At 41.9% G+C, this 72,089-nt stretch overlaps 1 protein-coding gene across 1 annotated transcript; it reads right to left on the minus strand.

The window, feature by feature from the left end:
* Positions 1-8,548: 8,548 nt before the first annotated feature.
* ACVRL1 (activin A receptor like type 1) lies at positions 8,549-47,467 on the minus strand. The gene is made up of 8 exons (XM_083352123.1): positions 47,265-47,467; positions 42,794-43,008; positions 39,954-40,053; positions 34,552-34,698; positions 34,010-34,285; positions 31,606-31,803; positions 18,269-18,399; positions 8,549-8,810 (listed from the first exon to the last, which is right to left on the minus strand). Exons 1-8 carry the CDS (start codon positions 47,389-47,391, stop codon positions 8,670-8,672), a joined length of 1,335 nt encoding a protein of 444 aa, XP_083208249.1. The 5' UTR covers positions 47,392-47,467; the 3' UTR covers positions 8,549-8,669.
* Between the last annotated feature and the right edge of the window lie 24,622 nt (positions 47,468-72,089).

The raw sequence follows: 72,089 nt of genomic DNA on the forward strand, positions 1-72,089 counted from the left end.
CATGCTATGTGAAGAAAGACCAGAGAATTTGGGGAAAATATTTCAAATAATCACATCGACCGTGTATCTCATACTCTCCCCTCCAACTTTTTTTTTTAGAAAAGCAGTCACATAGTTCTGAAATAGTGAGGAGTCAAGTTAGACTGTTCACATATTTTGTCATTTCAGTGTTCGCTTATTATATAAACTGCATATGGGTTCATATAGCACATGGATCCAAAAGAAAACAAATCACAGTGTGCCTTAGCTTGAAGTTTAAGCAGAGGCACTACGCAAGGCTGGCCTTTCAAACAAATATGTGCTGATGTCAGAGGATCCCAAATCCCTCCCCCCAAAACTTTTCATATAGACTTATCCTGGTTTAAGATTTCCAAATTAATATGTGGAGAAATTACTTTTTTTTGCCTGTTCAATCCAGACTTCCCTGTTTAAGACCTAGTTCCTTCAGAAGAACAAGCAAGTTGAGAAAGAATCCAACATCCTGCCTTGTTGGTTGTGATTTCTCACCTCTGGTTTGTATTTGATATAATTCTGGAGCAGAGGGGGAAATCATCATCATTATCATCATTTTAGCCATTTTAGTCTATCCACTGCAGGTTGAAGGCCTCTTCTGCATGTTTCCAACCAATACAGTCCTGAGCTTTCTTTTGCCAATTGGGCCCACAATACTTGCTGATGTCGTCCATTCATCTTGTTTTAGGTCTCTTTCGCGGACACTTTTCATCAAGTGGGATCCATTCTATGACTGCCTTGGACCACCTGCCTTCTGTTCTTCTGGGTGTGTGACCCGGCCATTTCCACTGCAATTCCTTTTACTCTCTTGACGATATCATATACTTTAGTTTGTTCTCTAATCCATGTGCAGAGGGGGAAATAAGATGGAAAATTGGGAGCTATTGCTCCTTCAGTCGACACAAGAAGGAACATGAGAGCCATTGAGGACTGCAAATTGGGTTCTGGATCAGTAGAATTTGGAGAAGTTTGACATCATTGCAAATCCTAAGCGTATCTAATTGTATATATTGCTTGTTCTGCTGTGTTGGAAAAAAAAGTGACCTCAGTTAGGAAAACATTTAACAGAAAATGGAGCCTAGTACTGATGTGTCTATAGGTCCCCCTGAATGATCTAGTAGGATAGTAAGTCAGTCTCCAGGATCATTATTGCCAAGGATGACTCTGGAGTTCAAGTGGGCACCACTTTAGCACTCTTAATACAAATGTTGAGTGCCAGCCAAAAGATAAGTCGAGGTAACAATTTTGGGAGCAACCATCATACAAAAAGTCATTTTGTAAATAGACCAATGACATATATTCAAAATGTGGCAACAAGCTTCCACAAGATCAAAAGCTACTAGACAGATACTCGTGAACAACTCCCAAATACACTTTCCAACTGCACTTTTTATCCATAAGTGTCTACTTAGCTTATGGGGACTGTAGTAAATAGACCTGTAAAGGACTGTCTCAAACAGTAATATTACTTTAGTGATCGGATTTAATCATCTTCCGTCTCAGTTTCTGTTTGAGAAACTTGATAGAGAAAATTTCTAACTTACATTGTAGAGGAGCTTTTCCCAACAATTACCTGCAGAATTTCCAATTGTAAGCGCAGGCATAGTCTAATGTTTCTGGATTGCTCCAGTTTGGGGATGACACTTTTAGAAGATAGTTGTTGCTAGTATACATGTGGTTTTGCATACAGTGATGTGACTCTGAGAACTGAGAGGTGTCAATTTCCACTCTGGATACCAGTATGTAGTCTTCACCTCTTAGTATTTCCAACACTAGCCATGCTGCCTGGGTATTCTGGGAGTTGCAGGCTGCCCAGGCTTGGAAGGCAACTTGGCAAATGTATTTAGTCTGGGAATAATTTGGAGCTTCTCAGACCAGTGTATTTATGTATTTTATTGCTCAGTTGAATTGAAATCCCAAGCCCATTTTTAATTGTCTAATGATAATGAGTTGTGAGACAGGGATTTTGATGGTTTTATCACTGTTATGGTCCTAAAACTGCCCCCCCTTGTTAACAAGCTAAGGCATGCAGCATGTTTCCTTGGTAAAGGACTTTTAAGTCTAATGATTATCTAATAGGTCACTTTCAGTTCATGTACATTATAACATTTTGCAACATTACTGGAATTAGTGACAAAGAAGTGAGGAAATAACATATTCCAGGAAATGTAATTGCACATTCAGATTTTTATCATAGATTTATACCAGAGTCATTTCAACAAAATCTTTGGCCTATGTGCTTCTTTCATCTCTGTCTCAGTTGATTTCTTTTTAAAAAATGGAGGGGTTGAATTTGTTGCTGCTATCAACAGGAAACTCCTGGAATTCTAGCTGTAGTAGTTTTGCCGATAAAAGCTTGGGTCACTCAGGGTATTTTGAACCTGTATAGTCTTGTTTAAACAAAGATTGATTTCCAGTGGCTGCAGAGTTGATCTGCTTAATCAAAATGCAATTTGCTCCTGAACATGGCCTTCAAAGCCAAGGTTTTTCCTCAGTGAAAACATACATGCAATGCATCTTATTCCCTTCCCATAAAATCTGTAAATACACATGCTGCATCAGAAAAGGCTTATTTTGCAAATTAAATAGCACATTGAAACCATGTCTATTAATAATAATAGAGCAAAGCTATGGCCATCCAGATGTTGGTGAGTTGAAGCTGCCAGCATCCTCACCATTATTTGGTTGGATGGAAATCACTAGGATTTATAGTTTGCAACAATTAGAGATCCACTTACTTTCCTGTATCTAGAACAGAACAATATATAGCCTGTGTCATGAAGGCCAATGTCATTCTGTGCAAATTGAGAACAGCCCGTGAGCAAAAAAGCAGTTTCTTCAGTTTTGAAATTCTGTTTCTAGTTCTAGAAGTAAAGGTAGGGAAAGCTGGAGCTAGTTTAGAAAACAAGCATCATCATAGCTAGTTAGAACTGAGGCCTCCATATTGCTTCTTCAGTTTTTCTGCTGGTGCTAATTACAAAAGTATTCAGTATTGCCACAGTAACAGGTTTTTTTCCTGGTGTCTCATCTTTATTTTTCATCCTAAGGATTTCACAGTTGTTTCTTCTAGATTTCGCTATAGTTTTAAAAAAAAATGGGGGGGGGGCAAAAGGGATATAAATCCCTGCAGCTTTTTGTATGGAACAACAAAGTATCCATAAATTAAAAAGGTAAAGGTAAAGGTTCCCCCGCACATGCGTGCTAGTCGTTTCCGACTCTAGGGGCCGGTGCTCATCTCCGTTTCAAAGCCGAAGAGCCAGCGCTTGTCCGAGGACATCTCCATGGTCATGTGGCCGGCATGACTAGACGCCAAAGGTGCATGGAACGCTGTTACCTTCCCACCGTAGTGGTCCCTATTTTTCTGCTTGTATTTTTACGTGCTTTCGAACTGCTAGGTTGGCAGAAGCTGGGACGAGGAACAGGCGCTCACTCTGCTACGCGGCACTCGGGATTTGATCCACCAAACTGCCGACCTTCTGATCGACAAGCTCAGTGTCCTAACCCACTGAGCCACCGCGTCCCTTTTATCCATAAATTAGAGGACAGTTTTATCCCTGTCAGCTCAGATGTAAGCACCGCATATATAGTGATGGGATTTGCTTCTTGATAAGTCTGTTTGCCCCTTTAAACTCGAAGCTGAACAGAAAAGAATTTTTTAACAAAACAGTCATACTGTATCTCGGAGTAGGTTTACAGCCCGTTCACTTTCTCAGGGTTTTTAGGGTTGCAGAGTTCAGTAAGATTTATTCCCAAGCAAATGCAATTACAGCTTTACTGGATTAAGGAAAATCAAAAGCTTACTAGAAGGCTGAAAAGGCCCATAAAAGAACAGCCAGCTATCACTGAAATCATTCAGGGTACACAAAGGCTGGAAGATCAAAGTTTGCACGTATGCAAGTATGACAGGGGACTGGCAGGGTTTCCTGCAGAGAGACAATGAAATCACTGTGTATGGGCTTTCTCTGCTCAGGGTCTTCAGTCAGACTGAGATTCCCTTAACCAAGTAAGGTGGTGGGCTCAGCCTAGGGGCGCATTCATAATGTTGAGAGCACATGATGAGCTTTACTCCCCAAAGGGCCCCCAGACGGACTTGCCTGTTTTGATAATGACTGCTGTAATGAGCAAGGGTAGTCCCCAAATGCCCATTTAGCCAGAGAACAAAATCCCTCTTCCCCACCCCCAGTGTACTTTCTACTCTCCCAGTGGGCCTTTATGGGGCCCAAAGGCATTGCTCCAAATTAATATGGTGTTAGAGCGTTTTGCTTTGCATTGCAGCATGCCTGTTTCCTATTCTCTATTTTTTTTAAAAAAAATAAGTATAAAAATCAGGTGGGACGGAGAGCTTGGGGGCACCACTTTGTCTGACCCTGAATTAAAGTTATATCTTAATGTAGTTACGCAAGACTCAAACAACTGTTGGTTTTATTATCAGCTATAGGATCCATCTATCTTTATCAAAATGAATCGGTGTCTGAACAGAGACATGAGTGCGTACATTACATGAATACCAAAACTTCACATATTCACTGGAAAATTACGGACATTGTATAAGAATTGTGCACAGGGCTCATTCACAGTTGAGTTGTAAATCTAACTATGAATGCCTAATCATTTTCAGCGTTACCTAATGTTTACAGGGTGAAGAAAAGAATGTAAACTAAACAGTGAGAAGCTATATGAACAATATTGGCAGCACTTTGGCAGTGTGTATCCATTGGTCCTTCAACAATCAGATACCAGGATGGACATGCAAAGAAAATAATAGAGGAATTTCTGAACACATGCTGAGGGGGGGGGGGAAAGCCATCTATTCTCTAAGGAGAAATTATGGTTCCTCATTATGATCCCGTATGCATGAGAGAAACATGTGTGTACGAAATTGGGCCTATCTGCGTAGTATGTATGGCAGTGAAAGCTGGACCATAAGAAAGGCTGAACGCCAAAGAATTGAAGCCTTTGAACTATGGTGCTGGAGAAGACTCTTGCGAGTCCCTTGGACTGCAAGGCGATCAAACCGGTCAGTCCTAGAGGAGATCAACCCTGACTGCTCTTTAGAAGGCCAGATCCTGAAGCTAAAACTCAAATACTCTGGCCACCTAATGAGAAGGAAGGACTCACTGGAGAAGAGCCTAATGCTGGGAAAGATTGAGGGCAATAGAAGAATGGGACGACAGAGAATGAGGTGGCTGGATGGAGTCACTGAAGCAGTAGGCGTGAGCTTAAATGGACTCCAGAAGATGGTAGAGGACAGGAAGGCCTGGAGGAACGTTGTCCATGGGGTCGCGATGGGTCGGACACGACTTCGCAACTAACAACAACAACAACATCCATTGGTCCTTCAACAATCAGATACCAGGATGGACATGCAAAGAAAATAATAGAGGAATTTCTGAACACATGCTAAGGGGGGGGGAAAGCCATCTATTCTCTAAGGAGAAATTATGGTTCCTCATTATGATCCCGTATGCATGAGAGAAACGTGTGTACGAAATTGGGCCTATCTGCGTAGTTAAGCTAAATTTCTCTTCCTGCAGCTTTGCACATTTCTGCTATCAGCGTCAGTGGCTATGGAGACCAGAGGGTTTTTTTCTTTCTTTTTTAATCAAATCCATATTTAGCTTAGACTGAGATTTGTCCCTAAGTTTAGAGTCTGCACATGAGGGCTTCTTTCAGCACATGGAATGATTTATGCTTAATTACTTTTGATCAGAGCTGTTTGGATACGTAGACTTATTACTACATATGTTACTGGTTCACATGGGCAAGCTTCTGATTAAAATAAATATACAGCTAAGCTTCTGTGCCAATTGGAGGGCTGCAGGGGCACCCTTTTGCTAGAAAATAAGCCGAGATGATGGTTTGGAATAGCAGATGCATCTAACATAGCATTTTCTTGGTTTGCCAATGTGCTATTTTGCAGCTTTGTGCAAAATCCATTATCAAAGCTGAAAAATTGATTGGGTTCTTAATGGGGAAATAACTTGATAAAAATTCCAGCCTGTTCTACATGGAATTCAAAACTTCCTAGACTAATAACATGGAGCCAGCCGCAATATTTTGGACACTCATCTATCCTGGATAAACAGCAGTTTGCAATCAGCAAGCAATTGGCTATGAAATCATGCAGCTGTTTAGCACTTAGGAACATAAGAAACTGCCTAGTTCAGTATACTACAAACTGACTAAAAGTGGCTTTTCCTGGGTTCCAGAGAGTTAACTTTCTATCTTTATCCCAAAAGATCAGGATTGAACCCAGACAAACTGTGTATTTGTGAATGTTTGACAAGCATCCTGAAGCTCACCCTACCTCGGATTATGGTATATGATAGGTATATCTGCAAAACCTTTTTTATTACTGCACAATTATTGCTGACATTTTTAGGCTTTATTTATAAAATACTATGTGCGTCTAAAAGCCAAAAAGCATTAAGCATGCAATTTCCTGAAAATCAATGAGACCAGCTTCCCAGTATCATAGATATATTTTCAATCAGCCTTATTAAAGCATCTGATGGCAAATGTCAAAAAAAGACTTTGACAAGCAGATGTTTGCTAGAGGAAATCCTGGATTCAGATTCCAATTCAGCTTTGGATGTGTCCCTCAACAAATACGTTTTTTTCCTCTCCTGTTTTAAACTACTGTAATCCAGCAAGCTTGCATGTACCGCTCATTTTTATGAGCTGAAAGAAAAGGCATAATAGTTTAATTATTACTTGCCATCTGGGAGTGCATTTAGAACACTTGACTCCTGTTAGTCCTAATGGGACTTAAGTGGTCTCTGAATGGAGTTGTAGCTTTAAAAAAACACACAAAACTGTTGTTTTCTCCCCTGAAACTCTTTGTCCTCCTTTGTTAATTTGTGTTTCTCATCCTTATTTCCCATTATAGAATCTTTGTCTGGACCCAGTTATTTTGGAACATTTTTGCAAACAATAACAAAAAGCTGCTGATTTCCCACCTCCCCCCCAAGCATGTTTAATAAATACAAAAATAATTTCTGTGCAAATTAGTAATGATCTCAAAGCAATTTCGAGGCTTTTGATGAAATGAGATTATGTGTTTTTCACTCAGTTCTACTCAGCGATCTTGGATATGTTATGTGCTGATATACATTTCTAAGACATAGAAAGCTAATTCCTTGGAGATGTTAGCACAATTCTCCTGAATGAACAGGCCTTCCCCATTACACTTTCCTGTTAATGTTTTGTCTTATTTTGTAATAGGCTATTCAGATGTTCAGTCTTAGGTCTGATTAAAAAGTGGCCAACGTTTTCCACCTTCCACCCTTTTATTCAAAATAGTAATTTTACAAGGACAGGCCTTAGCCTTTGCAATTTGTTCACTTATAGATATATCTGGCGTGTCAAGAAGGAATCTACCCATCTCAGTCTTAGTGGAATTATTGGACTCAAGTTTGTGCACAGGGTTTGTGTAGCTTACAGCTATTGCAACTCATCCATGCAATATAGTAACACCAAGTGGAAAGAGTAATGATTGACCCAGCTTATATTTTAGACAGGGCCCATTCCTCTCACCCCCATTTTAAAATCAAAAGGGTGAAGTTTTTATTTGGTTAGACTTTTGTCTCACATTGCATCCGCATACTTAAATTTCTCAAAATTAAGTTGATGTACGTACAGTATATGCAAATCCAGCTGTTGGACATTGGCTAAAAGTTGCCTTAAAAAAATGACGACACCTAAGAAAAGCTGCAGTGGCTGAACATTATAGTGTGGGTGATGCTTAACTCTTGCTGGATTCAAATGCAGAAAAAAATGCATCATATGTGTGCATGTGCATTTATGTGCGTGTGCGTAAGGTTCACTAGTTGTCTCCCATCCATAAAGAGAGTAAAACCAGCTCTGTTCAGCATGGTTGCTACACCCTGTTTTTACTGATCATGTTCTGGGATTATATGGCAGGGCTAGTCAGGGCTGGTTCTAAAATCAATTACAGAATGGAAAGCCATTTTGGAGCCTTGTGCTATTAAATTAAGGCTTATATATAAAAAAATCATGACTACATATACAAGCAAAGCAATATCACGCTGACCATGCTCACATATGGACAGATAGAGTGGTCTCAGATTCATCTGGCACAAACGTTTGCATAGTTGTATCTGCCCCTTTAAACCATTGCATGCATTTTTGAAATGGCTCCTCTGCACACATGTATGCACATGCATGCACACACAGCTAGAGGCACGAAGAGATTTTATACGTTCAATCTAAACACTACCTTGCAAATGATCCTTAACTGGCATTTCAAAGGCAGCCACCCCTTTGGGCATAGCAGCTGTGTTCTTTGCAAGTGGGATCCCTCCCATTTTTCAGGATTTGGTGGCGAGACAGGCTGGCGTCAGGTTACAGATCCAGGGAGTATTTATATTAATGTACATTCTCTAAAAAGTGGGCATGCCCCACCTCCTTTTGTTGCTAGAGGAACAAATTAAGGATTCCAGAAGCTGTCATCTGTTCTGTGAAACTTCCCTGCAGAGAGTCAGTTTGAACCATACAGCTCTAGTCCAAATCCTCTTGGTCAAGTTTCAAAGGAGGTTTATTGAAGCCACAGACAGAGGCCAGGACCAGCAGGAAACTTTGAACGGGTGACCTTGAACTTCCTTTGAGCTAAGGAGTTAGAAATCCAATCTCTGGTCCTAGAAGTTAGGAGAGTATTTGGCTTTGTGGAAGCAGTTGCTGAGTTTTTTCAGTGTCTTTTTAATCCTCAGAGCTGTGAGTCTTGCTGGTGGACTCTGGAACCAGCATTCTTTCATGATCTTAGCTAGGGAAGATAAAGCCTGAAAGATGAGGGGGGGGGTGATGGAAAGAGAAGGGATAGTTAGAATTAAAATCTAGACTTAAACACATTTTCCAAAAGCCTATACAAGTAGAATCTTGCATGTGTATGCACTGGACTCCAATCCTGAGCAAAGGCTTGACACAGTTTTTAACTATGGTTTACTGAATAAGTCCTCGATGTTGGGACTGTACATCATAGTCTTACAAGGGTGGGACTATGAGATTTTCGTACATGTTTTAAAGGATGGTCCGTCTGTTTTTAAACATCAGGCCTGCTTGCTAATATGAGGTGGAAGTCAGGGATGGTATTTGTTGAACTTGGTACCACAAGCAGAGTTAGGGTCTATAGGATAGAAGCTCTGGATCAAGGATAAATTAAGGAATTAACATTGTCAGGTCATTTCCTAGTGCCTGACAGAATTTCAGTCAGAGCTAGCTTTGGAGTTGATGCTGAGGTTTTCTAGATTTATGACATCTAGGGGCGGAATAGTCATATTCTCAGTGTCTGAATTTTGGAGCAATTCAGAAGGCTATGGCACCAAGGACAGCTATAATGTCAACACACAACAAAAATCAAATGCTTAGTTTATATTCTTATTCAGATCAGGCAGATGTTTGTGTTATGTATTAAGCTTTATTGCAACACCTAAAGCTGTGTATAAGAGTCACCACCAGGAGGCGTTGAACTGTAATTGTTTTGGCGGGAAGCATTTCGGCGGGAAACAGAGGTTCAAACCGATTGGTTGGTTGAGTACCTGGCCAGGTGCTGGCCAGGTATATAAAGAGCACAGGTAGCCCCTATTCCCTGAGTACAGTCCCTTCCACCTAATAAAGAGCTGCTATGCTGTAATCATTGTCTCGGCGTCCTTCCTGCTCTCCAGAACCCACTACACAACAGTTTGTTTGGTAGGAATACAAGTAGTTCTCAACTTACAAGAGTTCAAATTTACAATGGCACTGGAAAAAGTAACTTATGACCATTTTTCACACTTATGATCATTGCAGCATCCCCACGGTCATGTGATCAAAATTCAGATGCTAGGCAACTGATTCATATTTATGACGGTGGCAGTGTCTTGGGGTCACGTGATCAGCTTTTGCAACCTTCTGACAAGCAAAGTCAGTGGGGAAGCCAGATTCACTTAACAACCGGGTTACGAACTTAAGAACTGCAGTGATACACTTAACAGCTATGGCAAGAAAGGTTACAAAGTGGGGCAAAATACACTTAACAACTGTCTTTCTTAGCAACAGAAATTTTGGGCTCCATTGTGGTTGTAAGTTGAGGATTACCTGTACCTTAGATCTTTTGATTGTCATAAGTGGCTCAGTGTTTGATTAAAGTTGCATTATATCTGCATCTCATGTCCAATAAGGGCAGGCCTACTAGGGTGATCTGCCCCTCCCCCCCAAAATTACTCAGTTTTAGTTGGAAGGTCTGTTGTTGCACCAGTGATTTTGTTGGTATTCTGGTTGAAATGTAGAAGAATTTTAGCACTGGAGTTCACAAAATTATTCCTAGGTGCCCTATCTGATCAGTACATATAAACTGCAGCAGCCAAAGAATGGAATAGACACATGTTAAAGAATTAGAGGGGAGGGGGGAGAGACTGAAGTTTGGTAAGGTATAATATAAATGATTTTATTGTCATGGTTTATCTCTGCAGCAAAGCAGCAATTGAGCCAACTGATGTGCCATCATCAACACAGAAGCAAATATGAAAATCTCTCTACTACTCTGATAGGGTCAAACTTGGTCAATTTCCATTTGTGATGCACGATGATATAGAAAAGATCTTAGGGCTATAAAATTCCTTTTGTTTATTTTCCCCCCTCAATATGGCTTGCAGCTTATTTGCGAGTCAGTTTGGTCTAGTGGTTAAGATACCAAGCTACAAACCAGGAGCCTGGGATTTCTAGTCCCTCCTTAGGCATGAAAGTCGACTGAGTGACCTTGGGCCGGTCACGCTCTCTCAGCCCGACCCCACCTCACAGGTTTCTGTGGTAGGAGTATTATGTATGTTTGCCACCTTATAAAGTTAATAAAGGTGGGATATAAATAACTACATGAGCTTCTAAGCAGGAGTTTATTAAATATGTTTGCTTGGGGGGAGGGGTGCCTTCAAGTCAACGTTGCCTTCTGGTGACTGCTTGGACAAGTCCCTTTTTAATTCTTGGCAAGTTTTTTCAAAAGTGGTTTGCCATCGCCTTCTACCTAAAGTTGAGACAGAATGACCGGTGCAAGGTCACCCAGTTGGCTTCATTCAACTATATAGCTGCCATATCTGCATCTCTAGCAAGCAAATCTCCCCAAAGGAGGGGAAAAAAGCTGAGGAAACGAAAGGTTCATTTCCTTCTGAGGATTTAGAATGCCGTTTGAGAAGCTAATGTCTCCAGACTGTAGGAGGCAGAACGTAGAGATAGGCCTCCGGTTATCTGATGGAACAGGGATTTCTGGAGATGTCTGTTGGAAACAGGAAGCTCTGCACACTTTGAAATGAAAGTCGGAAATAGAACCAACTAGTCCTGGTGTTTTCCAGACTCTCCATAAGCTGCCATTCGCAGATTGTGTTCTGAGTGCAGATCACCTCAGGGGGGCAGTAACAGATTCAGTCTCTTGTCCCTCATTATGCGGGTACCAAGACAGTCTGACAAGGATTGCAGAAAAGTGGAAGAAGGGCTTGTGTGTCAATCACACAGTTCTGGGAAGGGGAGGGAGGGAGGTGTCCTAGCAACAGTTATGGCCCCTGAGGAGAGAGGCATTGAGGACATCAGAAAGGCATCAAGAGTGAAATATCTTGCTTACAGAATAGAAGGCAACTCTGAATTTTAAGATGACTACTTTTGAAAGAGTAGACAGAGAAAAAAAATCTTCTGCAAGGCCCACCCTCTCAAATAAGTACGTGGGTGGGATATGCTTCTGTCCAAGAAGGACAGGGATAAAAAAATAACAGAAATAGAATGAATTAGAATGAAATGCCTATAAAATAAGATCCCCATTTATAAAATAAATTAAGGCCCATCTAAGGTAAAGGTTTGAAACTTAACATTAAGAAAACCAAGATCATGGCATCCGGCCCTCTCAATTCCTGGCAAAATAGATGGGGAAGAAATGGAGGTCGTGACAGATTTTATTTTCCTGGGCTCCAAGATCACTCCAAGAAATTAAAAGATGCTTGCTCCTCGGGAGGAAAGCCATGGCAAATCTAGACAGCACACTAAAAAGCAGAGACATCACCCTGACAACAAAAGTGCGTATAGTCAAGGCTGTGGTCTTCCCAGTTGCAATGTATGGTAGTGAAAGCTGGACCATAAAAAAGGCTGAGCGCCAAAGAATTGAGGCCTTTGAACTATGGTGCTGGAGAAGACTCCTGCGAGTCCCTTGGACTGCAAGGCGATCAAACCGGTCAGTCCTAGAGGAGATCAACCCTGACTGCTCTTTAGAAGGCCAGATCCTGAAGCTAAAACTCAAATACTTTGGCCACCTAATGAGAAGGAAGGACTCACTGGAGAAGAGCCTAATGCTGGGAAAGATTGAGGGCAAGAGAAGAAGGGGACGACAGAGAATGAGGTGGCTGGATGGAGTAACTGAAGCAGTAGGCATGAGCTTAAATGGACTCCAGAAGATGGTAGAGGACAGGAAGGCCTGGAGGAACGTTGTCCATAGGGTCACGACACGACTTCACAGCTAACAACAACAAGGTAAAGGTAAAGGTTCCCCCGCACATGCGTGCTAGTCGTTTCCAACTCTAGGGGCCGGTGCTCATCTCCGTTTCAAAGCCGAAGAGCCAGCACTTGTCCGAGGACATCTCCGTGGTCATGTGGCCGGCATGACTAGACGCCAAAGGCGCACGGAACGCTGTTATCTTCCCACCGTAGTGGTCCCTATTTTTCTACTTGCATTTTTTACATGCTTTCAAACTGCTAGGTTGGCAGAAGCTGGGACAAGTAATAGGCGCTCACTCTGTTACGCGGCACTCAGGATTCAACCTGCCAAACTGCTGACCTTCTGATCGACTAGCTCAGTGTCCTAATCCACTGAGCCACCGCGTCCCTAAGGCCCATCTGCATATGGCCAATTACACCAAAATCAACCTCATGTACACAAACATAAGTACATATACAGGTAGTCCTCAACTTACAACCACAATTAAGCCCAAAATTTCTGTTGCTAAGTGAGACAGTTGTTAAATGAGTTTTGCCCCATTTTATGATTTTTCTTGCCTTAATTGTTAAGGGAATCACTGCAGCTGTTAAGTTAGTAATGCCGTTGTTAAATGAATCTGACTTCCTCATTGACTTTGCTTGCCAGAAGGTTGCAAAAGGTGATCACATGACCCCCGGGACACTGTGCAACTATCATGAATATGAACCAGTTGTCAAGTGCCCGAATTTTGATCACATGAGCATACAGATGCTGCAATGGTCGTAAGTGTGAAAAACAGTCATAAGTCACTTTTTTCAGTGCTGTTGTAACTTTGAATGGTCATTAAATGGTCACTGTATATGCTTGTGCACAGACACATCCTTTCTTCAAAAAAAAACCCCACACATTTTTTTTTAAAAAAATGGGGTGAGGCAAGGAAAAATGGTAGCTGAGCTGGGAAAGAAACAAAGAGGAAGGCAGGAACAAAACAGAGAGATGAACAAGCACAGGAGACAGATGGACAGGGAAGGAAAGAAACTATAATAATAATAATAATAATAATAATAATAATAATAATAATAATAATAATAATAATAATAATAATAATAATAATAAATTGGAAGGGACCTTGGAGGTCATCTAGTCCAACCCCCTGCTCAGGCAGGAAACCCGATACCATTTCAGGCAAATGGCTGTCCAGTCTCTTCTTAAAAACTTCCAGTGTTGGAGCATTCACCACTTCTGGAGGCAGGTTGTTCCACTGGTTAATTGTTCTAACTGTCAGGAAGTTTCTCCTTAGTTCTAGGTTGCTTCTCTCCTTGACTAGTTTCCATCCATTGCTTCTTGTCCTGCTTTCAGGTGCTTTGGAGAATAGCTTGGCTCCCTCTTCTTTGTGGCAGCCCCTGAGATATTGGAACACTGTTATCATGTCACCCCTCACCCTTCTCTTCGTTAAACTACACATACCCAATTCCAGCAACCGTTCCCTATATGTTTTAGCCTCCAGTCCCCCAATCATCTTTGTTGCTCTTCCCTGCATCCTTTCTAGAGTCTCGACATCTTTTTTACATCGTGGTGACCAAAACTGGATGCAGTATTCCAGGTGTGGCCTTACCAAAGCATTGTAAAGTAGTATTAGTACTTCACTTGATCTTTATTCTATCCCTCTGTTAATGCAGCCTAGCACTGTGTTGGCTTTTTTTGGCAGCTGCAGCACACTGCTGGCTCATATTGAAGTGATTGTCTAATAGGACTCCGAGACTCACAGTTACTACTATTGAGCAAGGTACCACCTATACTATACTTGTGCATTTGATTTTTCCTGCCTAAATGTAGAACCTTACTTTTTTCACCATTGAATTTCATTTTGTTAGATAGCGCCCAGTGTTCGAGTCTGTCCAGATCCTTCTGTATCTTAAGCCTATCTTCTGGAGTAAAGGGCTAAAACTTAGCAGATGAGTGCATCCAGGTTTTTCAACAGTGAACCTGCAGCTGCCTGCACTCCCTGTGTTTAGCAGTCAATGGCGTGCCTTTAACTGCTTGCAGTGTCACAGTTTGGATAAGATGAAGCTTCTGCATGGTCTTCCAAGGCAGCCTTTGCAAAGCACTCTTGCAATAATCTGGGCAAGATAAACGTATTGGTGCATCTTGTGACGGGTACTCTATCACTAGAAATATTTAATCTTTGGCAAAGGACAACGTGAGCGACTTCATCCCTATTTGTTGTAACTTTAGAGTAACATCAGTGAAAATGGTTAGGTTGATTTGCATTTGTTTTTCTTCTTGGGTGTACAGCGAAGTTACGCTATTGCTTCATTAGGCACACAAATGTCAGCTCTAAAAGTGTCATCTCAGCATATCGCTTGTGTGATGACATTACAGAATTTCCCATGTTATAGGAAAAAGTTACATAATCAGGAGGACGTGGCACAGTTTTGGCTAACATATGCTAACATGTGACTTAGTATTGAGGATACATTATTTGTGTTTCAAGGCTTCTGGTAGCTGGCAACGATAGTCTGGGAAGAGTTTCTTAATTACGGAATACTCCACTCCAATTTGTGTTCCATCGTCACCTTTCCAGATAAAGTACAGATTGTCCTCGACTTACAACAGTTCATTACAATGACATTGAAAAAGTGACTTATGACCTTTTTCCACACTTACGACCTTTGTAGGATCTCCATGATCAAAATTTGGATGCCTGGCAACTGACTCATATTTATGTCGGTTGCAGGGTCCCGGGGTCGTGTGATAGCTTTTGGGGACCTTCTGACAAGCAAAGTCAATGGGGAAGCCAGATTCATTTAGCAACTGTGTTACTAAATTACTAAATTAACTGCTGCAGCAATTTACTTAACAACTGTGGCAAAAAGGTCATAAAATGGGGCAAAATTCACTTAACAACTGATTCATTTAGCAATAGAAATTTTGTACCCAATTGTAGTTGTAAGCTGAGGACTACCTGTATAGAAAAAAACCACACCCCCACTTCCCCTAGTGCAGGGGTAGGCAACCTTGGCTCTTTTATGACTCGTGGACTTCAACTCCCAGAATTCCTGAGCCGGCAGCTGGCTCAGGAATTCTGGGAGTTGAAGTCCACGAGTCATAAAAGAGCCAAGGTTGGCTACCCCTGCCCTAGTGTCTTAGCAGTCAATGGTATTATGCCACAGAGATGCTTGGCCCAAGGAAATCCACCTCAGTCAGGAGCTCCATCAGGTGATCTTGAGCTATTTGCTATCTGACCACCTAATTCAGTTTAAGGACAAAAATGAGATATTTACCATTTAGTGGTTTCTGGAAGGGAAAAAAAAAGACCTTAGGAATATGAGGATGAGAAACAAAAGCTTTCTTTATGCGGTAAAATAGTGGACAGGGCTCTTCGAGGAATGAAATGGTGCTCAAGTTCAATGATGCTGGCTCTTCATGTCTCCCTTGCTTAATTAAGATAGTGACCCTGTTCAAATTCAATTGCTAATTGGGGCACGCCCTTGTTTACATGAAGGAAACCTCAGTTTGGTGGCCTGTAATGCAACAAACAACCCCTTATCATCCACTTGTTTGCCTGTGTGGTTTATTCTAAGGAGGGTGAATAGCTTTGTGGTGGCATTTTATCTCCTGACCACCCAAGGCCCTGGTCACCCTCCTCCCCTCTAGCTTCTGGGATTCCAGCACCCGCTGCCCACGTTTCTTCCTGCTCCTCTTATCTTTGCATTCTTTTTTTTTCTTTTTCTTTCCCTGAACTAGTGCCAAGAGTCTCTCCCAGGGATCTGAAGTCATAATTTACAACGCAATCTGCGCTTTTCTGACCTATAAAAGTCCAGAATAGGTCCTGCAGCTAATTTGCCAGGTATCAAGTCAGAAAACAGAGAGCAAGTCATGGATTTTCTTCCCTATCCCTTTGCTTCATTCATTCAGCCCTATCTCTGGCAGATGTTCTACAATAGTAGAATACTGGTTTTTGTAACAAAATTTTTTTTGGGGGGAAAGATAGAAAATGTAGAAAAAAGGTTGGACAGAGAACTGGAAAGGGCAAGACACAGATGGGCACAGTGTGTTCTGGCTAACTAGAAGAGACATAAACTATATGATAAATCTTCAAATGGAAGACTGGCAATCTGAACTGTTAGAAATATTATTTTTTTAGAAGTTACCCTGTGGAGAGTGTGCCTCTCAAATCCACCTGGTAATTTTTGCAACAAGCTTACAAAGCAATCCAGTGTGCCTAGCTGAGGAATTCTGGGAGTTGAAGTCCACAAGTCATAAAAGGGCCAAGTTTGAAGACCCATGCTCTAATAGTCTCAATCCTCATTTCTCTCCACGGTAAGTAAAATACGGGGGAATTAGAGATATTTCTAGACGTCTCCACCATGATCCATCTTTTTACTCACTCTGTGTCAGGGGTGTCAAACTCAATTTCATTGAGGGCCGCATCAGCATTGCAGTTGCCCTCAGGGGTCCGGGTGGGTATGGCCAGGGTGGGTGTGGCCTATTGGGTGGGCGTGGCTAGAGTGCGTATGGCCTACTGGGTGGGCGTGGCCAGCTCTACATCGTTCGCATCAAGGGTGCCTATGGGGGCCTGGGCAGGAGTGGGACAGATCTGAGGGTCTCTGGCAGAAGGAGGGTCTCTGGGCCAGGGCCAAGGCAGTGGGGGCCGTTCTCTCAGTGTTTCCAGGATGGCTTCACGGGCCGCATGAAACCACTTCGCGGGCCGGATCCGGCCCCCGGGCCTTGTGTTTGACATGTCTGCTCTGTGTGGTTTGTATATTTAATTGTTTGTAGTGGTGTTTTGGTTTTAATAATGACTTGATATTTTTATAATGATTATAATTATTTTCTATTTTGTTGATTGTTGTATGCTGTCCAAAGTCACTTTTTGTGAAATGGGTTGCCACATAAATGTCATTAACAGATTAAATAGTTAACAGAGCCATAATGTGGTGGGGCAGCCCAGATTTCTCCTAGGCTAGGGGAATAAAACACCAAGGCACAGCAACCCTTGTGTAGCGAGAGTGGGGATCCTTATAGGGAAATGCCTACCCTGCAGCTGTAGAGCAGTTTCTCAACCTTGCAGTTTTAAAATGTGTGGACTTCCAACTCCCAGAATACCCCAGTCAGCATGTTGGCTGAGGAATTCTGGGAGCTGAAGTCTACACATTTTAAAGTGGCTTAGGCTAAGGAGCACTGCTTTGGAAGAAGTGCTAAAAATGGCCATTAGAACAGCTCTCTCAGAGAAGAAGGGGAGTGAATGAACGGGGTAAATCATCTCATCTTTCCAAGACCTAGTAGACAAATCACTTCAATATGAGCCAGCAGTGTGCTGCAGGTGGTCAATGCTCCAACACTGGAGGTCTTTAAGAAGAGACTGGACAGCCATTTGCCTGAAATGGTATAGGGTTTCCTGCCTGAGCAGGGGGTTGGACTAGATGACCTCCAAGGTCCCTTCCAACTTCTTCTTCTTCTTCTTCTTCTTCTTCTTCTTCTGATGATGATGATGATGATGATGACAGCTAGAAGATACATGGCATTGTTTGGAGAGGGCATAGCTTCCCTCCTGCATGGAAGAAGCTTCCGTCTCCCCAAACTGTTCAATAGATCTAGCTGGGAAGCCTGATTCCTATGCTGGCATGCTACGAGATGCTTTCTTGCCTTCTGCCCCACAGAAGGCAAGAAAGCATCTTGTAGCATGGAAGTTGATGGCCACACAGCAGTCCTAGCTCAACAAGCGTCCTTTTTAAAACAACAGGAACCCCCTCCTCTTAACAACACAAACTGCTAAAAGTTATCTTTCTAACAGATTGCATCACTCACTGGATCAGAGAACATCCGATTGGGAATGGTGGGTGTCTGCTGGTCAGTGCAAACCACTTTTTTCATGTCTTCAAAGCTGGGGTCGACTGGAACCAAGTCAAAGAAAGGAGGTTTATAATCTTCAATAATCCCTGCAGGAGAAAAAGATGGAGGGAACAGGAAGGAGAAGCCTTGAAACTGTAAGCATGCAGAAATTATTCAATGTGAACATCATCTTCTTGTATCATCTGTTATGTCCAACCCTGGTCCTGCTGTTCGAACACAGTCAAATAAGGCCAAAGAAAAGCTACACAGATTCAGGACTGGGCTGATAAAAGATCGGGCTCATACAAATAGAAAAAAAATGAATTTCAAGTGGTTCTATTTCAATTCTATGAGTATACAGGTATATATATATGGAAAGAAGCTAAATCTGTCCATTATCCAGACAAGAGGAATCATCAGGAACATGTAATTGGAATTTGTTTAGATCCTATGCCAGCAGTCATGTTCTCCAAAGCCATATAAGCTAATGGCTTTTATTTTCCCCTGAAATCAAAAACAACTGAACTGAGTTTGAGGACGTTGTTGTATAAAAGACCCATCTTGATGTGCATTTCTGTCATTTGGCAATCCAACCAATTCCAAGAGTTTGTTACAAGAAAAGACTTTAAAACATTTCCTCTGGAAAATCTCAGTGAAAAGATTCTACCCTGACAATCCCAGGCATAAGTGTCCCTCCTTAGTGGACACATAACATATCAGGGCAAAGTGCTCTAGATCAGGGGTCCCCAACCCCCAGTCTGTGGACCAGCACTAGAAACTGGGCCATTTAAACAAGCGAAGCTGCATCTATGGGATGCAGGCAGTACGCAAACCCATGGCCCCTCCAGTCCGCAGAAAAGCCTATCTCCACGGAACCGGTCCCTGGTGTCCATAAAATTGGTGGCCGCTGCTCTAGATGGTTTATTCCAGTACCCCTTATTCTGTGAGAATTCATAGAATGTGAATTAGACAGACATTTGGTTTGACTCTTATTAAGTACAGTAGTAAGTATTTGTAGTCAGTAGTCAGATTTTCTGTTCCGATTTACTAGCAGTTTAGCTGAGAGCATTGAAATGTTTTGTAGACTTTGCAAAGGAGAGAGTAGGAAGCAGGTGCAAATCAGGAATTGCCCCCAAAATCCATTTGCAAATTGATTCTTAAAGTCTGAGACGTAGGGGGAAAAAATTTGTAGAGCACATGCTTCAGAGAAAGTATTTTCTCTTACTACTTGAAGCAGATGCACGATATCATCAAATGTGTAAAGTTTAAGAAAGAATCCAAAAGATACCTTAGAGTCCTACAATTAATATGGTTTGTGTTATAGGACAATCCAAGCCACAGTGAGCTCAGTCTCCTATCATCTCAGTGCTGTCAGAATTTGGCAAATTGTCACTAAGCATCCCTTCCAAAAGGACAAAAAAATGTACAAAATTATCAATTATTACATTTCAGAATATATTTTTTTTCCTGGCATAATGTAGTACGAAATTACAAAAACAGCACGAGAAAAGAGCTCTGAGAAAGCTGAGCGGAAAAATACAGGAAAGACCAAGGTAGAAATCTTTTAAACAGCCTCCAGTTGAGAAATAGCAAGTGGCGAGACTGCTTTGTGAGTGACAACGCACATGCCCATGCACGCCTCATGAGCAAATGCTCACGTCTCCCATTAAAGGCAATAAAGCAGTTTCCACTGGCTTAGCAAGATAGGTAAATTGCAGGAAGATGGGGGTGGATGGCAAGGGGTAATGTTGAAGGAAGGCTTGACAGAGGCTGTTGTTTTCTTATAGGGAGGATGGCAAAATGAGGCTAAATTGGTGTAAATCAGTGTTTTTCAAATTTGGCAACTGAATTAGTGTATGTAATGGTATGGCTCTTTCAGAATGGAAGATAAAAAAACAATAATTCTTTATGTGAATCCTGTTTCTTACCCATAGCATACAGGTAGTCCTTGACTTACGACCACAACTGAGCCCAAAATTTCTTTTGCTAAGTGAGACATTTGTTAAGTGAATTTTGCCCCCTTTTATGAGCTTTCTTGCCACAAATGGTAAGTGAATCACTGTAGTTGCTAAGTCAGTAACACAGTTGTTAAATGATTCTGGCTTTCCCACTGACTTTGCTTGTCAGAAGGTCGCAAATATGATCACATGAGCCCAGGACACTGCAACCGTCATAAATATGAATCAGTTGCAAAGTGTCCAAATTTTGATTACGTGATCACGGGGAGGGAACAATCACAAGTGTGAAAAATGGTCATAAGCAGTGGTGGGATTCAAATATGTGAACAACCAGTTCTCTGTGTGGATGTTGCTTCTGGAAGTCCATTCTAGGCCTGGGCAACAAAAAATTTGTTACCGGTTCTGCCAAAGTGGTGCGAACTGGCTGAATCCCACCACTTTTTTCAGTGCTGTTGTAACTTTGAACAGTTATTAAATGAACTATTATGAGTCAAGGACTATCTGTATACAATTTGAGATCTACTTGCCAGTCAAGGGTCTTACAGACCTCATGCTAGAATCAGTATTTCTTACTGTGAAAGCTACTTTAAATTTGGTACACATAAACATTGTGGTTACTAATGACTCAGGTATCTTGTTCTTGTTTCTATGCAAACAAACACAGACAGACACGTAGTGCTGCAATCTCTCACACTGACAATTTGCAATTTTATTCATTTCTAAATTACATTTATACTCATACTCATTATGACTTAAAACATGCAAGAAAGTGTTCATGATATTAAACCTTCAGACCTGGCATGCATCACTGAAACCTGGTTGGGCCCGGAGGGAGGGGTCCCTCTGATTGAGTTATGCCCACCAGGTTTCCGTGTGCTTCACCAGCCTCGGGCTCAGGGTAGGGGCGGGGGGGTGGCAGTTGTTATTAAGGAGGCCCTTTGTCCGCGGGAGACCACTGCCCCGCAGATCGGCGGATGTGAGTCCCTTCTCCTGAGGTGGGGTCCTGGGGGTCAGCTGGGTCTGTTGCTCATGTACCTTTCTCCCAGCTGCGTGGCAACAGCCCTGCCCAGGCTACTCGACGCTCTCTCAGGGTTGGCGGTTGAGTTTCCCAGGCTTATGGTTCTGGGAGATTTTAACCTGCCTTCCCTGGGTGGTGCGTCGGGGGTGGCCCGAGAGTTCATGGCTTCCATGATAGCCATGGACCTGACCCAGATTATTCAGGGTCCGACCCACGAGGGGGGAAACACGCCCGACCTTATTTTCATCTCTGGGCAGTGGCTTAATGGTCTGGGTGGGGTTACTCCAACATCTCAACCCCTTTCATGGACAGACCATTATCTCCTGCGGCTGAGCCTCCGTCATGCCACTCCCCGCTGCTGGGAGGCGGAACCGACCAGGTGGTTCCGCCCCAGGCGCCTGATGGACCCAGATAGGTTCCAGACGGCGCTTGGATTTATTCCTTCCTCCCTTTCCCACAGCCCGGTCGAGACCTTAGTTGATGCCTGGCAACAGGCGGCTTTGGAGGCTCTCGACCATGTTGTGCCTTTGAGGCCTCTGACCCGGCGCAGATCCCGGCTTGCTCCTTGGTTCTCCATGGACCTGCGGGAGATGAAGCGCCGGAGAAGGGGCCTAGAGAGCATTTGGAGGTCCACTCGGTCCGAGTCTGACCAGACACAGTTAAGATCCTTTTCTAGATCTTACCTTGTGGCAATGGAGGTGGCGAAGCTTGCTCGCTTCGCCACCCTCATTGCATCCGCAGATAACCGCCCGGCCGCCCTGTTTAGGGTGACCCGTTCCCTTTTAAATCAGGGGATGGGAGAGGACCCCTTGCAGGGACGGGCCGAGGAGTTTAGTGAGTATCTGGTGGATAAAATCGCTCAGATTCGGGCTGGCTTGGACTCCGACTGAGCAGTATCTGACGAGGGGGAAACGATGGGTTTGGCCAATAATATCTGGGAGGAGTTTGATCCTGTGACTCCGGATGAAGTGGACAGGATCATGGGGAAATTAAGTGCCGCCACGTGTTTGTTGGACCCGTGTCCCTCCTGGCTGGTTTATGCGGCCCGGGAGGTTACACGAGGCTGGCTCCTGGCAGTTATAAATGCTTCCTTGAAGGAGGCGGTGGTAAGGCCCCTCCTCAAGAAACCTGCCTTGGATCCAGCTATTTTAAACAACTTTCGTCCTGTCTCCAACCTTCGCTTTCTTGCGAAGGTTGTTGAGAGCGTGATGGCATGGCAGCTCCCTTTGGTCCTGGAGGAAACTGAGTATCTAGATCCGTACCAATCGGGTTTCAGGCCCGGGTACAGCACGGAGACGGCATTGGTCGCACTGGTGGATGATCTCTGGCGGGCCCGAGACAGGGGTTATTCCTCTGTCCTGGTCCTTTTAGATCTCTCAGCGGCTTTTGATACCATCGACCATGGTATCTTGCTGCGACGTCTTGCGGGGTTGGGAGTGGGAGGCACCGTTTTATGGTGGTTCTCCTCCTACCTCTCGGGCCGCTCGCAGACGGTGTTGACAGGAGGGCAGAGGTCAACCCCTAGGCCCCTTAATTGTGGGGTGCCTCAGGGGTCGGTGCTCTCGCCCCTCCTGTTCAACATCTATATGAAGCCGCTGGGTGAGATCATCTGTGGTTTTGGGGTGAGGTATCATCAATATGCCGATGATACCCAGCTCTTTATCTCCACCCCGAACCAAGCCAGTGATGCCCTTGACGTGATGTCCCGTTGCCTGGAAGCGGTACGGATTTGGATGGGGAAGAACAGGCTCCAGCTCAACCCGGCCAAGACTGAGTGGCTTTACGTACCGGCATCTCGACTTGTCCAAGAGGTTCCATCTTTGGTTATGGGAGGAGAGGTGTTGCCTCCCGTTGATAGGGCGCGCAATTTAGGCGTCCTCCTGGACTCACGACTCAGTTTTGAAGATCATATTGGAGTCGTGGCCAGGGGGGCATTTGCCCAGGTTCGCCTGGTGCGCCAGTTGCGCCCCTATCTGGACCGAGATGCCCTACGTACGGTCACTCATGCACTCGTTACCTCTTTGATAGATTACTGCAATGCTCTCTACTTGGGGCTGCCCTTGAAGACCACCCGGAGGCTTCAGCTGGTGCAGAATGCAGCCGCGCGGGTAGTGATGGGAGCATCCCGATACTCCCATATTACACCCCTCCTGCGTGAGCTGCATTGGCTACCAGTTGTCTTCCGGGCGAGATTTAAGGTGCTGGTACTTACCTTTAAAGCCCTACATGGCTTAGGCCCGGGATATTTGCAGGACCGTCTGCTACCGGGGACGACTTCCCATCGCCTGGTGCGCTCACACAGGGAGGGCCTCCTCAGGGTGCCGTCGGCCAGACAATGTCGGCTGGCGATCCCCAGGGGGAGGTCCTTCTCTGTGGGAGCACCAGCCCTTTGGAACCAACTCCCCCTTGAGCTTCGGATGGCCCTGGACCTCCGGTCCTTTCGCCGCGACCTCAAAACTTTCTTCTTCCATCAGGCTGACCTGGATTGATGATGGGTTTTTAAATATGTTTTAATTTTTAACTATAGTTAATTTATTTTGGGGCTGTTATTTAATTCGTTTTTTAATTTTTGTATTGTTGTTTTTATTGTTGTAAGCCGCCCTGAGTCCTTTGGGAGATAGGGCGGCATATAAGTCCCAAAAATAAATAAATAAAATAAATAAATAAACCAAGGTAGTTCAATTTTTGACTTAGGATCAAAGTTATATAGTTTCTGCTGTTGGCACACATTTTAGCAAATGATTTAGTAAGAATCCAGAAAGAATATCTTTATAATTATGGGGGCATCTGTGGAACTAAAGTATAGTATAACCCCTTAAAGAAATTAGAGGCCAATGGTTAAAAAAATCCTGACATCTTTAGTGCTAGAAGGAACTACCCATGCATTAACTGGAAAAAAAATCATCAGTTTTTGTTAACTTCCCAAAGCACCCGAAAGCCGGACAAGAAGCAATGGATGGAAACTAACCAAGGAGAGAAGCAACCTAGAACTAAGGAGAAACTTCCTGACAGAACAATTAACCAATGGAACAATCTGCCTCCAGAAGCTGTGAATGCTCCAACACTGGAAGTTTTTAAGAAGAGACTGGACAGCCATTTGGTATAGGGTTTTCTGCGTGAGCAGGGGGTTGGGCTAGATGACCTCCAAGGTCCCTTCCAAATTATTATTATTATTATTATTATTATTATTATTATTATTATTATTATTATTATTATTATTATTATTATTTTGCATAGAGATGTGGTGGCACAGTGGTTAGAATGCAGTAGTTTAGGCTAACTCACTGCTCACTCCAGGAGTTCAGTTCCAACCGGTTCAAGGTTGACTCAGCCTTCCATCCTTCCGAGGTCAATAAAATGAGGAGCCAGATTGTTAGAGGCCATAGGCTGACTCTGTAAACCACTTAGAGAGGGCTCTAAAGCACTGTGCAGCAGTGTGTAAGTCTAATTGCCTTGCTATTGCTATACTGGTATTACTATAACAGTTAACTTCACTATCCTCTTTAGCATATCTTTCAAATCATAGGATGTAAATAGATAACCATAAAAATAAATCCAAGGTTGAAACAACTACAAGTGGGTTAAAAAAGCTACACTCAAAAGAATTTCCCTATAAAAGAGATTTTTTTTGACTGCTTCCTGCAAGACAAAAAGGTGTGGGGACCAAGTGTGAATCTTGAGGGAAAGTTACATAAAAAGGCCCTCTGTCCAAAGTGCTGAGACATACCTCAGCAAGTGGGTGCACCTTTTAAGGGGTTTCCTCTGGCTAACCTAATTAGTGTTGCAGTCATTAGGGACTCCCAAGTCTGCAGTTTTGCAATCAGGGTGTGAAACGGTGTTCAGTAGAAGAAAAACCCTAGATGATAACTGAAACAAGGCCTGCACCAGAAAGAATTATTTCTCTCTACAATTGATATGTTCTTCAGTTCTTCAGAAAGGCCCCGAGCCTCGGAAGGCCAAACACAATCTACTGTCTCTGAAACACGAAGATCCATGAACCAGCCCCAGGTCCATGCTGACATCGTGAAAAGTACTACACGCAGACTGTAAAACATACGCAAACACGTTGTGGATGGATTCAAGTATTTAACTTACTTTGTGTGCTCTTAATAGATTTTTGAGCCATAATACAATATTAAACATTGCACTGAAGTTGGATGTGAACTTTCGTATCAATGGACTTTTAAATGTCTGGCGTTACAGCTGGAATGGTTGCTGAACTCAGCATTACCGGCCATATGACTTGAGAAGCTGTTCTAGGTTCACTGGACTGTTTCCTTACAATGCTCAGAATGGTTCCTACCAGTTCTCAGCACGAATGCGTTTGGTGCCACCTGCTGGCCAGGAACTCTATTTAAGTAGGTCCTAGGTAGGACCTCCATCAGTTACCTATGGCTTTGTTAAATCTTTCTATATTAAACAGCTCAATGTAACTTGACCCTAATCCATCTGACAACATGATTTTGAATGACGGGGTCCTGGTTTCCAGTAAAGAACATCTCAGTACTTTGCTCTAGCTAGAAAACAGACACGATACCATTTTTCCTCAAGGTGGTCTAGCCACGCCAAGCAATACTAACACATTTTCACTTGCAGCTGGCACAGGATCTTCCCAAAACAAAGAGTGGGGCATGTAAAAGGCACCCAGTTAAAGGTTCTTTATTGTGAATGTAATTGGCTTATTAACTGGTACTGTTTATGCTGAAAGGGAGACAGTTAATACATGCCTCAATTGGGTTTTAGTTTGGCTGTTTTTAATGTAATCACTATTTTCTTTGAAGCCTCTTGTTCTATAAGCAAGGATCAGACATTATTTTCTTCGAAGCCCCTTGTTCCTGTAGTCAAGGATCAGACAAGTAGTGAGATTTAGAACAAAGAAATTAACAAGCTCACAAATTTCAATAGTGTAATCTCTGGTTATGTGTGGGGGGGGGGGAATACCAAATTGGAACAGAGCAGGCATCAACGTGGCTAGCTTTAGGCACTGAGCTGAGCCGTTGTTTGTTTAATCAGCTTCCTGCATAAGACATCATTGCTCTGGGTTCACACTAAGCTATAAATCGTAAAGTACAGTGGCTGGGTTTAGGGAGCGTCCTAGGCTAAGCCAAAAAGAAGCCAAACAGCAAGAGACCATTCAGAAGCAAGGGTTTGTACTGTGGTAACCTAGAGTTACAGAGCACCTTCCAATAAGCTTGGACAAAGTGGGCTATTGGTATTTCTCTGTTAAAACATCTGCTCTTTTTTTTCCTTCTGCCTTGGGTAAGTAAAATTATTTAGTCCTTAGACTGCCTCTCTTGAAAATAGGAAGGGGACATCTCCTTTGCAGAAAAGGAGACCCACTCTATGCATCTAATGCAGCTCATGAAAACCTGCACCATTTGATAACTTGGAAAGGCTCCTACCAAACTCTAATCTATCTCTTTCTTTCTTTCTTTCTTTCTTTCTTTCTTTCTTTCTTTCTTTCTTTCTTTCTTTCTTTCTTTCTTTCTTTCTCATTCCTCCCTCCCTCCCTCCCTCCCTCCCTTTCCTCTTTTGCAAAGAGAAAATCCCACACTCAGTTTCCTGCATCACCAAGCATGGGTGGGAAAAACCAGAGGGGGTGCAAGTTTTAGTTCTCAGCTGCCCAGTCACTGGGAGATAGGTGATTTGTAAATTAAAACAAACACCAAGCAAACTTCTTAGGAGCAAATATGGTACCAGAAAAACTTAGTGGCAGCCTCCAAAGCTCATAAAGTATGTTGCGATAAAACCCTAATTTTAATATGAGAGGAAAGAAATATTGCTCAAGACATGGTAAGTAAATACCATGTTATTCATAGAATCTTAATTTGATTTGATTTCCTTCGTTTGCTCTTGGATCCATTGTATCTTTCTCTGAATCTGTCTACTTTTTGGAGCGTGGTCCTTATCCTCCCTCCCCTTCAGTCAAGAACTTTAGCCTTTGATCTGAAAATGAGTGCACGGTTTGATCTGGTGCTTAAAGCACTAGGCTGAAAATCAGAAGGTGGTGACCTCTAGTCCCTGCTTAGGCATGAAAACTGGCTGGGTGACTTTGGGCTAGTCATTCTCTCTCAGCCCAACTCACCTCACAGGTTGTTTTGTGGGGGAAATAGGAGGAGGAAGGAATATTCGGTATGTTTGCATCCTTGAATTGTTTATAAAAGATAATAAAAGTGGGATAAAATTCATTCATTCAATCAATCAATCAATCAGTCAAATCAATCCAATCTCAAACACGAACCAGTAGTCAGTATCAGTACATAGCATTTTCCTAATTTCTGAGCATTCCTTGTAGGAGGTACCTTGCTACCATATTTGCCCCAAAATAAGACCAGGTCTTATATTAATTTTTGCTCCAAAAGACTCATTGGGTCTTATTTTCTGGCTAGGTCTTATTTTCAGGGAAATACGGGACTAAATGCGTCTATCTGGCTGACAGTCATAACTGGGAGTTATTTTGGGGGGAGGGCTTATATTACGAGCATCTTGAAAAATCATGCTAGGGTTATTTTCAGGGAAACAGGGCATGTTAGAGCCTCTGCCTCCCCGACAGGAGGACTGCCTCCCCCCGCCCCTCCCCCCGGAATATTTAGTAGGCTTTAAAGGCATGGCTGTTTCAACATGCATTTGGGAACCGAGGAAAGAATGGGGAGCTTGTATGTGAACTTGAGATGAATCTAGGTATTTTTTTTATGTTATAAGGCATCATGCTTTCTTATATTATTACAAGGTGCTGGTGATGACCTATAAAGCCCTAAATGGCTTGGGTCCGGGATATCTGAGGGAACACCTGCTGCCGGCATCAAGCTCCCTTCGTCCAGTGCGCTCCCACAGGGAGGGTCTTCTCAGGGTGCCGCCGGTAAGAGATTGCCGGCGGACGACACCCAGGGATAGGGCCTTCTTAGTGGGGGCACCTGCCCTTTGGAACCAGCTGCCAGTGGAGCTGAGGACTGCCCCCGACCTCCGTTCATTCCGCCGGGACCTGAAGACCTGGCTCTTCGAGCTCTCTGGCCCAGGCTGAGGATTAATCTTAATTTTAACTGGGGTTTTATTTATGGAGGGACAAATATAATTTTTTAAAAATTGTTTTTAACTTTTGTATCTTGGTTTTTTAATCACCCTGTAAACCGCCCTGAGTCCTTCGGGAAAGGGCGGTATATAAATGTAATAAAATAAAATAAATAAATAAATAAGTTGTCAAGTGCCCCTTCTGGAGACATTGTAATTTGGAACAGTTGTTAAATAACTGTTTTTAAAGCAAGGACTACCTGTAGTTTCAATCAATCAGAATAGAGCTGGAAGGGACCTTTGATGTCTTCTAGTCTAACCCTCTGATCAAGGGGATCATATACTCTTTCTGACAAGTGACTGTCCAGTCTCTTCTTAAAAACCCCCCAGTGATAGAGCACCGACAACTCCAGGAGGCAAAGCTGTTCCACTGGTTAATTGTCCTCACTGTTAGGAAATTTCTCCTTAATTCTAGCTCTAGCATTCTAACCCCAGTGCTGGTCTGGCTCTTGATTCACACGTATATCCATACTTAAGCTGCTCTTCAAATCAAGAGGGTAGGCTTTTAGCTCAGAATTGCTTATTCCTGCCCATAGTTTCAGCAACGGACCCCCATTTAGAGGGTTGAACTATGGTCCTTTGCAACAACATAGAAGCTTTCCTATCGAGCAACATAATTCTTCAAATCCCTATTCTATGGATCCAAGACTATCAACTAAATGATTTTTTTATCCTTGGAAAATGTACAGGTTTATAGATAACACTGTTTTACTTTTTCACTCTAGGGCAGTTTCTGCACAAGTGCTAATTGCCAGGGGCCAGTAGTTGGAAATCCAAAAATACTTTGGATCTTGCTGCAGTGAAATTATTGTTTGCACAATATTGGAAGATTTGGCACTACCCAGGATAGAAGAATGCTAGGTAAAGATGATAGACTCTGATGGGATGGCTAAATTGACTTCTTTGAGCACAGGGGGGAAAAAGTTTACTGCTGATTGGAAACACTTTTTGGATTTTTTGCACAAAACTAAAAAAAATGAATTTATGATTTATGATTTTGAATCATGTGTTGTAACAGAGTAAGAGTTTAATTTTTAGTTGTTCTTATAACTGCTGTAAAGATGATCAGGAGGATACTCCTTTGTACCTTTTTCGCTCTTTTCTATTTTTCTTTCTTTTTTTCTCTTGTTCTTCTAGCTTTTTCTTTAAGTTCTTTTTTTCTTTTCTTTCTCAACTTTATATTAGCTTTGTGTCACTTTGATCTTTAACACTGTTATGTATTGGGCTCAATGGTAACACCACGTGGTAATCAGGAGCAGCTAATGGCTCTCCAGCAACCCAGACTTCAGGTTTCCAGTGCTGCTATTGGCTGCCCCTAGGCGGCAAATGGTTGTTTTAATCCTATTGGCTGCCGCCTAGGGGCCAGGCTATAAATTGCTGCAAGCTGCAGCCCAATTCTCAGTTGAGATCCTGCAAGCAATAAACCATGAGCTTTGTTAAACTCACTCGCCTCGTCTTTTTTCCTGTGCAAAGAACTCACTACACAACAAACACAACCATATAAAACACCCACCGAAAATACATTGGATCTTTGCTTGGTTTTCAGCGATCCTCACAGCAAGCTTGTACAGTATAGCCTGGTCTGCAGGTAAGAACGCTTCAGAGGTGGGATCCTTTTCCAGCCTCTTCCCTGATGGAATGTTAAAAGCACAAAGGGGGGGGGGAATCAACCGTGAAACTGTCACGGGAAATCTCTGCATGTTTTGCCAATGTAAGAGCAAAGGCAGCTTCACAGCAGCGTTGGTCAGAGGATAGCCGAAGTTCCCTGAAGGTGGCTAGTTGCCAAACTAAGCTGTGATGCTGCTTGTTTCCTAATCAGAGTTGAACAAACAAAGTGCTGATTGAGTCTAATGGTCCCTTTAATCTGCAAGCTGGGCGCTGACACTAGATTACAGTGTTTATAATTTACAGCTAATCATTCGTGTGGAAAAAGAAAAATGAAAACACTTCCAACTAGGCCAGTCAAAAACATCCCCATTAACAGGCCTGATTAGCGATTGTTTCTACACAGGGAGCCAAATGCAAGGGGGAGAGTGGCAGGCAGGGCCGGCTCCTTCCATTCTTTAACAGCAGCTGAGATTCCAGATCCTCAATAAAGCAGGAACTCAGCTGCAATGCCAGAAGTTAGAGGTTTTTCCTTCAAATTAAAGAGGTGGGCAACCTAAGACTCTAGTTCCAGGCAATCTCTCTCCCTGTTGGCTGGGGCTGATGGAGGAACGGAGATGGCCCACTGCCATTTTGAAAGGACCAATGGCCCTCTGTGAAATCTGCCAGTTTTAATCTGTTCAGCAAATTACAGTTGAGAAAATTATGCTCAACACAATGTATGAACTGTCTTAAAACTGTTTCTAGGCCACACAATTAGGATCTGTTTACAGGATCTCTGAGCAGGTAAGAGTTGGTAGAGAGCTATGAAAAGCTGGTTGTTATTCCACTCATATATGTTCAAGTTCTAGCTTTGGCCGCAACACTGCAAAGACAACTGTACAAATGTTTTCAAGACTGTTGAAAGCTGAATCCGGCATGAAGTAACATACAGAGACGACCATCTTGTGAGATTTCAACCACTGCTGATCAGATGGCCTGCTGATACAGAAAATCGAGTAAACAGTTTCCTCCATTTATGGCAACAGTTTGGCATGAAGGAGAGGAATAACTGAAATTCTAAATAGTTAAACACAATCTTCATATTAAGAGGGAAATAGACCTCTGAACACGAGAGACCTTCGAATCCTAGTTGATGAGGAGCAGCAATGCCAGAGCATTACTGACTCCGGGTCTGCATTACAGACTGCTAAAATGGCTGGACTCAATGGACATTTGGCCTGATCCAAGAAGGTAGCTAGCATATGGCTCCCTGACAAAATGGCTGACCTGGTAGGTATGGCCAGTCACAAAACACTCCCTGCAAGCAAGAGAAATTGCTCTGTGAGCTCTCTTTGACCTCCCAGTCTGCTTTCCATTTTACCCTTTTCTGAGCAGGTGGGCACACTGCCGGAAACCATTAAATGTTGCAGATGAAGTTTCTATAGTCCCGTGACTAATAGAAAAAACATCCAATTGTGTCTGGATCAGAGAAGATTGATTTCTGCTAAGCTTCCATCCATTTTTGTAGAGTTCTCCTTTTGAACTTAGAATCTTATCCGACTTGCAACTTACCACGGTATAAACATCCTGTGGCGAGAATAAATGGATTGCATTTTGCCTGAACCATGAGGCAAGGCCCTAGAATACCACATTTTAACTTATTTTCATTTGGCCTTCCTTACCATTCACAATGGTTCTTCGGGCTATCTCCCACAGGACCAGACCATAAGCCCAGATGTCTGTCCGCTTGAAGGATTCAAAACAATCCATACGAATCTGTTCATCCAAAACTTCAGGTGCCATATAGCGTTTGGTGCCCACTCGTGGGTTGTTCCCAATATCCAAGTAATCGCTGCTCTGAGAATGCATAACTGCCAATCCTGAAAAAAGGTAGCAATTCCACCATTATAAACAGGGAATCCTGCATCAGGAAGCTAAACATCAAAAAGGTTAGATTTGACTGAAAAAAAAAGGCATTACCCTGAGCTTAGGAGAATAACATAACATTTGTGGCTTGTATAGCATTACAGAGAGAGCACAAGAATGCACTTCAGTTTAGTAGGATGAAGGTATACATATGTGCCTTTATCTATGGCATACAACTTCATATGCACCACAACTCCGCCTATTCTTTTCCTTTATTTGTACTTGGCTTTGTATGAAGTAAGAATCTTGCTTCATTTTTGGCCTGAGAAGTGCCATTGGGGATGGTTTCACATGCATGCACATCTCTTGTGCAAATGGAGCATCCTGTGCTCGTCCGCCACTTGTGTGGCCTGGTTGCCAACGGGCCACGGACTGGGGGTTGGGGACCCTTGATCTAAAAGATTCTTCACCTCTCCCTGGACTACGTGCCCTTCTCTGACAGAGGAACACCGCACAATTTGGGAAACCCTGGTCTGAACAGAAAGTTTAACTTGCATCCCTGGGATCTGGTAAAAGCTAATATCTGAAGCCAGAAAACTTGGTCTTTCTAGTGGGAATGGCTGATGATCACGAGTTATTTGTCCTTTCCTCTAAAACAGACATGTCAAACTCGCGATGTCACGTGACATTGCGCAACGTATTGGGACGGTTTTGCCATTGCCAGCAATGGGGTGGACGCGGCTTCCGCATGACGCATCTGGCCCGTGGGCCGGCAGTTTGACACCCCTGCTCTAAAACATATGACTTGATTTGTTTATATGAGTTATCTGAATTTATTGCACTGTAAACAGATCTGAGAACAGATCTATTTGTTTACTCATACAAAAGAATAGTCACCACTGATGCAATCAGGAAATTATGTGCCTTTTTCTAAAAGAACTGTGGATGTCTGATATGATCTTGTGAAAAGGAGTGGTTATTTCAGAAATTATTCCATTCCATTCCATTCCAACAGGTCCCACACTCACAAAACATATAAAAATAAAAAGACTAAAATACAATACAATAAAAACATGCACGAAAAGAGAAGAGTAGAACAAGATAAGAACAATGTAGCATCTAATTCTTTACACCAGAGCTTTTCAACCTTTTCACAGATTATACCACTTTTAGGACATGATAATATTCGAGTACCACCAGTGGCTTAGCAAGGTGTCAAAAACTTGATGACAAAAGAAAAAAAAGGAAAAAAAAGTGATAAAGTATGCCCACTTACCCCTCTTTTAATGGGAAACTTGTGCTTGTTTCTCTGACATTAATCTTTGCACTCGTGGCTGGAGAGTGCTTACTGATGAAATTAAGTCAGAGTTCCAGCGTCGGTCACTAACCGTCTCATTCCCCCATGTAGTCACCCACTCCATGGCTGGCCATCGCATGCAGCATTGATCAGCTGGAGCTGTGCCCTCTGATCCTGAGGCCTCTGCTGAGCCCAGGCAGCCCTGCAGCTCCAGCTGATTCTTTCACCCCAAGGCCTGTCTGCTGCTCCCGGTGATAGCAGAGGCTACTGGAAATGCTGATCAGCTGGAGCTGCGTGCACCAATCCTGAACCCTCAGTAGAGCTCCAGCAACACCACAGTTCCAGCTGACTCTCCTCTAGGCCTCTGAGGTGCTGCCTCCGCTTTAGCTCATTCCCCCCCCCCCACTACATTTGTCTAGGTCATGTACCACCGGCCAGGTGCCGAAGTACACCAGTGGTACATGTATCACGGGTTGAAAAGCCCTGCTTTACACCACACAACCAATATAGTTAATCCAGATAAGGATTGCAGTAAACAGGAAGTAGTTAAATTCTAAGTCCTCTGCTAAGATCCTAATCAGGACTGTACCTTCCATCCCTGCCTGTGTGACATTTTGTTCCTATATTTGTAGCAGAGGTGGGTCATTTAAGATACTCCCAGGGTGGGAAGTATAGTGTTAGGCCAGGCTCTCCCAGCCTTCCAGATATATAAATTTTAATTCCAGGATTCTCAGTAGGAATTCTATGAATTGAAGCCCACACATCTGGAGGGCAACCAGCTTGCAGGACGCTTAGAAGTTGTAAGGGCAAATAGAAGAACTTTCCTCAGATTACTTCCCCTAGAAAGCTTTTTTGCCCTTAAGAAAAAGTTACACATCGGCACCTCTGCTTTGCCAAAAACATTTGCTCTAAAATCCACTCACCTAAATCAGCAATGCAGCACTGCTTATTGTTCTTGACCAAGATATTTCGGCTTTTCAGATCCCGATGAGCAATGGCTGGCTTGCCCTGGGTGCCAAAGATTTCCACGTGCAGATGAACGAGCCCACAGATGACTGAGGTGGCCAAACGCAAGCAGGTCTCCACGTCCAACACTGTGCATTGCAAGTAATCATAGAGGGAGCCATGCTCATGATAGTGGGTGATTAGCCAGAGTTGAGTACTTGAATTCCGTGATGTCATGTCTGATGCAATAAATCCTGCGGGCAGGGAAGGAGGGTAAAGCTCAGCATACATTGCCAAAGTTCCAACATTTCCAAAGAAGCTAACAAAGTACCTATAAATTATGTGTTGTGCGTATGTGTAAATGAGACAAAGACTTTTAATTCTCTGAGCTTCTTCAACTCTTTCAGTCCCTTGTGCAAATTTAGAAAGAATACATGGGTCTTAAAATGTACTGCCTCCGTTTGCTTGCCTAGGACTTTTTGGGACTGAGTTGCGGAATTTCTGCATTGTTTCCACTCACCTAAGATGTTGTCATGCCTTAGCAGCACCGTGTTGTAAATCTCAGTCTCACGAAACCAAGACTGCTCATCACGGGAAGAGAAAATCTTGACAGCCACATTCTCCCCATGCCAAGTACCACGCCACACTTCCCCATAGCGTCCTTTGCCTATTGTGAGGGAAAGGAACATAATTTTCAAACTTTTCACTTGCCTTCACTTCTTGCCTGAGCTGATTGGTATTTCATATTCCTATTAGATGAAATGTTAGCATTTAAATGTCTAACATGCCTGACTCATGTATTTATTTATTTTGCCAGAGCAACTGCACGAATTGACAACAGTGAAAAATCCCTTGATCAATTTAATCAGAAATAGTAATTGATGAATAGTTGGCTAGCTTAGTCTTTTTTTTTTTACAAAACTGCTATGGATAAATATGCAACCCATTCAGAATCTAAATATAATTACTTTTAAACACTTGAGAACAAAACATTCGGAGGATGATCACTAGCAGAACACAAAGTTTCTTTGTCAAATATAAGTTTCCAAAACATTTTGCTAGTGGCAAACTGGGAATAAGAGATAAAAAACAACAACAAAAAAAAACAGATGACACACCATTCTTTCCTTGCCTGGTGTTTATCCATTAAGTTAAGAATTTTCTTCTCGGTACCTCAGAGTTAAGGCAGATAAGCCCAAGTGCAGACTTGATCTCCATTTTAGGTTGGCTTGCAGATAACAGAAACAAGCATGTTTAATGAAATGGCTCAGAACTGAGTGATAACATTAACATGTTTGTGTGGAGCATCTGTTAATGGACCAGAGTACTTCAGGCAGTAGGAAGACTATCCAGTGTTTGAATTTGTCTACAGTATGCGCAAATTATCCTTGAACATAAAAGAAGACAGGCTATTTCTTTGCTCTTCTACAGAATCAGCTTTGCACCTCTGTGTTCTCACAATGTGTTCTATATTCAGCAACTGAGCTAATAAATTTCTGCTTTATAGTGGGATAATCCTGTCTGGAAGAAAAATGATATTTCTGTTTACAGGGGAAACTGGACTGCTTCAAGGCTGTCTGTCTTTCCCCTCATTCCACAACCCTCAGGGCAACCTGCAACCAAGATTAGAAGCTTTGGGAAAAGCATCTGGTTATGAAATTAATATAGCAATGTCACAGCACCTTCACAGTTCTAGGTGAGATTTGTGAGGAGGAATAATGCTTTGTAGTCAAGCAGATTCACCCCATTACAAATATATTACTATGGCTGGTTACACCGCTAGCCAGATGCTTAGACTGGATTTGGCATTTTTATTTACCTATGAAGTTCTCCCAATGACCTGGGATAGGCAGATGCTGTTGTTTAATAATATTAATAATATTATTAAATGTTATTAATAATATTAAAGGTATTGTTGCATGATGTAAACTGTTCCAGGTAAAGCAGCCTTTTGCAATTGACTGGAGGTGATTTTGTCAATGCCAATGGTGGTATTATTTTTGATCATCGCACAGTCAGCCAGATGTTCAGACTGGGTTTGGCATTTTTGTCTACCTATCGAGTCCTTACCAACGACCTGGGATAGGTAGATGTGGATGTTTGATGGTGTTACAGTTATCGTCAGAGGATGGAAGTTGTTCCCAGTAAAGATGCATTTTGCAATCGACTGATGACGAATTTGTCAATGCCAGTGGTGTTTAAGTGGTGCTCCAGTTGTTTTGGGATTGCCTATTACTATTGGTACTACCCTTGCTTGCCTTTGCCAAAGTTGTTCTAGTTCTATTTGTAGGTCTTTGTATTTTGTTATCTTCTCCAGTTCTTTTCTTCTATTCTGCTGTGATGTCCACTATCCAGACTTTTTTGTCTTTCTTATCGACAATTGTTAAGTCCAGGGTTTTATGTGGCAGGTGCTTGTCTATTAGAATTTTAAAGTCCCAGAGCAATTTAACTTTTTCATTTTCTAACACTTTTTCTATTTTATGGTCCCACCAGTTCTTGCTTGCAGGCAAATATTTCTTGCAGATCTTCCAATACACCATTGTTGCTACTTTGTCATGCCGCTACTTGTAGTCAGTCTATGCAATCTTCTTGCAACAGCTTACCAGGTATTCCATTGTTTCTTCAGCTTCTTTGCATAAGTGGCACTTATTGTCTGTTTCTGTCTTCTCAATTTTGACTTTGTATGCATTTGTCCTTAAGGCTTGGTCTTGTGCAGCTAGAATTAGTCCCTCGGTCTCTTTCTTCAACTTTCCTGCTCTTAGCCATTTCCAGGTCTTGTTATTATCTGCTTTCCCAGCTATTTTTTTATGTACTGGCCATGTAGTGCTTTCTCTTCCCATGCCTCCGTTCTGTTCTTCATTTGGTCTTCCTTGTAGACTAGTTTGGTCTCTCTAGTAATCAGTAAGCCTTCAGTGCATCTTCATCATTGTCCTTTAGATATTCTTCCAAAGCCATTTTTTCTTCTTCAACCATCTGATGTACTTGCAACATTCCATGCCCACCTATTTGCCTTGGTAGATAGAGTCTGTCAATGTCACTTTGTGGATGAAGGGCTTGATTCATTGTCATTATTTTTCTGGTCTTCCTATCCATTGGTTTTAGTTCTGCTTGAGTCCAGTCCACTATTCCAGCTGTGTATCTAATGACTTGATTTGTCCAGGTGTTGATTGCCTTCATGGTATTTCCTCCATTGAGTTTGCACTTTAAGATCTTTTTCACTCTCTTGATGTATTCACCTCTAATCTTTTTCTTGATTTCAATGTGCTTGATGTTGTCAGTTTGAAGGATACCCAAGTATTTGTAGTAATCTTCCTCATCCAGACTCTTAATGTTATTTTCATGGGGCATCTTGATTCCTTCAGTTTTCACTATTTTTCCTTGTTTGATAGTAAGTGTGGCACATTTAGCCCATCCAAACTCCATTACAATATCTTGGCTATATACATAGACAGTGTTGAGCAGCGATTCTATTTCAGATAGTGTTTTTCCATACAGCTTCAGATCATCCGCGTAAAGGAGGTGAGATAGTCTAGCAGATGTTTTTGATGTTTGACAGCCATGGTCTGAGTTATTCAGTATTGTTGACAGAGGAAACAGTTCAATAAAAAATAGTAGCGGTGATAATGAATCTCTTTGAAATATTCCTCTCTTGATATTAACCTTTTCCAGTCTCTCACCATTGACCTGCAACTGTGTCTTCCATTGTGCCATCGATCTTTGCACAAACTCTATTTCTACTGACTCCTGTTATTTCTAGGCACATGATTATCCAGTCATGTGGCAGAGAGTCAAATGCCTTTTTGTAGTCAATCCATGCCACATTCAGGTTGGTCTCCCTTCTCTTGCAGTTTTCCAAGATCATTTTGTCTATTAGGAGTTTATCTTTTGTTCCTCTGCTATTCCCTTTCTGCTCAGGTGGGAAGAGATTGTTTTCAGGTAGATGCTGTTGGACTACATCAGCTACCACACCAGTTAGGAATTTGAAAGTTATTGGTAATTGGCCTGTAGTTGCCTGGTGCTGCCCCTTTTGCTGGATCTTTCGTTATCAGATAAGGTTTCCCAGTTGTTAGCCACTTTTCAATTTCTCCTCCTTGTAGTATGTTGTTGAACTGCTTAGCAATGAGTGGGCATAGAACAGTTGGACGTTTCAGCTAAAACCATGCAGTTCATGTTCACCTGGTGCTGACCAATTCTTGACCTTCCTTGCTCTTCTTTTTACTATTTCTGCTGTTATTACTAGTTTTTTTCATTTCAACTTCTGTTTTATTTGCATCCATCTCTTTTAACCAAGCTGCGTCCTTGTTGTATTTCTTTGGGTTATCCCATATCTATGTCCAGAACTGCACTGTTTCTTCCTTGTCAGGTACTGGCTGATTCATTGCAGTTTCTCCATTAATGGATTGGTAGAAACGTTTCTGATTGGACTGAAATTGGAGCTTCTATCTATAATTTGCAATTTGAGCTTCATATCTGCTGATCTTCCTGGCTATAGCTGTTATTTGCTGGTTTATTATTTCCAGTACTTCCTTGATCTTCCTTGTTTCTAAGTGGCATTTGTTGATTAGGTATTCTTTGATCTTCTTGTTCTTTTCTTTCATCTGTTCTAGCTTGCTTGCATCTTATTTTGCTGATCTTATTTTCTAGTCTAACCTTCTATTTTTATGGTGCACTGTTTGGTTATTTTTTCTTTGTTGACTTTGCATCCCAGGTATTCAGTTATAAGTGCAGCTGTGCTGTACATTAGTTAGTTTGTTTCTCGCAGTGAGTTGGTGCTTATACTTGATATTGCAGTATTTGCATCTTTTAATGCTTGTGCTAGCTGTTTCTTTGGAACAAGCTTCAATGCAGGCATCCTTATTCTGTTGTTTTTGTGCTCTTCTAGATCAGTTATTCTTTGTTTCAATGCTTTTATTTCTTTAGTTAGAGCGCTTTGTTCTTCCTCTACTGCCAATTCCCCCTGGTTTGCCTCTACATTCTGAGTTGCTTCTGGCAGGGCTTTGATTTCTTTGCCCTGGGTAAACCTTTGCAGTTCGTCCAGTTCTGTTTCTGTGAACACTTTATTTTGTATTATAAATTGACAATGATTTGCTAGTCTCTGTTCTGTTATTTCTGATTCTGGATGTTGTTCTTTCCAGAACTGGTGCATTCACTTCAGATGTTTTCTTCTTGTTCGACTTGATCTGTAATAACAGATCATTATTTCTTTGTTTTCCATCACTGTGTATTTGCGATGGGTAAACACCTTTTCTTCCAGTAGTTCTGCAGCTGCTGGCCCTGGTTGCTCAGCCAACAGTCCTGAGTCCTGTAGCCCATTTTTCACCAGATATCCAGGAACTCCAACATCTACTGCAGATCTTGTTAACCTGGGCAACATCTGAGCTGGTATGGCTTTCTGAAATTTATGTCTCACCATATTTTTTATGGGAGAGACACTCTTTGTCTGACTCCTCTGATGAGGCCTGTCCAGTCTGGTTGAACCTCTGGCATAGCTCTCATCTTCCTCATAGCACACAAGCCCCGCAACCACGTCAAGGTAGTGCCTCACTGGGAGATTGTTGTTGTTGTTATTTATTATTACTATTATTCAGAATTATACAACATGCACTAAAATGTGGATGGGAGAGTACTAACAATATTGAATTTTTATTTTTTGCAAATTGGGGGTGGGGTCTCTGAGTTCAGTTGCTTCAGAACCTGCGGTCTGAAGGCTCAAAACACTTTACAAGGATTGTGCAGTAGAAACAGTGCTATGTGGAAGTGTTCTGAAAGTGCAAACCAGACACAAATAGGCCTCATGAATAAAGAGATGGCTCAAATCTGTATATTTTATCAGAGAACTGGAATGTATATTCTTTTTTTCCAAGAGGTTCAGCAGTTCTCTGCTGGTGACAATTCCAACATTTCTTTCTCTCCTTGGCTTACCAACGCATTCAACCAAGGTGATCTGCCGAGCCACAGTTCTTTGGACGAGAAAAGGCAGCCCAGAGCCACTTCCAGTAGTGCAGTCATCATTCAGCAGGACCTGAATACAAATCAAACATGGGAAGAATCTTAGAGGAATAGATTATCAGGTATATTTTGGTGAGAGTAATAAGCATGGCAAGCCTGCTTCTGGAATTTGCAACTCCTTAGTAAGTTGCACTCTGCACCATGAAGGAAGGAGGGGTTGGCAGCATTATGTGGCAATTGCTTCCATTGCAGGAATGTACTGGGAACTTTTTTCAGGGTCCCCCCCCTTGTAATCCCTGGCAAAATCTGGCTTCTCCCCCACCCCAAATATCTGGAATTCTTTCTAACCCTTTTACCTGCAGTGACAACTGCAGTTAATTGCACAGGAGGTGTCTGTATTTTCTTCTGTGTGATGAAGTTTCTGCTTTCTCTTTGCACAGCATACCTTTTTGGTATACAGGTAGTCCTCGACTTACGAGCACAACTGAGCCCAAAATTTCTGTTGCTAAGTGAGACATTTGCTAAGTGAGTTTTGCTCCGTTTTACGACCTTTCTTGCCTCAGGTGGTTAAGTGAATCACTGCAGTTGTTAAGTTAGTAACCCGGTTGTTAAGTGAATCTGGCTTCCCCCATTGATTTTGCTTGTCGGAAGGTTGCAAAAGGTGATCACGTGACCCCGGGGACCCTGCCACCGTCGTAAATATAAACCAGTTACCAAGCACCTGAGTTTTCATCACATGATCATGGGGCTACTGCAAAGGTCGTAACCCTGTAAATCAGTCATAAGTCCCATTTTTCAGTGCCCTTGTAACTTTGAAAAGTAACTAAACGAACTGTTGTAAGTCGAGGATTACCTGTACGTGTGCATGGGGAGTACAGGGCAGGGTGCATGTGCTCTGCTGGGGGCCACATAATCAGGAGGGAGGGAGGGAGGCTTAGAATGGAGTAATCAGGAATATTCCAAGCAGCTGCTCAAGGGCTTCTCCTACAGAGATTCTCTCTCTCTCTCTCTCTCTCTCTCTCTCTCTCTCTCTCTCTCTCTCTCTCTCTGTGTGTGTGTGTTGTACAGAGGGTGTTTCTGGATTTTTTCCCCTCTGCAGCGCCCACTTGGATCACCCCCATTTTCAAATCCAGCATTTCTTTTGCCAGTTTTTCCTGCCATTCCAAATTAATTTCTAATCTGTACATTTTTCAAAGTAGTATGCCGCTGAAGGAAAGACGGACTTGATCTACTTTGTGTACAGGTAGTCCTCGACTTACGACCACAATTGAGCCCAACATTTCAGTTGTTACGTGAGATGTTTGTTAAGTGAATTTTGCCCCATTTTACGACCTTCCTTGCCGCAGTTGTTAAGTGAATCATTGCAGCAGAGAAATTAGTAACCCAGTTGTTAAGTCAGTCTGGCTTCCCCATTGACTTCTTGTCAGTCACAGGAGGTCACCAAAGTGGATCACATGATGCCAGGACACTACAACCGTCATAAATATGAACCAGTTGCCAAATGTCTGAATTTTGATCACATGACTTTGGGAGAATGCTACAATGGTAATAAAGTGTGAAAAACAGTCAGAAATCACATTTTTTCAATGCCCTTGTAATTTTGTTTACTAAACAAACTCTTGTAAATCGAGGACTACCTGTAATTTCTTTCCAATATTCACTTGGGTTGGAATGAATAACAAGTCAAGATCTGAAGACTCTTTGAGCTCTCCGGCCCAGGCTGAGAATTTTTAACTGGGGTTTTTATTTTCAGGGATAATTTAATCTTTTAAATTGTTTTTTAACTTTTGTATTTTGTATTGGTGTGATTTTAAAATGCCCTGTAAACTGCCCTGAGTCCTTCGGGAAAGGGCGGTATATCAATCTAATAAAATTAAAAAATAAAATAAAAATTAAAACCAGCCAGAAATTACTCTAAGGCACTTTTCGTCTTTTCGGTTTATCTTGATTTTGCTTATCTGGCTTCCCATCTCAGAAAACGTCTCCTCTACAGTTCATACTAAAGTTACTTTGAAAGAAACTTTATTTATTTTTATTTATTTTTATTTATTTTTTTTAAATTCCATTTATATCCCGCCCTTCTCCAAAGACTCAGGGCGGCTTACAAGCTTAGCAGTAGCCTTCGTTCTATGTATATGCCTGCTTATTAGGGCTTTTGGGGGGCCCCAAGTGGCATTATTACAAAGTCAGCTTAATTGCCCCCAACAATCTGGGTCCTCATTTTACCTACCTCGGAAGGATGGAAGGCTGAGTCAACCTTGAGCCTGGTGGGACTCGAACCTGCACTAATTGCAGGCAGCTGGTGTTACTTAAGGAGTGCAGAGGTGCCCAACCTTTTGGGCACCAGGGACCGGTTATGTGGAGAGAGGTTATTCCATGGACCGGAGAGGGTGTGGTTTTGTGTGCTGCCTGCATCCCACAGATAGGGCTTTGCTTGTTTGTGCGGACCGGTTGCTGGCATGCCACGGCCCAGTACCGGTCCGTGGACCGGGGGTTGAGGACCCCTGCTTTAGTGGGTCTCTAGGATTCTTCCAATGGGAGAAGGCAAATGTGCTAACAATAGCAGGAAACATAAATTACAGCCAAACGTATTCATCCCAGTGGTGGGGCAATCAACAAAGAAAACAAGGCTGAACAATTTAGAGTGGAAAATATTCAACAGCAGTAAGGTAAAAACAAGCCAAGGGCAACCGGTACAAGTGCAGGTCATGATATTTGAACCTAACCTGTCACCTTTAAAACAATTCTGGCTTAGAATAAGGTGAACAACTAACCCCAGGGGCATTGAAATGCCATTCCTAATGCATACTTACTTCTAAGGTGCTGTCCCCAGCCAGAGAGTTCTTCAGCATAAAATCCACATCGCCCAGTTCATTAGAGCCAAATGGCATGTGTCTCCGGCGGCTTTGGGCCCACTTCCAGACAAAAAGGCCAACTAATATCATGAGAATCAAAATAGCAAACAATGGAACCAGGACCATCAGGAGAAGATTCTTCAAAGATGGGCCCTCTTCAGGCAGGTCTTCATCTGATTGGAAGAAGAATCCATTTAGTTATTACTGCTTTTCTTTTCTTTTTATAAAACTTTATTAAATTTCAAAAATATATATATACAAAATACAGGTGGTCCTCGACTTATGACCACAATTGAAGCCAAAATTTACGTTGCTAAATGAGACATTTGTTCAGTGAGTTTTGCCCCATTTTACGACCTTTCTTGCCACAGTTGTTAAGTGAATCTTTGCAGTTGACAAGTTATTAGCTTGGTTCTTAAGTGAATCTGGCTTTCCCCCTTGACTTTGCTCGTCAGAAGGTTGCAAGAGGTGATCACATGACCCCAGGACACTGAGACCGTCATGAATATGAACCAGTTGCCAAGCAGCCGAATTTTGATCACATGACCCTGGGGATGCTGCAATGGTCATATGAAAAATGGTCATAAGCCACTTTTTCCAGTGCTGTTGTAACTTTGAATGGTCACTAAATGAACTGTTGTAAATTGAGGACTATCTGTACAAAAAAAATTTTAAAAAAGAAATTAGAGAGAAAAGAAGGAAAGGAAAAAGCAAAATTGGGAAAATGCAGACAAGAAGGAAAAAAACTGTAAAAAACTGTAATTCCTGACTTTTTTGGTGCAGATGCAAACATAAAATACAGTGTCCCTTTGTGTTAGAATCAACCATAACAGGTGGTATTTCTATATTCATAAACAAGTCCAATGATCAAATCCCAGGATTAAAGTTGGTTACTAGTGCTTTTCTAGTGGCAACGGGTCCTATAGATTAACCATGTATAACTTCTCAGTTATTCTAAACAAATGGAAATATCCCCCCGGAAGTAGGCATCAGAATTTCTTTACTCCATAACACAGGAAGTCATAGAGTCTTTGGATTTTCATTTCCTCTGACGATATGATTAACAAGAAATAGGATTAATGTGGCGTCCAGAGGTGATGAAAATGATGCACAATTAAGGGAATTAAGGATGTCCAAGGGACGCGGTGGCTCAGTGGGTTAGGACGCTGAGCTTGTCAATCAGAAGGTTGGCAGTTTGGCGGGTCGAATCCCGAGTGCCGTGTAGCAGAGTGAGCGCCTGTTACTCGTCCAGCTTCTGCCAACCTAGCAGTTCGAAAGCACGTAAAAATGCAAGTAGAAAAATAGGGACCACTACAGTGGGAAGTTAACAGTGTTCCGTGCACCTTTGGCGTCTAGTCATGCCGGCCACATGACCACGGAGACGTCCTCGGACAAGCGCTGGCTCTTCGGCTTTGAAACGGAGAGTTGGAAACGACTAGCACGCATGCGAGGGGGAACCTTTACCTTTACCTTTAGGGATGTCTAGCCTAACAAAGAGAAAGGCTAGGGGCGACATGTTAGCTGTCTTCCAGTACTTGAGGGGCTGCCAGAGAGAGGAGGATGGGTCAACTGATTCTCCAAAGCAGCTGAGGGTAGGACAAGAAACAATGGGTGGAAGCTGGTTAAAGAGAGATCCAGCCTAGAACTAAAGATAAATTTCTTGACAGTGAGAACAATTGATCAAAGGGAGAGTTTGTTTCCTGGAAGTTTTTCCAGAAACTGGAGGTTTTCAAGAAAAGATTGGACAACCGTTTGTCTGGGATGGTGTAAAGCAGGGGTAGGCAACCTCGGCTCTTTTATGACTCATGGACTTCAACTCCCAGAATTCCTGAGTCAGCTATGCTGACTCAGGAAATCTGGGAGTTGAAGTCCATGAGTCATAAAAGAGCCGAGGTTGCCTACCCCTGGTGTAAAGTGTCCTGCCTTGGGCAGGGACCAGAAGACCTCCAAGGTCCATTCCGGTTCTATGATTCTAAAAAGCAGGAAAGCTTAGCGGCTGAAGCAGGCTCCTAATCTTATTGGAAGCCTATCTTCTGCACAAAACCAAAACTGTCAAGTGGCTTTAAGAAAAACAGACAGGTAACTCGCACTTCCTGAAAGCTTGGTAGGATCCAGATTCAAGGTTCCTGCTCTGTGTTGATACTGAACAGAAGCATTTACAAGGGGAGGGAGTCTTAAGAACATGTTAGCCCCCATTTTAAAAAATGGATACATATGGCCACTAAACATACACTTCATCTGTTTTTATTACAACATATTCCCTTGGTCCGTGTTAATAGGGTTTGGGGATGTTTCTCTGAGAACATGACTAAGCTTCTGTCTTTCTGCTATGAGATGTACAGCACATTGAAAGATTTTGTTACAGGGTCAGCATATTCTTTTCTATTCAGTTTATTTCAAACCCGATCCTTGATAGCATTTTTATTTAAGTAAATAATTCGCTAAATAACTCAGTGATCCTAAAAATAGAGATAGGGGTCAACTTCCACTTGCCCTAATGAAGATCATTTCTTTACTTGGTAAAATGAATAGAATAGAATAGAATAGAATAGAATAGAATAGAATAGAATAGAATAGAATAGAATAGAATAGAATAGAATAGAATAGAATAACAGCGTTGGAAGGGACCTTGGAGGTCTTCTAATCCAACCCCATGCTTAGGCAGGAAATCCTATACCATTTCAGATTAAATGGCTGTCCAATCTCTTCTTAAAAACTTCCAGTGTTGGAGCATTCACAACTTCTGCAGGCAGGTTGTTCCACTGATTAATTGCTCTAACTGTCAGGAAATTTCTTCTTAGTTCTAGGTTGCTTCTCTCCTTGATTAGTTTCCATCCATTGCTTCTTGTCCTCCCCTCAAGTGCTTTGGAGAATTCCCTCTTTTTTGTAGCAACCCCTGAGATATTGGAACAGTGCTATCATGTCACCCCTAGTCCTTCTTTTCATTAAACTACGCATAACCAATTCCAGCAACCATTCCTTATATCTTTTAGCTTCCAGTCCCCTGATCATCTTCGTTGCTCTTCTCTGTACTATTTCTAGAGTCTCAACATCTTTTTTACATTGTGGTGACCAAAACTGGATGCAGTATTCCAAGTGTGGCCTTACCAAGGCATTGACACTTTATGTGGTCTTGATTCTATCCCTAGATAGAACTGTGTTGGCTTTTTTGGCAGCTGCAACACACTGCTGGCTCATATCTAAGTGACTGTCCACTAGGACTCCAAGATCCCTCTCACAGTTACTACTACTGAGCAAGGTACCAGCTATACTGTGCCTGTGCATTTGGGTTTTCTTGCCTAAATGTAGAACCTTAATTTTTCACCATTGAATTTCATTTTATTAGCGCCCAATGTTCAAGTCTGTCAAGATCCTTCTGTCTCGTAAGACTATCTTCTGGAGTGTTGGCTATTCCTGCCCGCTTGGTCTCATCTGCAAATTTGATGAGTTCCCCATCTATCCTCTCATCCAAATCATTGATGAAGATGTTGAAAAGTACTGGGCCTAAAACAGAGCCTTGGGGTACCCCACTGCATACTTCCCTCTATGAAGATGCAGTTCCATTGAGGACCGCATGCTGAGTACGGCCAGTCAACCAGCTACGAATCCATCTGTTGGTGATGCTGTCTAATCCACATTTTTTTATCTTATCAAGTAGTAGGTTGTGGTCTACTTTATCAAATGCCATAGTGAAGTCCAAGTAAATGATATGCACAGCATTCCTCTGGTCCACTAATTTTGTCACCTGGTCAAAGAATGCAATAAGATTTGTCTGGCCTGATCTGTTTTTGACAAATCAATGTTGATTCTTGGTTATGACTTTGCTTGCCTCTAATGTTCACTGATTTGTTGCTTGATTATCTTTTCCAGAATCTTCCCAGGTATTGAGGTCAGGCTGATACAGTAGGTCTGTAGTTTCCTGGATCTATTTTTCACATTTTTGGAGATAGGAAGTACATCAGCTGCTTTCCAGTCCTCTGGTAGTTCCCCAGTGCTCCAGGGTCTTTGAAAGATATAGTTCAGTGGCTCTGAGTTCACATCTGCTAGTTCCTTCAGAACCTTGGGGTGTAATCCATCTTGTCCTGGTCTTGTCCTTTTTTTTAATTAATCTGATTTATTTCTATCTTTTTGCACAAGTGAGATAACTATGGTGAGTAACAATACAGTTCAAAAAGCATGCAGAATTACAACATTAAATAGGGTTGATTAGCTAATTCATTCACAAAATGTGTGCCATCTCATTTTGTCCAAGAATGGAAAGATTACAGCAGCTTGCTGTATGTCTCTGTGTGTGTGTGTGTGTGTGTGTGTGTATAATACAGTACTACAACATATTGTGTATATTATTGTAGGCGGAAAGTCAAAAGGCACAGAATCTTGTTCCTGTTTAGGGGAAAATACTCTTCATATAAGCAAATAAAAAAAATACCTATTAGCCGGATGGAAAGATTCAAATTACACATGTTGCCCTGGCAGCATTTTATGCCGTAGGTTTTTGTGATAGAGCCCCAGCAAAACTCATTTGCTTCCTTCAGACAGCCTTTCTTATTGACCATTTTTCCATTCTCCAAGTGTTTGCTTACAAAACACCAATCTCCCAAGCATGTGAAATTTTCTGAACATACTGATTGCATACAGATACAGTTCGGCTGACCTGTAACACAAAAGAAAATATAATTCACAGATATGTGAATTTAAATGATGCACATTTTATAGAGACTGAAATTGACACAATCTTTATTTAGAGGGTAGCCCGAATTCTACCTTTTCTCTGACCATCTTTAAGAACGGGTGGAATGTTTAAAAGATATAGTGATAGTTAAAAGTATAGTGACAGTGAATGGTGGGATAATATCTAAAGTGACAACACAGGATGACACTGTGCCTTTCAAATTTCAATTTGGCTATGTTCATATACAAGCCTTCCACGTAGCTCATGCACTACCCAAACTCTGCTGGAAAAAAAAGAAATGTGTAAACTACTTACATGTTAATTCTTTCTCCTCAGTTACTAAATAAACCTATTGCTATAGTAGGTAGGATAAACACTGGAAATATAAGCTTCCCATCATGATCTGCCCAAGAAATGGACGTAGATATAGCAGACTTTGGAACAATGAAATAGGTGTTGCAGTTTTGATAAAATAAAAAATAAAAAATGGGAGAGAGTCAATGATTAGTGAAAAATATAGACTCAATATACATCTGTGCACAGAAATGTATCTGGGAGGATGTGTGTCTGTATGCACATGCACATGCATGTAAATACACTGAATGTCCCCTGGAGTTCTGCTTTGACATCTGGGGTGCCTGAAAGGTTGCCTATATTCAACGAATATTTAGGGTTAAATGCTTTCAGAAGCAGTAATGATAGAGGAGACAAGAAGCAAGTTTTAGTTAGATCAATAATCCATGGATGGAAGCTCTCTGGGTACCTGATAATATTACCTTGAGCATCCCAGAAAAAAGGTAAGGCACAATACAAGAATGGAGGCAAAAGCCAATTGGGAATATCCATCACTTGAATCAATACTTCAAGATATTCTGCAGAACTTGTCACTGGAATCCCCACCTGGTCTCCATCCCTAATGAAGTCTGGTGCAAAGAATCAGTCCCTGCACTTGGTTTGGAAAGGCCTTTCACATCCTGGCAATTTGAGATTCAGTACTGGAAAAAAAACCATGTTTTTTCTTGTAAAGACCAATTACACCTAACTTGCCTGGATCCAAATTGCAGAAGTGAACAGGAAGCAGACAGAGTAACATTTCAAACTCTCTCTCAGTCTGTGCCCAGGTACCCTGCTTGGTGTTTGTTGCTCAAATTATTATCTTCGTACCAGTATCAGAAAGAAGCTGCTGGGGAATTGTTCCCAGCTGACATGCTTTGCTACTTTCCCACCAAACGGTTGATACGAAAGAAGAGAAAACAGTGATGGTTTAATCTAACCAAATCTGTCTGCCCTGCCCATTATTTTTTGTAAGCATTCTACTGGCATCTGATGAAGTACTCCAGGGTAACCATTAAAAGTATAAAAAATCAGTCACAGGTCACTTCCAAAAAAGTGACTTCTTGCCTGTTCCTATGATCACCCAACTATTGCTGAAGTACTGAAAAGCTGGCCCATGTTATTGTTATTTTGTACAATGTTGTGTGGATAAATCTGGGAAATACTTCCAATCCACTAGTATTGAAAGGTGCATATTCAGTACTGGGAGAATAAAACAACAGGCCGTTGTCTCTCATTCTGGTAGATGCTAGCTTGGCCCAGTTGATGAAACGGTAAGCTCTGTGTCCATTTTTCCCCCCATTTCTTCAGACACAAAATACATTTTAACATTGGTCTCTTCAAAGACTGTTCTGAAAGTTATTTCCCTTAAAGCACATAAGGCATCTCATTAAAAAAAGAGCCACATATAGCTTCTGGGTGTCAATGTTTAAGGTTTTTATAATGATCCTCCAGCTTTCTCAGCTGTATGCTAGGAGAGTGTGATATTGTAAGTGGCATTCTTTCCCTCTTTGATTTTACTGCCCGCTCCCCTTTTTAATCTTCTCCTGAAACTGGGCATAATTATCCACAAATTAATCGGTGCTCTCTAATAATGCTAGAGTTAGCCACATCTACGTGTATGGCATTTCACAAAATACAAGGCTGAATGTTCTAAACCTCAACCCGGCGGAAAACAGCAGAGGAAATGAGACACTATGCCAAGGAAAGAGTAAACAAGGAAACACTGCAGAGAGAGATTCTTTTGTGGAAAGAAAAAATCACAGAAGTGGTGAAAATGAAGATTATAAGGTTGGGAATGCTCATAACAGTATATGAATATGGCTAAATAGCTCATTGGAAGTCACCAACTGTTTTACTTTTAAAGTCACAGGAAAAGATTCCACCAATTTCGGTGAAAAAGTTGATATTTTTGAGAGATCTGATAAAACCCGAGATAGTTGTTCTTGCAAGGAGCTATACGTTACAAGCGTATGGGGCAGAAAGTAAGAAGGGGTAGGAGTTTTTGAAGGAATAGGTGTCAGCCCTATAAGGTAGACCACAGTAAGAAACAAATGCCATTTATATTTGTGATGTTCTGATACATATTTCAATTAGAACAGTCATAGTAACAACATTTTGTAAGTATGAATGTGCTTCCCTCATTTTATCTTCATGTGAATTAGGGAAGGGCTTTTGGGTGGCATTTTCTTATTTTTATTTTCTTGGAATGGGCTCAAGACAGGATTGTCTGACTGTTGCCTTGGTAACAGATCTTCCCACTGTCCTTCAAGGCCATTTTCTATTTCCTCTTCAGACAATAAGAATTCACAAATGACACTAACCTTAATGTGGTTTGCTTGGCTTTGTCTTAACAGGATGTATGAACCAAGCCATTGTGGTTTGTAAGCCATAGTCTTAATTTAACTTAACATAGTCTTAATACAATGAATAAAGCTAGCCAACTGAAGCTGATTCAATAAAATGTGCTGAAGCAAATGAAGAGTTACCATATAAAATGAACAATATTTGTGAATGACAATGGAGCTGGACATTAATATTTTCCTCTAAACTTCATATATGTCAATACAAACCAAAACAACACAATTCCAGAAAAGCCTCTCTATTCTTCAAATATTTCTTACCAGCTGTGAGTGCAATGTTTCCTGCAAGACACAGGATTATTGAAAAAAGGCCAGCCGTAGCTTCTTGAGAAGGCATTTTCTCTGCAGAATGAAAAAAAAAACCAAAACCAAAATGAGTTACTAATAAGGACACTACTAGGCACTTTTCAAACACACACTGTAATAAAGCTTGTCACATGAAAGATATGTCTTGTGTCTATTTCTACACACGTACCCTTTTTTAAGACAAAGGATAAACTTACAAAGTATGGTCATCCATCTGAGAGAAAGAAAGAAAAAACATCAAATAAAATAAGAGGGGAAAAAGATACCGTAGAACTGGGAACTCTGCCAAGGAAACAAATGAACCGGGCAAGACACAGTTGCTGAAATCATCTTAGGATAATTATCTCTATGGAAATGTTCATGGTCAATCCTTATCCTGACCACTGGGCTAGTCAAGCTGAGAGTGAATTTTTATCCCTCCCTCCTTCCCTCCCTCTTCTATCTTTGTAAATAGCAATAGCAACAGCATTTAGACTTATATTGAATCAGAATAGAGCTGGAAGGGACCTTGGAGGTCTTCTAGTCCAACCTCCGGCTCAAGGAGGAGACTCTGTACCATTTCAGACAGGTGGCTGTCCAGTCTTTTCTTAGAAACTTCCAGTGATGAAGCACCCACAACTTCTGACATCATGTTCTGTACCAGCCTGCTACCGGCCCTGCAGCAAAAGCAGGGACAACCCCTTTACAAATGGCAAGAGGCTGGAATAAAGCCTGCCAAATTTATTAACATAAAACAGAGCAAGACAAGACACCAACCATGAAACAGGAGCTATGAAACAGGAACTATCCAAGCGGTTGCCTTCAGCAAACCAGCCCTCCCACGCATTCCCCCTTAAATACAGTTCAGGGCGTGGCCTCTCTCTGCCTCCTTCCGAGGTGCCCCATTGCCTTCCTCTGTTTACTCCTGATTGACTGCCTCCTGCGTCGGGCGTCTTTGAACAGGGCCAGCTGTGGGTCATCTTCATCCACGCTGTCAGGCTCACACAGCTGGGTCTCCGTCGTGACCAGGTGGGAGGGGCCCGGCTGAGGGCTCTGCGGAGCCTCAAGGCCATCATCAGCAAGCTCTTCAACACCCCCCTCCTCCTCCTCTGAGTCGTCCGACCCAACTGCCGAATCCACAGGCTGACCCTGAATCACAACAGTCAGTTTCCATGCATTGCTTCTTGTCTTGCCTTCTGATACTTTAGAAAATAAGTTGTCCCCCTCTTCTTTGTGGCAGCCCCTCAAATACTGGAATACTGCTGTCATGTCACCCCTAGTCCTTTTCTCTAGACTGGCCATACCCAGTTCCTGCAACCATTATTCTATGTTTTTGTCTCCAGGCCCTTCATCATCTTAGTTGCTCTTTGCACTTTTTCCAAAGTCTCAACATCTTTTTTTGTAGTGTGGTGACCAAAACTGGATGCAGTATTCCAGGTGTGGCATTACTAAGGCTTTATAAAGCGGAACTAATACTTCATGTGATTTTGGTTCAATGCCTCTGTTTATACAACCAAGGATTGTATTAGCTTTTTTGGCTGCTGCCGCACACTGCTGGTCATGTTTAAGTGATTGTCCATTAGGACTCTAAGGTCCATCTCACAGTTACTGTTTTTGAGCCAGGTTTTACCTAATCTGCACTTGTACCTTTGGTTTTCCCTGTCTAGGTGTAAAACCTTGCTTTTGTTCACATTAAATTTTATATTTTTGGATAGGGCCCATTGTTCAAGTCTGTCAAGATCTTTTTTGGATCCTGAGCTTGTCTTCTGGGATGTTGGCTATTCTTGCCAGCTTACTGTCATCTGCAAATCTGATGAGTTCCCCTTCTATTCCCTCACTTCATAGTGCTTTACAACCCTCTCTAAGCGGTTTGTAGAGTCAGCATATTGCCACCAACAATCTGGGTCCTCATTTTACCGAGCTTGGAAGGATGGGAGGCTGAGTCAACTTTGAGCCAGTGAGAATTGTACATGCTGGAAGTCGGCAGAATTAGCCTGCAATACTGCATTCTAACCATTGTGCCATCACGGCTCTTCTGCATTATAATTGCATTCAAGGCAGTAACAGAGTTGGAAGGGGCCTTGGAGGTCTTCTAGTCCAACCCCCTGCTTAAGCAGGTGATCCTATATAGGCTTTCAAAAACAAAAATATAAATGGGTCGTAACATCTGGTGGGAATTGCTCTCAACCAGAATGAGCTGTTTTCCCATCTAGTTTAGTATAGGCAGTGCTTTTTTTGTAAAAGAAAAAGGTGCCGGAACTCACACATGTCATACAAACCACCTTGCCTACCCTACAAGGTTCCATCCAAAAAAGGTGCCGGAACTCCGTTCTGAGCATTCTATGAGAAAAAAAAGCCCTGAGTATAGGTACCATTTCAGGCTAGAACCATTGTTCTCCAAAGACAGAAGAGAAGGGAGTCATTTTTCATCTATTTCTTGATTTTTGAAAACTGGAGATGCCAGAAACTGAATCTGGGATTTTCTTGTCAAACACACACAGTGCTATTGAACAATGGTTCCTGCTCATCGGTATAAAGTAGCTTCAGCATCAGGCCAAAGAACCATAATTTCATTAATCAGATATTGTTAAAAAAATTGCAAGAGTAGGCACAACAGTAAATATTTCTGGGAAATTATGTTCTATAACTAGACCACATTTAACCCCTGAAAAGAAAGGCACTTGAACTAGGAGTTCAAAAGTTGGTCTCAAATGAATGACTGGAATATGAAATCTGTCAGATATCCTGGTGTTAGGTTTTCAAGGACCCAGTTGGTCTGTGTAGAAAGCTTTGTTTATTTATTTTTAGGCACCATTCAATTTAAAAATAACTCTGGACAATTTGCATAGTATTCAATATGTAACAAGATTTTTAAAAAATCACAATGCACTCTAAACAAACCACTTAGCATCTGGCCAATCAATACAGAGTAACTCATCTATTCACTTGATCCCTAAGTTTGGAAGAACAGCCAGGTTTCCATGGCCTCCCAAAACACCATCTGAATGGAAACCATACAGATCTTTGGAGGGATCTTATTCAAGAGGGCAGGTGCTGTTACAGGGAAGGCATGCTTTCTGACAAATGGCATTGCTCAGATGAAGAGACCTAGAACACACCAATGCTCAGAGCTTAATGCCACACCCATAGCATCAATGCTCACATCTATAGCATCAATGTGACAATTCCTGAAGAAGGACCAGAGCACAATCTTACCACCCAGATAGAAATCATGGGAGATAGGCTCCCCTCAAACAACTTGGCCTCAAACGATATACCATTTCAGTCATTATTAAGCAATATTCATAGGAATACCTTCTAGCTTCCAGTCCCTAGTCTCCTAATTTCACAACTGAAATGAAGTGCAGCTTGTGTGAGTTACTAAAACCATAAGAGGACTGGCATGTTTAAACCTCTGCAAATCTGTGGTTCTCTGCAGGGAATCCACAGCCAATGAGAACTTTCCTGCCTTGTCAATAGACGAATGGAGAATTCTCTTGGCCAATCAGTTGTTGGTCATAATCAACAGACCAGTTCAAGTGCCGGTATTTCTTCTACTTGCTATAGAGGCATACCTTCTGGCTTGATGATTCTGATCTCTTTTTCAAGTCCTGTTATCTGACTACCATGGAAGAAAACGAGGAAGTGAGAGGTGGGGCAAAGCAAACATCTCCTTCAATGACCACACAGATGTCTCACACCATGCAACAGAATTGCACTCAGCCTTTTCTGAGCATTGAACAGAAGTTCCTCATTTGCCTGAAAATTTGCAGGAGAGAAGAAGAAGAAGGAAGCTTAGACCTAATATGATCATAAGAACAAAACTGTTGACTCAGTGGGGTCCTGAGTTCATTTCCTGAGATGTTCATAAGCACATCTCTTCTTAAAAACCTCCAGTGATGAAGCACCCAATTTCTGAAGGCAAGCTGCTCCCGCTGGTTAATTGTTCTCGCTGTTGGGAAGTTTCTCCTAACACTGCCTCTCCCCTTGATTAGTTTCCATTCATTGTTTCTGGTGCTGCCCTCTGGTGCTTTGAAAAATAAGTTGACCCCTTCTTCTTTGTGGCAGCCCCTCAAATATTGCTATCATGTCACCCCTAATCCTTCTTTCCTCTAACTAGCCAAACTCAGATCCTGCAACCGTTCTTCATATGTTTTAGTCTACAGGTCTTTAATCATCTTAGTTGTTCTTCTCTGCACTTTTCCCAAAGTCTCAACATCTTTTCTGTAGTGTGGTGACCAAAACTGGATGCAGTATTCCAGGCGTGGTCTTACTAAGGTTTTATAAAGTGGTACTAATACTTCACATGATTTGATTCTGTACCTCTGTTTATGTAACCAAGGGTTGCATTGGCTTCCTTTTTTGGCTGTTGCTGTACGCTGCTGGTTCATATTTATGTGATTGTCCACTAGGATTCCAAGGTCCCTCTCACAGTCACTGTTTTTGAGCCAGGTTTCACCTAATTTGCTGGTGATGACCTATAAAGCCCTATAGCATGGGTCTGGATTATCTTAGGGAGCACCTCCTGCCAGCGTCAACTTCCCATCGTCCTGTGCGCTCCCACAGGGAAGGCCTCCTCAGGGTCCCGCCGGTCAAGGAGTGCCGGTGGGTGATTCCCAGGGGGACAGCATTCTCAGTGGGTGCGCCTGCCCTATGGAATCAGCTGCCAGTGGAACTCCGGATCGCCCCCGACCTTCGTTCGTTTCGCCGGGACCTAAAAACCTGGCTATTTGAGCTGGCCGGCCTGGACTGAGGGGTTTTTAAGGTTTTAAATACAATTTTAAAGTGTTGGGGCTATTAATTTAATTGTATTTTAATCTGTATATTGTATTTTTTTAATTTGCCCTGTAAACCGCCCTGAGTCCTTCGGGAAAAGGGCGGTATATAAATCAAATAAAATAAATAAATAAATAATTTGTACTTGTACCTTTGGTTTTTCCTGCCTAAGTGTAAATTTCATGTTGTTGGATAGGGGCCATTGTTCAAGTCTATCCAGATCTTTTTGGATCCTGAGCTTGACTTCTGGTGTGTTGGCTATTCCTGCCAGCTTAGTGTCATCTGTAAATTCATGCACTAGAAGGCTGTCAATAATCTTAATAAACCAGGTTGACATGAAAGAGGTAACGTGCAGGGACTCACTGCACATCCAGTTCATTTGTGAACCTTACGTTTTTATATTTCTGTTCTCTACTTTTCCTGCCCATCCAGAAGACAAAAAGCTATTTAGGGGTAGTCTCTGGCCTGGGTTTCCCTGTACTACTGTGATAGTATTATTATTATTTTTTTGCTTCATTTCTGGCTTTTTTCCAGTTTTGCTCTTATATCTTCCTGAACTGAGGTCAACTGTTGATTTGAGAAAGACTTGGGGGTTTTGCAGCAACCTCATCAAGGATATAAAAATACTCTTTGCGAGAATCCAAAAATGTTCCAGCTGTTCCACTGAGAAGATAGGAACCAAATGGATTTCTTTTTTCCTTCTGACGGCAGGGGATTGCTTATTTATTCACTTCCTTGTGAAAGAAAAACTCCTGCCAAACTAAATCTAGCAGAGTCGTGACCCTGCCCAATCTGCTTCCAACTCATGCAACCTTCCTCTTTGTAAATGCAGAAAAATGTGGGTCCTGAAAGTCCGGGATTCATTTTGTTCTGTTTCACCCACAGATTCCTAACACAACAATTAAGCTATGTCTCGGTTTCCTGCCATTCAAAAATTCCAGCCTGTAGTCTGGGCGTTGCAGGCTGGACAGGAATCAAGATTGTTTAGATTCTGCTGTTGATGGGGGAGAAACAGAGACATATACAGAGAAATCTATAAGCCTGTAAAGATCTATCAGAGGAAGACATAACCAGTGTGGCTCCAGCCATGAGGCCGCCTAGCAGGGCAACAAACTACTTCACAAAAAATAGCTGGCTTTGTTCCTGCCGATGAAAGAAAAATACAGACACAACTTTCAAACAATATTGGCCTATAAACACTGAGCTCTGGAAAGAACGCTATCAAAGTCCTGCATACAATGTCCCAGTAAATCCAATGCAGGTGCTTCTTTCTCTTCTCCATCACCAATTCATTTTCCTCGCAGACCTTAACAAGTATTTAGTAGTACGTCTGCATTTAGGCAAGCCATGGTTTATCTGATGGATCTATAATTATATTAAGCCACTGTTTATTTTGAACCCTGTGCATGTTGAACAAATAATAAACTTTCAATTATTGTACCGTTTATGAATTGCAAGGAATGAATTTACCCCTCATGCTAAGCCATAGCCTAACAAACTTTATTGCAGTTTAGTGCATCTTGACAATCATTGCTCTGAAGCGGAAGAAATTTGTCAGAAGTCTTCTTTGACTGTTCTCATTTTCCAAAGGGAACTGTGTGTGTGTGTGTGTGTGTGTTTGTGTGATTATATTCAGACTGTGGAACACCCCCTCTCTCTGGACTTATTCAATATTTTAGATGACAGGAGATGTCTGTCTGGTTCCCATGTTTCTTCCCCCCACACCCTTTGTATTTCCTCCCCCTCTGTTCTCTCTTTCCTCTTCTTGGCTAGCTCATCAGCTTCATCACTTGAGTTCTACTTTTCCTCCAGCTGTTCCCAGACTCCTCTGCCTTCAGTGCAAAATTCAGTGACCTCTTCCTTTCACAACTGGCTTGAGTTCTAATTCTCATAGACATCGTCTACATTGGTGTCCCCAGAGGATACGCCAAAGAGGCGCCTTCTCATGTCAACTATCTTCTGTGTCTTCTCTTAAGAGGAGACTTGGGAATCATACAATTAAACCCTTTTATAATTCTGCTCCAAAAACTCTTGTCAAGAGTAAAGAGAAGAAAAACATAAAAACATGGAGGTGAGGATACTATTTTATCTTCTGTGAAAACAAAGGAAGCTATGGTTGAAACTTACAATCTAAAACCCTTGGGGATAAATAATATTTGGAACTCGGCACTATGGAGCTCCTTCTAACTTTGAGTCAAAGTCTGATCTAAACATCTTTAAAAAAATACATTGTCCTACAATTAATAAGCACAGAGAAATGGTTCTAGAACTTCATTGAAACTGTAAGATCAAATGAATCTGGAGACCATTGATTCATGAGATTTTTATAATCTCAACATGATTGCAGCTTCCAGAATTAATTTTCCCTGGATGAACTTCCCTTCCCATTATCTACTGAGATGGCTAAGGGCACATCTGGAGGTTACATTGCTCAGGAAATCTAGATAAGAATGTAAATAGTGTAATAGCTCTTGATATCTAGTAAGATAAGTGTATTATATTGTTTTGGTTACCATTTATAAGCTTTTTAATTTCTTGGATCTAGCTATTGATTGATTAATTGATCAACTTGCTTGCCACCCATCTCACCTAGAAACATTAACAAATCATTTCTTTGATTTATAATCTGTATTTCTACTCAGGGTAAGCATTCCAGATGGCATTTGTGGAAATGCATGGCATTTCACCTCAGAATGGAACCACTCAGAAATAAAAGTCTAAAGGCTTAAAAACAGTGTGTCTCAATTTTTCATGCATTTGAAACCAGGATTTTAAACCATTTTCATGAGAGAGAGAGAGAGAGAGAGAGAGAGAGAGAGAGAGAGAGAGAGAGAGAGAGAGAGAGAGAGATGTGTGTAAATCAGGGTATACAAAGTTGAACTTACTTTCATCCCCCCCTCTTTTCCAGTGATTAAATGTCACTTGAACAATTCCCAGATTCAGAAGAAGCACACCTCTTGAATGTCAGTTTATGGGATCAACACAGATTCAGGCCTATGGATTTTTCAGAGGGATATGAGAAGGAGGATGCTGAACACAATCACTGAGAGAGATGGGCAGTTAAAAAAATAGGAAATATAAATAAATAAATATTAAATACATAAGCTGATTGAATGTCTTTTCAAGTATTTTTATATCTGAGATGCTTTCTACAATTTATCCTTAAGTAACTCAGAGTAGATTGAGAACTGGAACTTATGCTCCAAGCTGAAATTGGCTTCATTGATGGTCAGAATGCTAATGTGATTATCTACAAGTTGCACCAGAGACACATTTCACATGTATGAAGCTACTGGAATGGTGAAGTAGTAAATGTGGTTGAGGATTGTGAGATTGTTCCATGATTAAATAATCACACAGCTGCCTCAACCACAGCTAGGTTGAATCAACCAAACCACATTTTGTACATGCCAATTTACTCATGTAACTTGACTCTGATTTGTAGAGTCATAGTTTAACTTTTTATATAATAGACATATACGAAGCCAACAAAAGCCAAGCCAATATGAGACCCTATTTAGCTGGGTTCTTCCCATTATCCAATACTTGATCCATTTAAGTGGAGATATTTGGGGTTTAAGCTGGGACTGTGCTACTGAAAGCTCTTCCAGACATGGGCGATAATCTATCAGCTAAGCAAGATGACATTCCAGGATAACACAGAAGAAGAAGTTCTAAGTTAAAATGGTTAAATTTAAATTCAATATGGATTTAGATATTCTAGTGACTTCTGATCCCCCCCTTGCTACTCTTTGTGGTTTTAGCACTAGTGTTTAATAGCAATTAAGAGTATGACTTGAATATCAGGTTCTTGTAACATATGAGACACAATGGCTGACTTCATTGTAACCCCAAAGCATAATTAGGATTGTTTGGTTTTTGCTTAGCATAATGTGTGAATTTAGCCATTGTGGTTTGCAAGTCATGGCGTATTACTTTTTTGTTATATGAATTCAACTAATCATGGTTTATTCATGTATAGCGCATGATATGAGCCCACTCAACATGCCATGTTATCAACTCACACCCCTCATCTTAGTCTGTAAAAACATAAGCAGACTTTATCCAATCATTATAAAGACGGGGAGCTTACTCAGAAGTCCTTTGAATCCCTGAACAATCCTCTCTAAATGCAGAACAGAATTATGTGGTCTCAATACCTCAAATTACTGTGCTGATTCTCCTTTTTAATGTTAAAATAAACAGCTGTGACTGGGTTCCTCTTCTAACGATAATATCCATGTGTCTTTGTGTGAATAAGTGACTTTTGGTCAAATTTCAAAGTAGAGAACTGGAGAATTTCTCACAGTTGTGGTGCCCAGGCAGTGTCATACTTCTGTTCTATGACAGCAGTGAAAGGAAGAAAGCCAGCTTCATACTTAAAGAGGGCACCCCATCATTCTTGTAATTTTACCAGTCCTTAATAGTTTCACATCACTGACAAATCATACTTTAATCTGAAGACAAGCAATATTTTTGGGCTTAAGGTTGCATGCAGTTGTTGTGTGGACTGTTAAGGTTATATTTAAAAAGGGGATGGTCCCACGGGGGGGGGGGGGAAGACCAATGCACTAGCTCCAATGCACTGGAGCTCCGGGAGATGAAGCGTCGGAGACGGGGCCTAGAGAGCGGTTGGAGATCCAGCCGATCCGAATCCGATCGATTGCGACTAAGAACCTACACTAGGTCTTATCTCGCTGCGATAAGGGAGGCGAGGTCTAACCACTTCGCCACCCTTATCGCGTCCGCAGATAATCGCCCGGCCGCCCTGTTTAGGGTGACTTGCTCCCTCCTGAATCAGGAGGTGAGGGAGGATCCCTTGCAGGGTCGTGCCGAGGAGTTTAATCAGCATCTGTCGGACAAAATCGCTCGGATTCGGACCGGTCTGGACTCTGACTGGGCAGAGTCTGTCGAGCAGGACACGGGCGGTCTTGTCGATATCACCTGGGAGGAGTTTGATTCTGTGACTCCGGAGGAAGTGGACAGGATCATGGGGAGGCTGAGCACCACCACATGTTTATTGGACCCGTGCCCTTCCTGGCTGGTCTATGCAGCCCGGGAGAGGACACGCAGCTGGTTCCAGGCAGTTATATCGGCTTCTTTGAGTGAGGGTAGCTTCCCCGCCGTCTTGAAAGAGGCGGTGGTGAGGCCTCTCCTCAAGAAGCCTGCCTTAGACCCAGCTGTATTGAACAACTTTCGTCCTGTCTCCAACCTTCGCTTTCTTGCGAAGGTTGTTGAGAGTGTGGTGGCACATCAGCTCCCTCTGGTCCTGGATGAAGTGGATTATCTAGACCCGTGCCAATCGGGTTTCAGGTCCGGGTACAGCACGGAGACGGCATTGGTCGCGCTGGTGAATGATCTCTGGAGGGCCCGGGACAGGGGGCATTCCTCTGTTCTGGTCCTATTAGACCTCTCAGCGGCTTTCGATACCATCGACCATGGTAGCTTGCTACGGCGTCTTGGGGGATTGGGAGTGGGAGGCACGGTTTTACAGTGGTTCTCCTCCTATCTCCAGGGACGCTCGCAGTCGGTGTTGGCAGGAGGGCAGAGGTCGACCGCGAGGTCTCTCATTTGTGGAGTTCCTCAGGGGTCGGTCCTCTCGCTTCTCCTGTTCAACATCTATATGAAACCGCTGGGTGAGATCATTCGTGGTTTTGGAGTTGGGTATCATCAGTATGCTGATGATACCCAGCTTTTCTTTTCGACCCCAAACCACCCCAGTGATGCCTTCACCGTGATGTCCCGTTGCCTGGAGGCGGTTCGGGTCTGGATGGGGAGGAACAGACTTCAACTCAACCCCGACAAGACCGAGTGGCTTTGCATACCTTCATCCCGGGTTTATTCGGACATTCCACCTCTTGCTATGGGGGGCGAATTATTACCCCCCGTAGATAGGGCTCGCAACTTGGGAGTCCTCCTAGATTCACGGCTCACCCTGGAAGACCACATAGGAGCTGTGACTAGGGGGGCTTTCGCCCAGGTTCGCCTGGTGCGCCAGTTGCGGCCCTATCTAAGCCGGGATGATCTATGCACAGTCACTCACGCGCTCGTGACCTCTCGACTAGACTACTGCAACGCTCTCTACATGGGGCTGCCCTTGAGGACCACCTGGAAGCTCCAACTAGCACAGAATGCAGCCGCGAGAGTTGTGTTGGGAGTTTCCCGATACTCCCATGTCACACCTCTGCTCCGTGAGCTGCATTGGTTGCCAGTTGTCTTCCGGGTGAGATTCAAGGTACTAGTCATGGTGTTTAAAGCCCTACATGGCAGGGGTCCGGAGTACCTCAGGGAACACCTGCTGCCGGCGTCAACTTCCCTCCGCCCTGTGCGTTCCCACAGAGAGGGCCTCCTCAGGGTGCCACCGGTCAGAGAATGTAGATTGGTGGCCCCCAGGGGAAGGTCTTTCTCTGTGGGCGCCCCGGAGCTATGGAACCAGTTACCGGTTGAGCTCCGGACGGCGCCCGATCTTCGCTCCTTTCGCCGTGATCTGAAAACATACCTGTTCGAACAAGCCGGCCTGGCCTGAGGGGGGATTGGTGGGGTTTTTACTATCATTTTATTGGGGTTTTATTAATGTATTTATTGTTTTTTATGGGCATGTATTTAATTACTTTTTAATTTTTGTAACTTCATGTTTTATTCTTGCCCTGTACACCACCCTGAGTCCCTCGGGAGAAGGGCGGTATAGAAATATTAATAAATTAAATTAAATTAAATTAAATTAATATTTAATCTACAGTTGACTAATTAAAAAGGGCTCTGCCATCTGCCGCTGGATTCTTCTAATCTAAGAGGTCCAAGAGAAAGGGATGAAACTCTTAACAGACTGAACATTCCCACACATATTTTTGCCAATAATGTATATACTTTTAAAAGCTATACCTAATGCACACATATTTATGTATGTGTGTGTATGTGTATATTTATTATCTATCTGAGTGCACGCACACAGACCTTAAAAATTGAAGATAAACTGTTCTGAACTACACATATTAAAACAAACACTGTCCATTTTGTCATCACATTTTTGTAGTTGCGACACATTTTGCCACTGAAAAAATGAGAAAAAGCAATGTTATTTTTTAAAAAGTAAACACATCAATTCCAAAATAGTTTAGAAGTTTAAATTTAGAAGACAAGTCTTGATTACAAATTGAACTGCCATTGATGTCAGATGGCAAAGCAAAAATATGATCAGAAGGTTCCTAAGCTTAAGCTATATATTATTTTTCCTCTATTAATTAGTTTGAGGAATTCAGTATTGCAAGATCTGGCGATAACTGACAGCACAGGTGATTTAAAAAAAAAGAAATTAAATTTATGGAGGAGAGCTCTATTAGTCGCTCACAACTATGTTTCTCTGGAAAGATCGGCAGAGCCATCGTCTTACATCATCATTGTAACCATTTGCCTAAATTGGTATAGGGTTTCCTGCCTAAGCAGGGGGTTGGACTAGAAGACCTCCAAGGTCCCATCCAACTCTGTTGTTCTGTTATTCCGTCTTCATATGCATTGTACAGAGATGTTACTGTCACAATGTTGGGCTAGATCTGTCCTTATTCTTCAATAACGAACTGCTAATCGTTGCTTTATTTATTCTATCGAGCTTTCACTGCATCTATTCAAATGTACAGGGGTAGGCAACCTTGGCTCTTTGATGACTCGTGGACTTCAACTCCAAGAAGCTGGCTCAGGAATTCTGGGAGTTGAAGTCCACGAGTCATCAAAGAGTCAAGGTTGCCTACCCCTGGTCTAGAACACCACCTATCATTGAATCAATTTACTTCAGTTAAAATTACACTAAATTAATTAAATTTATGATTACCTTTCAGTTATTTGTTAATTTTATTTTTCTAACACATTTAAAAATCGAGATGGCGCTAATTCTGAAGGGGACTTGAAACTAAAATTTTAGAGGCCCTGGAGCCGCTGATTATGCAGCTCGGCTCTAGTACCCACCAGCTCTGCATAGCAGCCATTTTCACCAGTGGAACGTTTTGAATTGTCTCCACAGGCAGATCCTCAGAAACCTGAGACAGCAGAGAATTTCCCCAGAGCTGTCATCAAAGAGGAACATGGTGTTACACTTCTCTTCACACAGTTCAGAACCTCAGTAACCTTTGAATTGCTGACTCATAATGCTTTGAGCCTTTTTTTTTACCGCTACTGAGTTGAAGTGCTTTCTACTCATTCTTGAGTCAGCAAAATACACACACACACACACACACACACACACACACAAACACATGCAACAATGTGAGATTTGCTGCCCTCCCCAGCCTATATTTCTTCCCGGTCACTAGAATTTCTTGATTTACCTCCAAGGCAATTTGGGGGGGGGGGGCGCATGCCAAACTTATGCTTGAACTGACCCGTTTAGGAAACGTCTTGCCTGAACTAGATTGGTTACATTGGGGAGAGCAATGAGAGACGGTCAAGGGATGGAAAAACAGGGATTTTGGCGTGCAATTCTCAGTTCTGGTTGCAATAGACTTGATCTCTAATAAACTATTCCTTTCTCAACAAATGGAGCCAAGGATCATTTCTATTTTGAGGTTTAAGCTGTGGCAGGTCTAACGGCAAGCCTAACAAGATTTATATACTTTTTGAGGCTGGCTATATATCATGCCAGAATAAAGAAAACAGCTATATCCCTGCAAACAAGGACAAGTTCTCATTAAATTGCACATGGTATCTAAATCTAAATATCTAACTTTACTCATGGACTGGAAATGACTTGAAGGCAATATCTTGGGAATGCTGCAGAAAGAAAGATGTGGTCAGGGTAATGTCTGTGGTGTGATTAGGTGCAAGCGGAAAAGACTTCACTTGTGATTTGGTGAAGCCCCAAATCCTTTTCAAATGTACCACTTTCCAACAAACATATTGGTGTTTTTTTTGTTGCATTATTGATTTTTTAAAACATAAGTCACATAATAATTGGTTATCTCGGTGTAAAACATTACATGTATCGTTCTGCTAAAATTTGTTTGTGGGGGGGAACAGGCATTATTTCTGTAGAGTGCATTATCAAAATTATCTTACCTGTTCGGTTTCAGATTTTCAATCTATGCTTCCAAGCGTAGGTAGATTTTAGTCTTGGGGGGAGGCTCTACTCTGATTTCCCCCCCCTCTAAAACTCAAATATCCTCCTGTTAGCACTTGCTTAAAAGAGAGCTGTGAAAATATCTACAGACTCCTCACATCCTGGACATAAACTATTTCAACTTCTTCCCTCAAGACAACGCTATAGGGCAGGGGTCCCCAACCCCTGGTCCATGGACCAGTGCCAAGCTGCAGCATGTCAGCAACCGGTCTGTACAAACAAGCAAACACCCATCCATGAGATGCAGGCAGCACACAAAACCACGCACCCTCCAGTCCATGGATAAACCCCTCTCCGTGGAACTAGTCCCTGGTGCCCCAAAGGTTGGGGACCTCTGCTATAGGGCATTGCAACTAGACATAAGGACAGTTCTTTTCTCCCATGCCATCACTCTGTTTAACAACTAATTCCTACAACACGGTCAAAATACTTAGTAAAGCTGTATTGCTGTGATACTCCTGATCTTTCCACTACCTATTCTTATCTTCTTATGACCAGAACTTTGCCGCTTGTATCTTACAATTTATATTGGGTTTTTTTTAGTATCCTAGTTTGATTTATGTTGTTTGTTTAGCTAGTACTCTATGACTATCACTAAGTGTTGCATTTTAGGATTTATGATGAAGTGTTACATTTCACGATTTATGATGAATGAATTTCCATGTTGTATATGATCATGATTATCACTATTACTTGCATGTACACTAAGAGCTTATGTACCAGAGACAAATTCCTTGTGTGTCCAACCACACTTGGCCAATAAAGAATTCTATTCTATTCTATTCTATTCTATTCTATTCTATTCTATTCTATTCTATTCTATTCTATTCTATTCTATTCTATTCTATTCTATTCTATTCTATTCTATTCTAATTTTCTATTCTATTCTATATATGTTTAGAATTAAACACATTTCAAGTCCAGGAATTAGTTTTTTAGTACTAGAACTGACAAATTCTCATAATCCTTTTACACAAAAATCAACAGTTTTTCTTCATCTCAGTTATAAGGGCAGGAGAATGGACACAGCCTCCTAAAAGACTCAGTTTAGAATACTGGGCGAAATCTATTGGGGTTATTTATTTATTAAATTTATATGCTACTGTTATATGGTGTAACAGCAACTCTGGGCAGTTAAACTTGAAAGTGTTTACATAAATGCATTCCCTCCCTAATCTCCAGATGTATGTAGATGTATTAGAACCACGAGTTATCCTAATTCAGACATCAGCCCCTTCAGAACAATCAGGACCAAATACAGCACTTTGTGCTATGAACCAATTTGCCCTGGGAGGAGCATCGGCACTTGATCTGATCTTTTTTTTTTTGGCCATTTTTTTTTTTGCTTTGATTTGGATGAGCTAACAAAGCAGAGAGGAAGCCACCATGTTGCCATTTGCACACCATCTCAGAGTGTCCTGGTATTGAGGAAAATAAAACGATGGTTGATTGCCATCGTTAAGTCTATTCGATCAGAACAAGGTTTTTTTAATTATTAAATTTATACACCACTCATCTCGCTGTCTAAAGCGACTCTGGATGACTTACATAAATTGATACCAATTTAGCAGGCGACTGTAATTTAAATAGCAACATACTGTATTTCATTACTGAAGGAAGAAAACTGACTAGGCCAGGGGTAGGCAACCTCGGCTCTTTTATGACTCATGGACTTCAACTCCCAGAATTCCTGAGTCAGCTGACTCGGGAATTCTGGGAGTTGAAGTCCATGAGTCATAAAAGAGCCGAGGTTGCCTACCCCTGGACTAGGCAATCTCTGTTTCAGCTGAATCTACTGTCTGTACTGCAAGTATTTCCACATTAGACATTAGTTATACCTCCGGATCTAGAAATGTGGTCTTTTTGTGAGTAGCAGCAAATTATTTTATTTTAATTGCTTTGTTTTATTCCGTAGAGGCAACATCTGCAGTATTCTACAGTCTCAGAGCAGATCTGAATTTAGTCAGGAAAGGCCTGTTTTTGTAAAGGGGAGTAGTTAGGCAGGGAAGAAGGCCTTACCTTTCTCCAACCCAGAGTATTTCTTTCTCTCTGAAAACATCTCTTCTCCACAAACAAGGTTTAATGATTTCTTTCTTGTGCTGTTCTCTCTCTATTCACTTGTGGCCAACTACCTTGACATCTTACAACTGTCTGATGGAATAAAGGCCAGAGTCTCCACAAAAAAGGAGGAAAATTGTCCTTAAGTCAGATCTGACCTCAAGACTGCATTTTCCTGTGGGAATAGAAATATTTTCCCTTCTCTTGTTACCTGGCTGAGTTTTTTTTTCTTTTCAATTTCTCAATCTGGATTAAGTTCCAAGAAGACTCCCACCTAAAAATTAATCAGAACCAGTCCCTTAAATAGGAATAAATGCAAATCCAATATATACATAGATGGGGTGTGTTGTTGGTAGTAGGAGGGCATTGTTTGGTTTGTACAGTTGCCTGCTAAATTGGTATCAGTTTATGTAAGTCATCCAGGGTCACTTTAGTCAATGAGATGAGTAGTGTATAAATTTAATAATTTAAAAAAAATCTTATTTTGGAAGAGGAATGGAAGAAAGAGCCTACATTTATTGCAGCTGGAGCTAGCTTACCATTGCAGAAATTGGTACCATGTTTCTTTGGGACTAGTCCTGCGGAAACTGTCATCTATACTTGGAATATGAAGGAGACAGCTTGTAGTGACTGAGTTTTGCTTCTTAGTACATCACAGTGCTGCTCTTTGGAGCTATCACAATCTAAGAGGGATCACTCCTAAATCCCTTAAAAAATAAATCAGCCACCACTCAAGATGTAGTCTCTATACAAGCTTTCTACAAGGTCATCTTGCTCAGTTTTAACTGCTCATGGCCTGGCAGCCTCTCCACAAATTTGGATGGCCTTCCTTTGAGAAATTCTAAGCTGCCCCCTTTGGAAGATGGGCTTGGAATTTTAGGCTAGAGACGGAGAAACTTTGCATTTTCTTCAGAGATTTGACACTACTGTTGCCTGGGTTTAGAAGGGAAACCTTTCTCTGAGCTGAACTCAGCAAGAAAGCAATGGCCAGTCATTCAGAAAAAGGGGTAAAAGCGAAGCAACTAATTTAGTTTGTGACTAATTATCTGACAACCTCATTGGGAAACTCTAGCCCGCTAGGCTGCCTCCCCTGCTCTGTCTCCCCTCCCTCCCCCCTCGGCGCACACAGCAGAAGACCTGATGCTGAAAGAGTCAGTCTTAGGACAGAGGAATATTTTCCTTCCTTGCTTTGGAGAGTTTAAATTTTGCCAGAGAAAAATAGAAAAGTCAGAAGAAATAAACACCGTTTGCAACTTACCCGGAAGATTTTGAATTGAGAGGGGAGCAGAGCTTGACCACGTCCTGTATCCTGCTGTTTTCCTGCTTCTGGCAGGCTGTTTGATGAACTCTTTCCCCCGATGTGAGGTTTTCCTCCAGTATCAAAACCTGAAGTGCCTTCTGGAAAGGTGTATTCAGTTTCTCTGCCCTGGGCAAATCCCAGTTTTTCTCTGATTGGGCCTAAGCTGAGAGGTGGTCACGGACCTCCTTTCTGGTCATCCTCTCCCTCTAGATTTCCCAACTGAAAAAGAAGATTTCCCCCTGATTTAGCCCAAAGCTCAGTCTGGCTAAACTTTGTCTCAGGGAGGTGGTGCACAAGAGGGAGGTGTGTCTGGGGTGGGGGGGGGGGAAACAGAAGACGAGATCTTATTTCCAGCCCCTCTCTTAGCCTCTCGCCTGAAAGCAGCGGTTTGGCAAGATCTGGATGTGAGAGAAGTTAAAAATGTTTCTTATTACTGCCTCTTCCTGCTTGGCTTTTCTCCACCACTCCCAGCTAATAAAGCATTTCCTATTGTGGAGCAGAGATCTATACGCATACTCCCCCCCCCTCACACACACACCACCCATAAAATTTTGCTCCGAAGCCCAAGCATGCCCCCCCCTCGGCAGTTGTTTTCTGCAATCTCCCATACAACCAATCCCTCTTGCTTCCTTTTTCCTCCCCTCTTTTTCTTGCTGTGGACTTCATTTTCAGAGGTTGCTTGACTAACAAGGGTTGCCAGATCTGCCAGTGCCTCAGTGCCTCTTTTAGATCACGGTTCGCTTGGCCATGATGTGTTGACGAAGCCATAGTTGACTGGAATTACAGACTGAGATGGATGGATTCACACGGTCGGCCTAAGTGGTAAAATTGTATTCTGTTGGGAGCAGCAATGGCTCCACATTGTGTATCCGACCCTGCAGCCAGGGGACATCTGGAGAACAGCTGACTTCTCAACCTGCTTAGCATGGCCACGTCCTCAGTGTTTGCCGCTTGCATTCTGCTTCAGCCACTTCAGACCCACACTTTGGCCAATATCTGATCCTGACCCAGTTTGAAATCCAAAGAGGCTGCCTTTTTTGACTGGCTGGTATCGCTGGCCTGGTATATCTTGTCTCATTCCTTAGAACTGGTCCCGACTAGGGACAGAAATAACTAAGGAGTTTCAGGCAAGATTTTAAATTGTTCCTTCTTTAGTCAGAGTTTGTCACAGAAGACGAACTTCATACGTTTTAGCCTCCAGTCCCCTAATTATCTTTGTTTCCCTTCTTTGCACTCTTTCTAGAATCTCAATATCTTTGTTATATCGTGGCGACCAAAGCTGAATGCAATATTCCAAGTGTGGCTTTACCAAGGCATTATAAGGTGGTATTATAAAAAGTCCCTCTTGCCATCCAACCATCCCACTGGTTGAAATTACATGTCAGTTTTTTGGAGTATAATGTTTATTGATTACACATAAATGTCCATGGGATTGGACTTTTCAATCATTAACTCGGTTTGCAGGAGACATGGTGACTGTACTCAGGTTCATCAAGAAACTGCAGTTAGTGTACCTTCAACACAACTTTTATGCCCTTACATGTGACTGTTTAAAAATTTTAACGTTTAACTTTTCAGATGCTATTAAGACTTTTGATTTTGGTCAGAATTCTGTTAACCTTAATAGAGGTTATAGCATCGGCTTTACAGGTATACATTTAGGTGAAGGGACCTTATTGTGTTTATTTATTTATTTATTTTTATTTTTATTCCATTTATATCCCACCCTTCTCCGAAGACTCAGGGCGGCTTACAAGCTTAGCAGTAGCCTTCATTCTATGTATATGCCTGCTTATTAGGGCTTTCACACACACCCCAAGCGGCATTATTACAAAGTCAGCTTAATTGCCCCCAACAATCTGGGTCCTCATTTTACCTACCTCGGAAGGATGGAAGGCTGAGTCAACCTTGAGCCTGGTGGGACTCGAACCTGCACTAATTGCAGGCAGCTGGTGTTGCTTAAGGAGGCATTAGCCCACTGCTCCACCAAGGCTCTTTCTTTATGATTTTATTATGCTTGAGCTCGATATTAGTAGTGTTATTTTGTAGTCATTTTATATAAGTTTTTATATAAAATGGCTACAAAATAACACTACTAATATCAAGCTCAAGCATAATAAAATCACAAACACAATAAGGTCCCTTCATAGGGTTCCACCAACCCAGTCAACTAAACAGAGTAAACATGGGACTGTGTAGCCCCTTGCTAACTGCAGTTTCTTGACACGCTTATTATACCACAGTAACTTTGTGAATCTAACCATTGTGATTTGTAGAATAAAGTTTATGACCAAAGCATAGTCAGTATGAATTCAGACAATGGTGGCTAAGTCAAAAAAGCCAACGTTTAGAAACTTGATGAGTAAACCCAGCCAAGGCTGAAGCAAAGTTGAGGACAAACATATTGTAGAAATTAGTTGCTATCTGCTTTGTAAAAAATGCTCACAGTTCTCTAATCATGAGAGTAGATAGTGTGTTCTGACAGGGTTGGAGTCCAAATAGGAGAAACCGGATTATGCTTATTTCATATTGGTGTATTGAGCTCCTTGCCTTGTTTCCAATATTTATTAAAACAATTCTGAAGGTTAATTAAATGTCTCTTGTGATCATTTTGCTCTATTTGTGTCATTTCTCAGAAGTGAAATTGGAGAGCAGGTACAAAACTGAAAGATATCCTTCACTGCAAGGAGGATGCTAATGTAATAAAGCTGTCAAAGAGAAACTCCAGTGACCGGCAATCAAGAAATCTTCTGCCATTTCAAAGAAGGCTAATTTACAGGTAGTCCTTGACTTACAAGCAGTTCATTTAGTGACTGTTTGAAGTTACAACAGCACTGAAAAAAGTGCCATGACTATTTTTCATATGTTTGTGGCAATCCCCATGTTCACATGATCAAAATTCAGATGCTTGGCAACTGACTCATATTTATGATGGCTACAGTGTCCCAGGGTCATGTGATCACCTTTTGCCACCTTCTGACAAGAAAGTCAATGTGGAAGCCAGATTTGCTTAACAACCATGTCACTAACTTAACAACTGCAGCGATTCACTTAACAAGTGTAGCGAAAAAGGTCATAAAATGGGGCAAAACTCACTTAACACATGTCTCAGCAACAGAATTGTGGTCATAAATTGAGGACTATCTGTATTTGTACTCTATATTGGGACAATTGAAGATAAATTCTATTATCCTGTAACATTAGAAGATATCTGTGGCCTTGTACAAAATTAATCTGTGCTTAATCCAACATTAATCCAGACTGGTTTAATTTTTTAGCACTTGAAAATAAATCTATCTATGTATTACTTCCATGGAAATGTAGATATGTTAGGAATTTTCCCATTCAATTGCAGATGTAAATTCTATCATGTTTTCCTATCAAATTAATGGGTAATGTCCAAATTTCTTGCTGGCAATTAAAGGGTGCATTTGTGTGATACTAACATCTTAGTTCCTCAAACTCCTTCAGCTCATGATGATGTTAGTATAATCAAAATCCCACATAAAGGTAAAACTAAAAGTGCAAGACAAAAATGTGACAAGAGACCCATTCTCCTTTCTGTCTCCCCTTAACTTCCTCTTCCTGTTGGAAAAAACTGAATCTAAATTCAGCAATTTCCTTTGGAAAGGATACAAATCTACCTATTATACACAACCCCTGCCAAAAATTTTCTGCATATTTTGAATCAAACTATCCAGTTCTTAGTCACCTCCTCAAACCTACTTTGCCAATATTCAGTCCGGATCATTTCCTCACAGATCCAAAACTCAAATAAGGTTAAAGCAACAGAATTCATAAAGACTGACAAATTTATTATGGCACATGTTCCACCATCTACTATATATAAATGAAAGCTATGAATGTCAGTTTTTAAAAAGTTTTTATTTTAAAAAAATAGATAAATAAAAGATAAGCATGAAAATATATAAAGAAAAGTTACAGGAAGAAAAAAGAGAAAAGAAAAAGTTAATTAAAGAAGTGACTTGTGATCATTTTTGCAACAGTTATAAAGTATGATCCCTCCTCCTTCATTCAAATTATATTACAGAAATCCCTTTTGTCTCAGATTCAACTCTATTTTCAATCAGCATTTCCACAAATCACCATTTCACTTTTTTCTGTATTGAGCAAAAATCCATTCAAAGTTTCAGTCTTTTAACAGGCCAATTTTGCTATTTCTGGCCATTCTGTCATCTTCATATTCTAGTCCTCCATTGTGAATATTTCAGTATTTCTCCATCACTGTGCATATACTAATCTTCCTGTAATTACCATATATAAAATCAGTCTTCTGTAAGTCTTTTCTAAATGATTATCCATAAGTCCCAGGAAAAAAGGTTTCATCTTGATATTTATGT

The sequence above is a fragment of the Vipera ursinii genome (assembly GCF_947247035.1).
Source record: "Vipera ursinii genome assembly, chromosome: 2".
NCBI classification, from domain to species: Eukaryota; Metazoa; Chordata; class Lepidosauria; order Squamata; family Viperidae; genus Vipera; species Vipera ursinii.

Excerpts from the sequence above, each read along its gene's own strand:
- ACVRL1 (XM_083352123.1), bottom strand. The coding sequence starts at position 47,391 with ATGGTCAATAAGAAAGGCTGTCTGAAGGAAGCAAATGAGTTTTGCTGG. Across the intron at positions 34,286-34,551 it reads AAGGCATGACAACATCTTAG|GATTTATTGCATCAGACATG; the intron begins GTGAGTGGAAAC and ends CCCTGCCCGCAG. Across the intron at positions 8,811-18,268 it reads ATCGGATGTTCTCTGATCCA|GCTTTATCTTCCCTAGCTAA; the intron begins GTGAGTGATGCA and ends CTCATCTTTCAG.